This window comes from Homarus americanus, unplaced genomic scaffold (assembly GCF_018991925.1).
Source record: "Homarus americanus isolate GMGI-L3 unplaced genomic scaffold, GMGI_Hamer_2.0 scaffold32929, whole genome shotgun sequence".
NCBI lineage: Eukaryota > Metazoa > Arthropoda > Malacostraca > Decapoda > Nephropidae > Homarus > Homarus americanus.
The window spans coordinates 17,574,557-17,646,645 of NW_024737097.1; the positions used below are offsets into that span (position 1 = coordinate 17,574,557).

The 72,089-nt window shown below is 37.9% G+C and overlaps 5 protein-coding genes across 7 annotated transcripts in view; 3 read left to right on the plus strand and 2 right to left on the minus strand.

Moving 5' to 3' along the window:
- The window catches only part of LOC121873128 (tyrosine kinase receptor Cad96Ca-like), a 24,830-nt gene extending 19,125 nt beyond the window's left edge, over window positions 1-5,705 (plus strand). Inside the window, exons 13-14 of the mRNA XM_042376443.1 lie at window positions 698-925; window positions 3,262-5,705. Coding sequence (XP_042232377.1) covers window positions 698-877 — 180 coding nt within the window. The 3' untranslated portion in view covers window positions 878-925; window positions 3,262-5,705. The remainder of the gene's footprint in view (window positions 1-697; window positions 926-3,261) is intronic.
- Window positions 5,706-27,533: 21,828 nt separating this feature from the next.
- LOC121873255 lies at window positions 27,534-35,493 on the minus strand. The gene is made up of 4 exons (XM_042376671.1): window positions 35,044-35,493; window positions 31,676-31,872; window positions 31,119-31,298; window positions 27,534-29,400 (listed from the first exon to the last, which is right to left on the minus strand). The coding sequence occupies exons 1-4, from the start codon at window positions 35,090-35,092 to the stop codon at window positions 29,095-29,097; spliced, it is 732 nt and encodes a 243-aa protein (XP_042232605.1). The 5' UTR covers window positions 35,093-35,493; the 3' UTR covers window positions 27,534-29,094.
- A 6,090-nt stretch (window positions 35,494-41,583) lies between these two features.
- Window positions 41,584-48,074, minus strand: LOC121873256 (proteasome subunit alpha type-4-like). Of its 2 annotated transcripts, none has more exons than XM_042376672.1 (5): window positions 48,054-48,074; window positions 46,834-47,039; window positions 44,243-44,409; window positions 43,243-43,373; window positions 41,584-42,117 (listed from the first exon to the last, which is right to left on the minus strand). In XM_042376672.1, the coding sequence occupies exons 1-5, from the start codon at window positions 48,054-48,056 to the stop codon at window positions 41,827-41,829; spliced, it is 798 nt and encodes a 265-aa protein (XP_042232606.1). In that variant the 5' UTR covers window positions 48,057-48,074; the 3' UTR covers window positions 41,584-41,826. The 2 variants fall into 2 exon arrangements, with proteins under 2 accessions (XP_042232606.1, XP_042232607.1); XM_042376673.1 differs by having other exon boundaries at window positions 47,971-48,060.
- Window positions 48,075-49,726: 1,652 nt separating this feature from the next.
- On the plus strand, window positions 49,727-58,488 carry LOC121873257. Of its 2 annotated transcripts, none has more exons than XM_042376674.1 (4): window positions 49,727-49,971; window positions 51,848-52,065; window positions 52,998-53,114; window positions 53,260-58,488. In XM_042376674.1, the coding sequence occupies exons 1-4, from the start codon at window positions 49,914-49,916 to the stop codon at window positions 53,563-53,565; spliced, it is 699 nt and encodes a 232-aa protein (XP_042232608.1). In that variant the 5' UTR covers window positions 49,727-49,913; the 3' UTR covers window positions 53,566-58,488. The 2 variants fall into 2 exon arrangements, with proteins under 2 accessions (XP_042232608.1, XP_042232610.1); XM_042376676.1 differs by lacking the exon at window positions 49,727-49,971 and adding an exon at window positions 50,078-50,102.
- A 5,238-nt stretch (window positions 58,489-63,726) lies between these two features.
- Window positions 63,727-72,089, plus strand: part of LOC121873129 — a 40,267-nt gene continuing 31,904 nt past the window's right edge. The window contains exon 1 of the mRNA XM_042376444.1: window positions 63,727-65,319. Within this exon, the coding sequence (XP_042232378.1) occupies window positions 63,946-65,319 (1,374 nt within the window). The 5' untranslated portion in view covers window positions 63,727-63,945. The remainder of the gene's footprint in view (window positions 65,320-72,089) is intronic.

A 72,089-nucleotide genomic window follows, 5' to 3' on the forward strand; every position in this document is an offset into this window, starting at 1 on the left:
CATTAACTTGACATCAAAGCATACCTTAGGTATTTTATTCTGGTTAACGCCACACGATTTTATCCAGCTAATGGAACCCCTGCCCGCTAAAGGGCTAGAACTTATCTTGATTATTAATCCTACATACTTCTCAGGTAGTCCATAATAACACACAGTAGGATCCTGCACAATGTAAGGCGGTGCACACTTTCAAGTGCTTTTCCAAAGTCCACCAAATTAATGAGTAAGGTTATAGTATTCTATGGTCCACTTTCAAAAGTGGTGTGTGTGTGTGTGTGTGTACATGCGTGCCTGCATGGGTGTACACTTATGTGCCTCCATGCATGCATACTGTACCTGTATAATGATATTTGTCTAGTTATGCAATGTAAAGAAAATTATTGTAATTATTGCTATAACATAATGATAATTATATCATAGTGTCAAAATCTCCTAAGTTCATTTAAGACTCATTTACTATTGTAACTACAGTACTGTACCAGTAAACTATTCCTAAATTAGGTTAGGTTAGGTAAGGGTAGGTCAATTTAGGGTAGAGTATAAGTGATATTCATTTTAGTTTATGTTATGATCATCTACTTGATCATTCTAGTATACGGACAACTACTGCACTCTACATTGTGTAAAAAGTGTAAATCATAAAATCTATATAAACTATCAAATACTGTATAGTATACTACATAGTACTAATTCACAGGTCTACAACATCATGTACTATTGCTGGGACAAGGACCCTAAGGAGAGGCCTTCTTTTACTGAACTTGTACACACCCTGGAAGGACTTCTGATGTCTGAAGTGGAATACATAGAATTGGATCGCTTCCCAGACCATGCCTACTACAATGTCATCACTGAGAAGAATGATGAAATATTGTAGGGATATGGCAGCCTGCTGTAAATTATGGATTTTTACCTCTGAGCACAGGTATTTAACAAGAAACATGGTTAACTGTTGGAATTGCACAATTCTTTAATCTACGAATGAATGTAAATTATCTGTTATTTTATGGGCATCATATTCAAGACAAATAATTTTGATATTTTACAAATAACACATTTGCACTAAACCACTTTATGAATTCATGCTCCCTGTAAGAATTTCATAAATTTTACAATTGTTCTGACAAAACTCATGATATACACAGACTGTTTATGCTTAATATAGCATTTCTGAGGTAAACATACTGCATAACACAAGCATTGTTTATTCTTACATTTGCAATTGATGGCAGTAAACTTTGCTTGATAATTAGCCATAAAACCTAGATTCCTAAACTGTGCTTGTATAACCTCTTCATGTTAAACTGAGACACATAAACACTCCTATTTTGGTTTCAGTTTAAATTGTATCACCTTATACTGGCACAATACTGTACATACAGTAGTACTCTTTTTTTTTGAAACATCAGTTTCAGTAATTTAGAAAATTAATAAATTGTGTTAACCCAACACTAAGTGTTGTCATGCTAATGACAAAGTATTGGGACCTACACATACAGTAAACTCTTGATAACTTGGAATATACAGTATGGAGCTCTAATCATTCCAAGTAATCAAATTTTCCGAATTATCAAGGCATTTTTCTTCCAGTCTTTCCTCCCACCCCTATACCCAATTTTTGGGCCAAAATAATCTTCTATAATTAGAAAACTTGCACAGAAATTAATGTTTACCAGCACTGCAGGAGAAGGATAATTCAAGCTTGTGGTGCCATGTTGTAGGTGTCAGAGGTGATGGGGGGCTCACTGCATTATACTGTAGTACAGAACAGTAACTGTAGTACAGTACAGTATATCCAGTACAATTCTATATTGTTAGTACTTACAGCACCAACTTTACCAGTGAATGCCTGGAATATGTTCACAGAACCAGTGTGAAACACAGAAGGACGCCTACAGTTACCAGAGTTAGCACTGAGCGAGATTATTTTTCAACTCATAATTTCTGATAGACATACTGTACTGTACTGTACATTTTTTTGTAATACTCTGTTTCATGTGCACACAATCTTTCATACAGAATATGAAAAAATAAATAAATAGTAATAAAATAATTATTATAAGATCAAAAACACAAAGGGAATAAGCATTTCTTGCGTGCACCGAGATATCACACTGAGCGGGGAAAGGGGAGGAGAGGGGAGAGTGGGGTAGAGCTTCCCACGCATCCTGTGGGTCAGATGTGTTATGCAATTCTGAAATTGCATCATCATATCTCGGAATCTTGCGAGTTATGTAAAAAAAATCATTCCAAAATAATTTAGTTAAATATTTTATTGCCATTCCAAGTTATATTGAATTCTGAGTTATCAAGGGTTCACTTTTCAGAATGTTAATACTGTAGTTATGTAAGTTGATGATAAATTATGTACAGTACTGAAAATAGTGAATATGCTGTATGTAGTCACTTATTTTATAACTATTTAATTACTAAGTTCCTCTAAGATATATTACTCTCATAACAGGTTGAGCAATATAGTCACATCAGATGATAATGAATTTTTAGTATATCTTGATTCTTGAACTACTGTACAGTACAGTATAGAATATTTATTCTAAACATACATCTATAATTTTAATACCCTGTACAGTACACTTTTCTTGTACTATTTAGTGAAAGCCCTTACAGATAATGGTACAGTACTGTAATAGTATCATGATCTGTCATTTATTAAGCCAAAATCATTGTACTGTACAAGTATACTGCTTCTGTACTACCTATGGGTCTGTTAAGGTCTTTTTTGCAGTATACAAAATTTTGAAGATATTTAATGAGTACTAATGACCAAACCCTATTGTTGGATAGCCCTGTACTGTAGTCTTAATAGTATTGAAGTCAAAGTGGATTCCCCTATGTGACCCACTGTAACTGTGCCTGGCTGTTACCACTGGTTTATTGAGCTAAATTCTCAGATCATTATTTGACCATAATCTTAAATGAATAAATTCTTAACGTGGACCTCACTTCAGTACTAACAACATAAGAACAGAGGAAACTGCAGAGGGCCTATTGGCCCATACTAATCAGCCCCATTTATACAAGACCGCCCCATATTGTTCACAGCGACATCCAACACATTAAGCATTCCCCATAAAAAATAGGAGAATCCACTCGATGTTATCCTAATTTCTTCTAATAAATCTTGTTGTCTAGGTACTGTACAGAACAGTACTGTATATTATTTCCTTTAAGATGCCTTTAATCATATTGTGTCTTACTATATGCTATATACTGTACTGTAGTACTGTATTGTTCTTTTAGGTGCAGGGAAGGGCTGAGAGGTAAGAGCCTCCTGCTTGAGGTTTTGGAAATCTGTGGCCAACAACATTAGGACTACGTATGCATAAAGAGCAAATATTTGTTTTTTAGAAAATAATCTACCGTATCAAAATTTACATGTCTATACATCTTTATTCACATTTGAGGTAAGAAAATGTTGGACTCAGCATCATTTACAGTTTCCTACTTAACCATAAATATTAATATGGCAAGGAGCTACAGCCCCAGCCATTTCTCTGCTCCCACCTGCCACTTCTACCAACCCTCCAGGCAAGATCCTGGGTACACCACTGTTATCTCCTGTTGTTACTGTTATTAGATGCCATATGTAAAGTTGTACTGAATTAGAAAGTTGCTAGACATCCATTTTGTTGTTCTCTTTTTCTGAATCCCCTGTTCTTATATGTCCTCCTCCTTATCTATTTATGCCAGATATATCTTTGTTTTGTTTTCTTACTCAAGGCTTTATGTTGTGTCCCCACTAGATATCGCTGGCGATATTGTTTGCTCACTCTTAGATACCTTCAAACGTAGTTATTTCATTCTACAAAAATCTGCAACCTTAATAAACTTAAGTTGTGGATTTAAGATATTTAACCTTGTACATCAGTCAGTACAGTATTACCTCTCTATACCAAAATAATTGGTGATCTGCCAGTTCGGTATTGGGGATTTTTCGGTATGAAAAGAAACCAAAAATCTCATCCAATACCAAACATTGCTCAGTATACTTACTACATGGTACAGGAAAAGGTTTGGAAATTTTCCATTCAGTCCAGCCAGCAACCTGCCTTTCCTACCATCTTTCACACACAAAATTAACTTTACATTACTCATTTTTCTTATTTTATAATTTTATATTTTATTTTATTTATTTCTAAGTCACATTAGAGCTTTGCATTATAGTACAGTACTGCATTATTTTTTAATATTTGAGGAGGGTTCGGTAGAGGGTTCACCATACAGTATACAATGAATTCATTCGGAATAGAGGTGTTGTACTGTACTGAAATCTTATGGATTGATTCGGTATAGAGATAATACTGTACTGATTAACCTACTCATTATTAGATTCTCTTGGAAATTTTCTCTATTATCATTTTGTTTCAGTTTATCCCACCCATACTGCATCTCAGGAGCCTCTTAGCATGTGTATTATTCCTGTTTATGATACTTGTTGATGGTCATTGTTGACCTTATACATTTTATACCCATATTTAAGCAATGTAAGCACTATACTATATCATGTTGTAGTGTAATGACATCCTATCAAGTGGTAGATACAAATTCTAGTGCAATAAAGAATCATATAAAATATAATTACAAACATTAAAACAAGAGAATGGGCATCTCATTATTACTACCTTTTTTTTAATACAATTCTATGTTGTTCATTCACTGGCTTCACAATCGTGCGAGTGTAATTTATTTTAATAAATATATCACAGAAAATGCTTTGTAGAAATTGCGAATATATTCTTCCTTGCAATTTTCAATAAATATTCTATGATTCTAATTATGGTACAAGTACAGTATGTGAATACATGTTGCCGATTTAGATTCTTATTTTCTGCTGTTTTTCTGACTGCATTAAAAATCCTGATAAAAACAATGAGCAATATTAACTAAATAGGCCAGTTTTCAAGATGGCATAGGACTGCTTTCATGCAAAGTGTATGCCACTCACGTGTTATGAGCATGATGTAAGAAAACTTTCAAAGTATTGATAGTACAGCACACTAGTGACTTTGAGAAGGGTGTTATCCAGTGTGACCCTACTAAACATTGCTGCTAAATTCATGGGATACAGTACTAACCTAATTCAACAAACTTAACACAAGTTGGTAGGGGTAATTATTTGTTTTAGTTATACAGCAAGTCAGTCAGTGCTTTAACTTGTTACATACAGTATATGCCAGACCAAAACTGAACAATGGTCAGTGTTCCATTTCTACTAGCCTAAGGGAACAATAATTACCCATTATTTACTTATTTGGGAGAATACTTGGCAATTCCTCTGCAACTACATTTGAACTCCCACCATTTTGACTCGAAGACGAAAAACAATTGACGATCAATGTACTGTACAGTATATAAGTAGAAAACTGGCTCATTCCATGAAAAATAGAGTAACTCTTCTCAGTTACTAGTACTGTACTGTATTGAAAGTGGTGATGATAAAAAGATTACTGTAATATATCCACAAACTTTCAGAGATACATCAAAAGTCATAGGTATATTGTGCTTCAACAGCTGATTATGAATCCAGGAATGAACATGAAGAATGACAAAATTCCAATGTGATGTCAATTCTCAAAACCTTTACCTAAAACTACAAACTATATACAGTCAACCCTCGCTTTACGCGGTCCCACATTCCGCGTTTCCACGTTTACGCGGTACCCTGCCGAAACCGGAATGCTCACATTCCGCGGTGCATGTACCCCTTTACGCGGAGAGCGGCTGGCGGTCATCTCGCGCCTCGCCATTTTTGGATCCAAACCTCCTGCCATCTCTCCCGCCCTCTCCCGCCATGTTGTGTAAGCGGCGCAAGTAGGTTGCGCAGTGTGTGTGTCTTTGTTGCGTTATCAGTGACGTCATATGACGTATCGGACTGTAATTGGGCCATGCATCCTTACCTCCCTCCGCTGCTAGCTGTGATTGGTTTAAAGTAATATGACGTGTCCACCCGCGGGAGGGAGGGAGGGAGGAAAGATGACGCTTGACCTAGCCGCGGCAGTTTCATCCCTCCAGGCCACACCGTGTAATCGTGCATCCATTGTTCTGTAAAATGGCTTACGCCGAACCACCGCCCCCAGAGAGAAACCTTTCCTTACCTGGACCCAGCTGCCCTAAGCCAAAGAAGACACGACGTTCCTTAAGCTACGAAATTAAGTATAAGATCATACAAGAGTTGGAGAAAGGAACAAGACAGGTTGATCTCGCGCGCCAGCATGGTGTTAATGAGTCTACGATCAGGACAATTAAGAAGGATGCAGCCAAGATAAAGGAGCACATGAACATCACAAAGTCTATGATCAAGTATTTCCACAACCAGGTGCTGCTCAAGACGGAAAAATTACTTGTGAGCTACTTGGTGCGTCAGGCGCGACGGAACATGACGGTGGACATGCGCTCTGTTAAGGAGTACGCACGTGAACTGTATGCTGCAGTGTCACGAAAGATGGGAATTACAGAGCCCAAACCCTTTAATGCTTCCTCTGGGTGGTTACAGAGGTTTAAGAAGAGGAACAAGATCACCAATATCAACATTGGTGGTGAATAAGCTAGTGTTGACCGTGTTGCGGCTAGGGAATTTCCTCCGTTTTTACGTGAGATTATGGAGGAAGGACAGTACACCGACGACCAGGTGTTTAACATGGACGAATCTGGTCTTTTTTGGAAAAAGCTACCTTCCAAGACCTTCGTTGTGAAGAATGCCAGCAAGATTCGGGGCCGGAAGTTGCAGAAGGAGCGCATCACCGTCCTGTTTACCACCAATGCCTCCGGTACCTATAAGCTCAAGTTATCGGTGATCCACACAGCACGCAAGCCGCACGCCTACAAGAGCATGGACATGACCAAGCTAAAAGTCCACTGGCTGACCGCACATAAGGCGTGGATGTTCTCTACACTGTCCCTCTACTGGTTTGATGACTGTTTCGTTCCCAATGTGAAGAAATTCTGTGAGCAACAGAATGTGCCATTCAAGATTTTGTTGCTGCTGGACAACGCACCAGGACACTCGCCCCTACTATTAGATCGTCACCCCAACGTAAAAGTGGTCTTCCTTCCTCCCAACACTACGTCTATATAACAGCCCATGGACCAAGAGTTAATCTGTAATGTAAAAGATGCATTCTCTACTAAAAAATTCAAGCTCCTGAACGACTACACCAACACCAGGGAAGAGTTGCATAACCTGAGTGACACCACCACCGATAGCAAGAGCGAAGACGACGAGGATCAACAGTTGGCAGAGCAACAAGTACTTTTAAAACAATTCTGGAGAATATTCAACATCAAGAAAGCTGTGGACTTCTTGGTGGAGGCATGGGATCAGCTGTCTGTAGCAACTGTTCGTCACGCATGGAGACATGTGTTGCAAGGTATTCCGGCCGTTAGGCAGAGTCAATCTGTGACTGGTGAGGTTCAGACTGTTGCAGTAGCAGTGGACCTTGCCAGAGAAGCTGCGCAGAGTGTTACAGCTGCAGGCTTCTCCGAGACCACCAACGACGACATCCTGGAGGTGATAAGGGATCCTGATGTGACTACCGACGAGATGGTAGATGATGATGACGTCAGTGAAGAGGCAGGTGGTGCGTCATCCCAAGAAGAACACCGCTTATCCCATAGTAATGTTAGGGGTGCCATCGAGTGTATCGAGAAAGTCAAGCTCCTCCTTTCCGACGACCCTATATCAAGGTTTATCACGACAACATAAACACCAGCCGTCAGCAAAGCATAACAGAGTTCTTCGCCCGCAACCCACCACAGCCAGCCCAAGCCAGTGATAGTGACAGAGGTAGAGACAGTGAAGATGACTTTGAGGGATTTGTCAGGGAGGCCCTGACAAGTGTGGATGACAGTGATGGTGACTCACCTGAGGGCCAGTAGCCTGCCCTCTGCCTCGGAACCAGCCTCCATTCCCGTACGCCGACCCATCTCTTCTACTAACGTAAGTGTTAACCCCAACCTTGTTTATTTCTAACCTAACCTTCAGTTTATTGACTGTTCCTTTCAATATTATGTATTTGTGAATACCATCATAAAGTTAAGATGTTATTTTTAGTAAAACATACGTATTGTGTCGGGAAAAAGTGGAGTTTGGGGGTCGGCCCGGTCGCTATTTCAATTAATCCCATATGTTATGTTGTTCACTTTACGCGTTTCTCACTTTACGCGGGCCGCCGTGGGTTGAATTAACCGCGTAAAGTGAGGGTTGACTGTACTGTATTGTATTATATATGCTGTACAATATCTTGATAATTTTTTTCTTAATTAAAATTTCAAGATCATTTAAGTTTTTCAGTTTACAATTATTGTAATATGTACATTATAAAATTAATGATATGATACTAGAAACTATTATGGTACAGTATAGTGTCTGCAGTTTGTACTGAAAAGTGAAATAAATTCGGTAACACCAACATCAAGGTATAAACATTTATATATTATGAACAATGAAGGGATCCCTCACTGTGACCAACTCTTGTTTGGGAGGCCATTAGATATATACAGTACTGTAAAATATATATGTTTATTGCGTGGGTCAGTCTTTTATACAGTATATTAGTCAGTTGTATTTATTTAATAATGTATACTTTATGGCAATGTTTTGTGAACCCTAAAATATAAATGTTTTTTATTCTGTAAGTTATTGTACATGACTTCCATTTTTGTATATCACACACTTTACATTGTAAAAAAAAGCAACATACGGTTCTATAGCATGATTTTTATAATAAATATTTAAATTATATTATTAGCATTGTCCTTGAAATATCTATATTAGTTAAAAAATATTATATTTTTTGTGTACATACAGTAATGTTTATCATATAAAGATTTAATTCCAAAGATGTAATTGTGTATTTTTTCATTTAGATATCCTTTGGAAGAGAATGAAATAGAAATCTGTATTGTAAATTAAGTGGCTGATTTTTCATACACTTAAACTATAGTCAATAAAATCACTAACTCTACAGGCATCCCTTACTGTCTGAATGGGTAAGGTTCCTCGAAAACTATTCGGATATCAAATATTCTTACTTATACTTTTTACTTTTATCCTCTTCACTGATCGGCTCGTAAGCCGCTTGGGCGATCGGTCATGTCTCTGATTACTTTTCCTTTTTTTTTATCCTCTTCACCAAAAGATCGGCTCGTTAGCCGCTTGGGCGATCTGTCATGTCTCTGTTATACACTGTTGGCAAGTACTGGGCATGCACTGGCTCCTGAATGTACCTGAACCCACTCCAGTGTTGGTCAAGTCTTGTCTTGAGAGAGCTCACACTCGGTGCCGTCATAACACTTTCTGATAGATTGCTCCAAGAGTTCACAACCCTCACTCCGAAAAAGTTTGCCCTCACAGTTTTCTGGACATGCAGCTTCTTCAATCTTGAGCTGTGACCCCTTGTGGGGCGAGTGTCCGCCAGCTCCAAGTAAGGAAACTCGACTGAGTAGTGCCCCCTGAGATGCTTACGCACCTTAATTAGATCACCACTTGCCCGTCTGTAGTATAAGCTAGGCAAGTTCAGGCGCTCCAATCTCTCAGGGTAGTTGAGGTGCCGAAGTGCAGGCACCAGTTTGGTGGCCCGCCTTTGAACATTTTCAACCAACTGACAGTCCCTAGCATATCTCGGGGACCAGATGGGGTGACAGTACTCCAGATGGGTTAAGCACTTCACTCTTGAAGATCATTACGAGGGACGGACCGTCTAGATATCTGAACAACCTTCTTATAAGGCCCCATAATTTATTTGCCTGATTTACCTTCTTCTCGCAATGGCCCGAGAATTTCAGCTCATTGTCAACATACACACCGAGGTCCTTCTCACATTGTCTCAAATAGTGCCGTTTCTTCATCCCGTTGGGACATATGATACGCCTCCTTATCGTTGGTACGCCCCAGGTGCATCCTCTTACACTTCGTGACATGGAATCTCAGCAGCCATTTCTTCGACCATTCTTGGAGCCCACAGAGGTCCTTCTGCAGCTCTTCACAGTCCGCTTGGTTCTTGATTTCCCGAAATAACTTGGCGTCATCGGCAAACATTTGTATGGAGGAGTGTACAACGTCAGGCATGTCATTTATGAAACAAACAAACAACAGCGGGCCCAATACACTGTCCTGTGGTACCCCACTTGTGACAGGTACGGATGATGATTTCGTGCCATTAATCGCCACACACTGCTTGCGGTCATGTAGAAAGTCTTCTATCCACACAAGGACATTTCCCCGAATTCAGATAGCAAATGCAGTAACATAACACTTCTAGATATAAAACCTAATACAGTACTCTGTTTGCTTTATTTCGAACATTAACGCACTGTTTTCTAGGCCAAAGGTCCGGGCTTACAAGTACCCTTAAGTCTCTTTCACAAGTCGACTTCTCTAGGTTGATGTTGTTAAGATTGTATACTGTACATTGACAGTATTTGTTCTTCCAATATTAAGTATGCTGCACTTGCTGGTGTTGAATTCCATTTGCCATTTTTCTGATCACTCCTGCAGTATATTTAAATCCTACTTTAGTGCATTTGCATCCTGCCCTGAATTAATCTGCCGCCCTATTTTGGTGTCATCTGCAAACTTGCTTATGTCACTGCTGATCCCAGTATCTAGATCGTTTATGTAGATTATGAAAAAGAGTGGGCCCAGTACTGACCCCTGGGGAACCCCACTAGTTACACAGCCCAAATTCAGATTTAAGACCATCTACGCTGACCCTCTGCGTTTTATCGGTGAGCCATGATTTTATCCAATTTAAAACGTTCCCCTCGATACCATGAGACCTTAACTTTTCCCAGAAGCCTCTGATGCGGTACTCTGTCAAATGCTTTGCTAAAGTCTAAGTAAATAACATGGTAATTTTTGTCATTATCTACAACTCTGCAACATAAAATATAACTGAGAGGCATAGGCAAGTTTTCCCTCTCACAGAACTCCATCACCTGACCACCCACCCCCAAATTTACCACTCTAATGACATTAAAACAATAAGCATGTAATAATGGTATGAATGCATAAAAGAATCTAAGTTGTAAAAACAAATGATCTATTGAGAGGCATGAGTGTGTTCTCCTTCACATGGTCATGAATCAAATGATGCATCTATATGCACATCTAGGTTCTGAAAGTGGTCTGAATTCTTCTTATGATCACAATGTGAAAAATTAAATACATTGAGATATTTAAGTATTTCTGTAAGAAATTAAATACCAATACTGTACTATACTGCATCTTGAAACAGTGATATGCAAATTTTCAATAAATGAGGATCACCTGTTTCCTTATTAAGAATAACTTGAGAAAAGTCAAATTCCAAAGCAAAATTAAGTTCCTGACAATCTCCATCAGACCCCACTCTTTATCCCTTCTCCAAGCCTGGCACCTGATAACTGGTGATAAAAAATACCGAAAAGCAGACCGAGTTACTTACCATATTTCCTTGAGAAGCTAACCACCTTTTCAGTCTGGTTTGCCTTGGCTCTGTTAAGTTGGGACACCAGTTCGAACTGAAAGTCATTAAGAACACACAAATGAAGGATTGATCATGAAATCCTGGTGCACTGGCCATCTCCAATTATAGGCCACAGTCCAAAATTTTAAAAATAAAAAAAAAATCTAGGCATTTATGATGGTATGTGGACATTTCATCGCCATATTCATCACCAGGTAATTTCTGAACTCATAACATATACTTGATTCCATTTAATGCCATTATATTTACTGAATTTAAATAATACTGTATATTTCAGGGGCAATTCAGTCATGGTTAGTTTAGTTAGCTTTATACTAACTTTAATTGTTTGTGAATGAAGATAAAAGTTAAATAGTAACAACATTGCTGGTTGGAACTCAATGCAGTAATGGAGCTGAAGCAAAAACTTTAAATTTATACCTGTATAACGGTGAAGAAAGTTACCAGACGACACATTGACCGGTGACATATTGTCCTAGAACCATGTATGATTAGTGCAGAATAAATATGACATCATCTAACTAATACAGAAAATTCCAAAATAAGGTAGGTGCTTGGTGCCAACCATGCAGGATTTTTTACAATACTCTAATGTACTGCAATAGCTATGCTCACTAATCGTTCACAGACGTAAATAGTATGACCTTCAAACACGATCTACACTTAGCCCTTATAGTACACTAGTCCGCATCAATTGGACTTTCCCAACCATCTTATAGATACCTTGAATTCTCCTTAATGCTATGAGTACATACACTTAATATTATATGACCGTACCTGGGTACAATTTGTAAAACAATTCATAAACACTCAGTAGGAGAGTTATCCTTTACCAAAGTTTCCCGTTTTCTGTGACTACAAGCGCGGTGGATTTGAATGTTATGTAGCGTAATATGAATTAAAGAGATATTGAGGATGACAATGATGTGGAAAAAGGTTTAAATGTATCAGACCTATGTGAAGTGTTGGAAGTGATCCAGAAACTATGCTTCAAAGAGCCATGCCATGCCATGCCCACGCCATGAAAATATGATGCTAGGCTTTGTTCGGGTTGGCGCCTAGGCCGCCTCGATATTATAACCCAATGAATTTTCCCAGGAACTGGCAAACCAGAACCTTACTTTAGTGTGTAATTTAGGATTAAGATATATAACTATAAGGCATAAGGTCACAATAGATAGAAAAGTGGAGATGTGAGAACCATAAGAATTCAAAGTGAAAATTCAAAATTGAAAACGGTAGGCCTAGTTCAGCGAGACGCGGGGCATCGCCCTCAGTGATGCCCGACTTCTCACCAACACAGGTCAGTGAACTTCATCGTGCTTTATTCCGCCCTAAAAAGACTTATCTAGCAGTTTTTACATCTTAAAACCTTGCCTGATGTTATAAAGTGAAGTCATAGTTGTACTAGTGTGTGGTGATGAAAGCCCCTCAGACATTATTCTCAGTGATGCCCGACTTCTTACCAACATAGGTACCACGCGTTCAGAGCGTCTTCTGGCGTCGGCCATGAGCACACTGTGAGGGCCACCCCATGTGAGGTGTGACTACATCGTTATGTTCCTCCACTGTGAACCTGTGGATCCCCTGCATATCACCACCCAGGAATAGGAGCACATAATAGTATGTTTGAGAAGATTCGCGGTCGCCACTTGGAGCGACCTAGAATACCAGGCATGGAAAAAGTAGTTATTGTTTTTACTTGGGAAGTAACCCCTCTCTACTCATCAAGAGTAGTGTGTGAACGAGGTACCTGGCATGTGTACCTAGAAATATCGAGGAGTTCCATACTTGTAGGTGTGGAGTGTACCCGGGATGTGGTGCTATGATATAACATGTGGTGATGTAATGTAACATGTGATGCTATACTCCAACAGGTGGAGCAGTCTGATGTGTTTGGTGTTATGGTAAGAAGGAATGACTGAGGTAAGGAGGTCAGTGATTGTTATGAAGAATAAGTATGTTAATGATACTCATTTGATGTAAGACGTGTATTAAGGCGTAGTGTAATGAAAATCATAGTTGTTTTTCAGAGGAAGGCCAACTCTTCTTGTATTTTGACAGGATGCAATATGTTTTACAAGGAATAAATTAGTTAAGACATGCTTGATGTTTCACCCTTCTTCCCACTATCGATTTGGTCAATGAAAAACCCAACCTAGCTTACTCTGCCCGCTACCTAACGAGCTACATACTGTCCAGGAGGGGGTCTGGTGGCAGCAACCTTAAAATTAAGAATAGAGTTAAGTTATCCCCTTAGATTTAGTGACCCCAGAATCTGGCAGTATAATAAACTGTCTCAATAATGAGTCACAACAGGATATAGAAATTCATGTACTTTGAAGTGTTTATTTTTTCACAATGCAAAGAGACAAATAAAGGCAAGGGTACATATATCACATGTCGAGGGTATCTGGCCACCACTCCCCTACTGTCCAATTTGTTTAAAACATTAATCGATTTTTCCAAAAGTATGATATGACATGAAATTCAAAACTGTTTAACACACAAAGGTTACTTCTTCACATAAGTTTGTGCACACTTGAAAATATTAATGCAGTATACTGTACACCATAATAGATATCCTATAATATCACCGATTCAAATACATACAGGAAAACCCCAGTTAACCAATGGGTTAGGAACAAAAGGACCAGTTCATGAGGAAATTGTTCAGAACCCAAAAGCTAATTCCCTATAAAAACAATGTAATTGTGGGAGGTTAGGTCCTCAACCACCTCACATTCCTTACAAAATTTACACACCTCCATCACTACTTTTAGAAGCTTCCACAAATGATTTCCTCTGCCATTTTTAATGAGTGTTAAATTCCATTGAGTACCAGCATGTACATATTGTATATATTTTCATGCATAAATAAAGTTTCGTTGAACCTGCTTTGTCAGTATATAATAAGAGATTACAAGAAAAAAAAATCTCATGACTGCATCTCTGCTAGTCAGACGCAGTCAACTCTTCTGTTACTGACCCCTGCCATTAATTCGTAGTGTATTTTCTTAACGTAATAGTTGTTCACCTAGGTTTAGATTCCTGGTTAACCTACAAAAAACAACGAAATTTTTCAGGAAAACAACATTATAATTAAATTAGGTGGCATCTCTGCCATAAACTGTAGTCTGACAAAACCTAGCCATACCAAATCATCAGTGCTTACTAGTTTATGTGTGGAGATAATAATCCTTTATTATATGAGAAAAATTTTTTTTTCATGACTACACCTCTGCTTGACTGCTGTGATCTGCCAAACACCAAGGTGGAAAAATTTTTGTTTTATAGTGGTAAGTGTGAAACTTACTGGTACAGTAGTTACCATATACAATACATGTACAGTTGCCAGCAAAAGTTCTCCCACAGCCCTGTGTAGCAAGATTGTAGGAGGACTTTTGCTGGTAAATGAACATACACATTACCTACATTCACAAAAATATTTTTTTTTTGCCTCACTGTTGCTTGCTTCCATTAAAATCATTAAAATAATAAATACTGTTCGCAAGTCTGAGAAAACATTTGTAGTCAGCTGGGAGGATTATTTGTAACATCAAAGTGTCATAACCAGAACCCACATTAACCAGGGTGTTCCTATACATACTGTATATGAACCTCTGCTAATACCTTTCTTACCAGTAATTAAATTTTATACTTTAATACTGTATGTACTAAAACTTTGAACCATTTTTAACTGAAAGAAATTATCTGACAACCAAACAAATAGGAAAGCTCCATGACAGTAAACATATACTGTATAACAAATAACACCTTTACATTATCATCAAATGTATTTGAGCATTCGAGGATTATTTAATTGTACAATGGTGTTTTGGGTTCACGTAATAGTGAGCTGACACAATTTTTACATCATACATAATTATGATCTTGAATTTTACAATAGGTTTAACATCTAGTACAGAAGTCTTCTAAAATGTCTATTGCAGCTACTTTGTTACATTTGTAATCTATGTATGAGAAAACAACTTCCCAGAGATTTAACTAGGATACGTATGCCATTGGACTGGTGGGGATCTGAGGTACAATATTAGTTCAGGACGGGGTATGGCAATTCATCTTGACACCAAGGTTCAAGTCTTGTTAGTACACTGTACTGTACTCACTTTGATGTCCATCTTCTAAATAACTGTAGTGAGCTGCATATTATGTCAGGGATTTTGTTTTCATATTGTCAAATTTTGGGGGGTTATACCGATTTTCACTTCAACCTTTATCTTTGAGTAGCATTTAATTATATGATTTAAATATTCAATCTAATCTGATGCTTTGTTTCATTGGTGGCACTCATAATGCAGCTATATAGGCTGGTCTGACACCATGTGATATTAAACACTAGGATGTCTTCTATTTCTACAAACCCTGTTATTCTCCATTTCTTCTCACATAATTTTCTCCTCTTTTCTGACCCTATACTTCAACTTTCTATATAGTGTAGTTTTTCTTAATGCAAGTTAAGTACCATAACGTCTATTTCACTAAGTACTGTAATGGAACGGTTCCCAAGAAGAATTATTATAAAAATGTTTTTCAGTGACATTAATTCTTCAAAACTGAGGGTATATATACAGATGCTGAATAGCCTCTGTATATGTGAAAATTGTTCTCAGCACAGGACAAGGCAATATTTATACACAAAAATCAACACGCAGTTACTGTACAAATTTTAGTATGCAATTTACAAAATTTTCAAGGTGGAAGTGTTTGCATAATATTCTAATGTACAGTATACACAGGACTACAGTACATCAATAGAACCTGTAATAATAATAATATAAATAATAATAATAATAATAGTAGTTATAACAGTAGAAATAATTATAAATTAATAATATAAATTGTAACAAAAATAATATCTGTAATAGTTATAATAATAACACCATCAATGCTTTACAGCCATTTTCCATACTTGCATACCCGGTAGGTTAACCACAATTACCTGATGGCAGCTTTTCATGCAACATGGTTTTTTTACAGCCTCTGGCTCTCCTCCCCTCCACAATTAGACTCTTGCATCTCTTGACCCAGTACCTCTCATTCATTGTCTCCACATGCCAAAACCATCTCAACCTACCACTACAAACAACTTCACCAATGCCTCAGTGCCCAGCCACCCTCTTAGATCTGAACTGGATTTCCTGTGTTTTAGTGTCACATAGTATACATCCACATCATAATAATAATAATAATAATAATAATAATAATAATAATAATAATAATAATAAGAATAATAATAATAATAATAATAATAATAATAATAATAATAATAATAATAATAATAATAATAATAATAATAATAATACAACAACAATAATAATACACTTTATGACAGCAATACATTCATACCCTATGACATCAACTGTCTCCTGACCAGCAAAATTATACTTCGAGCACATAAAAAGATGGAGCATATAAATTGACAAAGATACTGGTCCAATAAATATTCATATTACAAAGATTTGAAGGAATGATTGAATATAATGTGAAAAACTAGAAGTGATAAAAGAATTCTGATATTCATAGTAGTACTCTACCGGTACTGTATATGTTTGACAAAATTGGGAATAAAGATGTTGAAAAAAGCATTGCAAGAATTATTGGAGGTCTACTGTGAACCTCACTGATGGGATATCTTGTTTGTGGTAAGCACAAGAAGCTTCTATTATGAAAATTTTTTTCCAAACCTTCCATATAAAAGTTTCTAAAGTAATCTAAGGAAAAAAGGAAAGCAGTAGGAGTGAATAACTTAACAGTATTATGAAAAAATGCCGATGCTGAAAACAATAATGTGAGAGATGTGATGGGGGACACGTAAAAATAGACGCAGGCATGAAAATATAATGCAATAATATAAAATGTACAAACTTTGATGAATCATAGCTTGAAGACAATATATGACAGCAGAGATGAAGGTGAGGTAGACTGCATAACACAGGAATATGTAATATAGTTATGTTAAGGTGTACAAGTTTGCCAAAGGAAAGACGAGAGTGATTTGCTGACGTCGCATTCAACTTGAGTGTATATATATATATATATATATATATATATATATATATATATATATATATATATATATATATATATATATATATATATATATATATATATATATATATATATATATATATATATATATATATATATATATATATCCAATATCACAAATCCATTCCAGAGAAGTACAATATTTTAAAAACCATAGTCGATTTTAAATCAAGAGTTTGAGGTTACCCCTATAAGAGTGGCAGTAAGTTTACGTACCTCTCATCACCGCAACCCAGATCTGCTTGGGTTGAATGTGAAAAGGGTGTTTTAAATGTTACCTTCCAAACATCCCAAGTTTTTCCAGGTACTGTGCTCCTGTTTCCTCCTGTACTAACACTGGACCCATGGGGATGGTCCCATCAGAGAAACAGGTGAGGTGAAGATCTAGATACAGTATAGTGTATATAGATGTAGAAGCCTTTTTCCCAGAATATATCAATTGAACCTAACTTGTGTGAGAGATCATTGTACAATACCCGGTATGTGAAAGATATAAGTGGATATACATACATCATGTGACTGGCATCATGTACAAAAATTTAATTCAAACTTTGAGAGACAGCAACAATTGTTCTAATTCATTTACACACTACCAAGAACATAAAATTACTTAAGAAAAATCATTCCATAAGAAAGTTACAGAAATTAAGTAAAAAGGTAATAGAAATTTCAAAACAGGTGAAGAAGAAAAATCATACTACAGCATACTGATAGAAGTGACTACATAATAAGTCAATTATATCAGGGATTATTTTAAGGATATTTAGCACTGGCTGTTACTCCTCAGCTTTGCTCTCATTATAACCACATGGCAAGTTTGGCTAAAATTTTTACTTCATTTGTGATGAATGATCTAATACGCAGTAGTGGAATAACACCCATTTTACACTACACGGAGATTTACACAATACTTAACATTCAGAGGTACACTAACTTGAAATAACTTAGGTAAAGGTCATTGAAAACTGCAACACTATACAGTAACAGGGAACACACATATCAGTCATGAGAATACTATCGGGTAGTTTCTTCATGAGCTGAAACACAAGACTAACTGGATCACTCTTCACCCTTTGACATCGATTATGGCAAGGTCTGTGTTTGGACAGCAGCCTACAATTACCGGAGGGGTTGCATTTTTCATATGCCTGCCATATATTTAAACTCCTCACTTTCTATGTAACTTCCCCTGAGGCTCTGAGGGTTTCCACATCTCTGAAGAACCCATACAGCCAGTGTGTGTGTATTGGATGTCTTAAACTGTACTGTATTTCTCTACATATGTCATCATTATTCAAACAGTATATGTAACTACAGTATAATACTGTAGTACAGAATAACTATGATTCTGAATGAACAAAATTTTTTGGCTGAAAATGTACTAAGTGAGGTTAGGAAGGTAATTATTGTCTTGATTATTAATTTTACATGAAATAAGTTTTTTTATAAGTATATTGTATAATTATCCTTATAATTCTTGGAAATTGCAAAACTCTCTCACCTGGGATGTTCCCAGGGTCCACATCAAAGTCAAAGGGTTAAGTTTACAGAATAAGGCTCATATTCAGAAGATATACCTTCCAAAACACCTTACTGAAGAAATTATTCTTCAGTAAGGGCTGGACTAGTAGGGGAGTACTTAGCCTTTACAGAATGTGGTTACTGGTTTAAGAAGTGTAATTCATCAATGACTTCACTACTAGAGGACATGGAGCACATGGACGACTCAGTTTACATACTACAGTATTACTGATTCTAAACCTACAGTATTTATCACTAAATGTTTTGTTTATTTGGAAAACAAATCAATCATACCTGTATTAAATAAAACAATCCCATACAAATATCAGAATAAATATGATATATTTATCAAAATTGATCATGGTTCAAAAAGTGCAATTGTACAAGGAATCACATCCAATCAATGTGGAACAATATATACCGAGTCAAGTCCTGGTTTCTCGAAAAGAATGGCTCAGAAATTTCTCAATGTTTGCTTATATTTAGCACCTACTTCAGGTACAAGGTTAAATTATTACATCTTTTTAACCCAAACCTATTGAATCACTCATAAACCGCGCATGTTTCTAATTTCAAGTGTGTTCCTTGGATGCATGAAATCTTAATTTTGAATTTCTTTCAGAGAGTTTATTTAAGATTATTAATACTGTACTGATTAATGAAATTATTAAGTAAATATTATAAAATCATTTATTGCAGACAATGTATGAATGCTGGAGTAATTATTATTACTTCCTGTACTGTACCCCAATACTAAAATTCAAGGCACTGTTATCTATATGGTCGTTGACTGCACAGTTAATATTAACCTCCCACAGATATTTAGAAAGTTTTATGATACAGCATCATAACAATAAGTTTATGAGATGAAGAAGAATCAGATTCACTATACAGTATAGAATTGTACTGTATTTATAGATAAATACATACTGTATTCTATTACCTGACTTGACATTTCAGTACAGTATCAAGCACTTTGTTAACTTATATTATTACTTCCTGTAGCAATATGGATAAATTACATTAAATAAACAGGAAACTGATAGCTTTGATAGTTCCAGAACTGTGAATATCCACAAGGTGAAAAGTGGAAAAGTGCCAAAAATTATTTTTGTATGAAGTCGACAAAAATAATAGTTTTGTAAATATTCCATTCTTGAAAGTAAAGCCCAATTCTTGTTTCATCTCATCCCCATAATAAAGAATGTCCAGTATTTAATAACCAATGTTTATCACATAGTGTTTAATACTGTAACTGGAGTTAAGATTTTGACTCCTAGAGCACATTTACTATAAAAGCTTTCAAATATTATATCAAGAAAAGTTATGTTGGTTACCTCATTACTGTTTAGATAAAAAATATTTAAATTCATTAACTACAGTGTGAGTAAATACTTGAAATAGTTAAGTTCTTTGATACCACAAAGAATGGTGAATGCTCTTTTTCCCAAAATATTATTAATTACATGTACAAGCTATAAGTGACTTGTTTTTGTATTGCATAAAATTAAATCCTTAATACCTATAAGCCAAGAGTACAATAGTACAATACATAATTCACTGAATCAAGGTTTTTTTTTTTAATCTAAGGCAGTAATATTCTTTTCCCAAAGGATTCCAAGCCCAACTCTTCTAAAGACATCAATACTGACAGAAAACACAATCTTTATTGAAACTCTTAACTCTTACTAAAAGTTTCAATAACACCTATCATGGCCGATCTCACAGAACATCTTTCCCTAGGCAAATATTTACTAACTCTTATAATTGCTTACCAACCTCCTCACATTTTAGACCAAGTGACTATACTCGTGTAAGATCCACATCAACAGCCTAGAAATAAGATCTTCAGACATTCTCCATTTTGCTCTATAATACTGATGGACAGAAACAAAGTTAAATAATGAATCTGACAATCTTTCATCATCCTCAACCAAAGTAAAATTTATCTTAATCTCAAATGTAATAATTTCTTAAGAGTATTTATGAATCAGAACCATTAGTTATGTACTGCATAAAAAAAACAGCACAATCAAATATGTATCATTGTTTCCTTGTACAATACTGTACTAAGATTCAATGTGGTGCACAGGAGGTTTGATGACTGCCTTGGTAATGAGGATGTTGAATGGCTTTATGAAGTGTTATCAGATCATACTACAAAACCTTCATTGAAAACCATCTAGTCTGGAATTCAAAATGGCAATGTCTTTTATACTTAGTACACTACTATACTCAATTAACAAATGGACTTTGATCAGAAATTTTACCATCTCTATACAGTATAAATATTCTACAAAAATCAATAAATTTGGTGATGATCTATTCACAAGTGTTCAGACTTGCTACTGTACCTTGAAACAAGCAAAGTGCAATACTGTACAGAGAATCTAATATAATTTTTTACTCTGAATTTCTGTTTTCACATACAACACAAATGTACAGATCTTAGCCTTACAACATTTAAGATTTATGATAGCACATTAAAATTACACTGGAAGAGCAAGTAAATAGACTACAGCAGAAGTACAGGTACAGACTCCCCAAAAAATTACTGTAGGTATGGATACTAAAAGTGGTGCAGTTACCTTCTTGTACTGTATGTATGATAAGGACAATCCTTGAAAAAATTTAAGATAAAAGACTTATCACTGTATTGACTTTTATCTAACAAGTTTATTAATGCATATTATTTATTACAGTACCTGTACAAAATTGCATACATTTCTAGATACTACTGATGGACTCAAGCACTGCATAAACATGATACAAACAGCATCTTTGTTCTGATATGGCAGTAATAGATTTAACATACAATTTCTCTAGTCTTGCTTTATCTATACAGGCAGGTCCCTCGGAATGAGTAAACGATAAACATATGAATTTGGTTTAATAAGCATAGCATTTCAGGGTATGAAAATTCAATAAGCTTGTACTGTATTCAATCTAAAGAGCAAAATTCTGATTAAACCAGCTAGCATTATCATTATGAAGTCTGTCTTTGTCATTGGCTGAGCGGCCAGCCAGACTACAGTGTATTGCATTTGTAAACTCGTTTTCTATATTCCGAGGAGAAGTTTTTATTCAACAATTATGTAACACCTATTACTGTGTGTCAGATTGATGGGTCCTAAGTTCAGTTTTAAATACCACTTTCTTTTCAAAGAAATTACGAGTGTTTGTATGACTTTGAAATCAGAAATTGTTCATAGTAATGAGTCCAAACTTGGTACTGTACCCCAATGTATTCTCAGCAACTCTTATTCAACATATTGCGAGGTGCAGTCAGATATATATAATTATTTATACACTGTACGGTACTCCTCCTCCTCGTAGGAAAGTTGTAAGACTGGATGTTAATATAAGACAAAGTAATGTAATCAATTCATCTACAATACTTGAATATGATAAAGCTAAAAAAATACTTGAAAAACATACACAAAAATTTATTAAATATAACAATTATCTCTGGCCTAACGAAAGAATATTACATATACTGCATACATACCTTTTTGCAGGAGGTGGTTGGCACTTCACAATGGATTATCAGTGAAGATGTTCTCTCCCTGACATCTATTTCATGACTGACTTGTTGGGCATCTTCTGATCAAGGTTACAAGGTCAATCTGGTCAGCTTGGGACAGTCACAGCTGGGCTCTAAGTTCTTCTTGTGAAATTTAGTGTCACCATAATTTAATTTCCAATTAACTGAGGCCACGACCAGACGACGACATCGTAAGTCAGTGGCATCACTGATAATTATAAGCCAATCACAGTACAGTATATCACCATGCACTGACCAATCAAGTGACTGGTACGTATAAGAATCCATGCTTATATTAATAATGTAAAATGGTAAAACTTAAGTCACCAAAAACACACAAAGTACATCTTCAAATTGAATTGTACACTCCCCTTCTGTCTCCAGGTGCCATGAAAATCTTGAGGACATAGTGGTTATTCTGTGTTTGTTTGTCAGGGCTCTTGGTTGGTTGTACAGGCTATATCTCAGGCACTTTTTGAGCTAGGAGGCTGAAAGTTAGTTGTTAATTAAAATACATGCTCATTCACTGAATTTTCATACCCTAAAATACTATGCTTGTTAGATCGAATTCCTGCTCATCAGTTATTCATAGCGTAGTTAGGTTCAAATGCTAAAACCACAGATTAAATAAAACAACCACAAATTTTATTGTGGTTAACATAATCTCTTTATCGCACGCCCCCCGGTATGTCTACAAATACTGTATATAATTGAATTAAACTTAACAATTATATAAACCCCTTATAATACCAGTAAGTAATTGTAAATGTACATAGTGGACATAGATAAAGTGAGTCTTAAAGTTGTCATTTCATAACTCCATCCAGCTTTAGCACAATACTTAATATACAATGCAAGATATGTAGATCCTCTTCAAACAGGTATATTCAAGGGTGAATTCTGAGTGAGTGAGAAGCACTAAAGTTATACACCCTTGCCTGTGAGGACATCAAATGTATAACCATGGCATACAGTACTGTATGGATGATGATGCCAACTAGTCATCATGTATAGCCAGCAAACTTTAATTTCACTTCTTATGAATATCTACAGTATACAAAAATATTAATGGGTCACAGGAGCTGTTTGTCTTTTTGACAAGAAATTTTTCAATACTGTTTTCATGATACAGTACAGTAATAGAGTACGACATTGTTATTATCTTACAGAATGACACAATCACAACGTCAAGGCATTCCTTTACATTATTATATTCAAAACATTTTAAATTAGCATAACAAACCTCTCCTGGCATAAATCAAGATGTAATAATAATGTCTTCAAAACTTAATAAAACTAATGAAACACTTCATCCATGAGCTACTCCACAAACTGATATAATAAGAATTAAGAGTGCTCTTAATAAAACATTTGTAGTACTATGATGAATTGTAAGTAGAGTATTGAGATATCTTTCATGCATACCTTTGAGGTTTTTTGAAGAGAACAATTATTCAACAGTTAAAGTGTCTGTCATTCTTTAATGCAATTTCTCTTTTGTGTGGTTCAAGGGCTTAAAATGTCATTTAAATTTGCAAAATTATATAAATTCTCTTGAATTGTGGATGTTAAGATTTTTACACATGTACAACCCATATCAGGAATTATTCTTTATAAATATTCCAAATTAATAACAGTGAACATCAGTTGTAAAGACATTACCTGTACAGTACTTATAAATGTTCAGCACAAATCTTATTTGTATACAATATATTATAAGCAAACATTCATACGACTAAAAAATCTAATAGCTTACATGCCATTATAAACAACCTTGATATTACTTGGGAGAGCCCATAGAGGGATTGTCATTGTCACAGCCATACCACAAAGAACACTTACTGTACAGTATGTTATGGTAGCTATATTATGTACTGCCTAACTAACTTGTCATGTGAAGTCCAATGTATCTTTCATCTCTATACCTATTTCCTGTAAGTGTCAGAGCTTCTCACTATACGTAACTGAAATACACTAGAAAGGCGTTCATACCTGATACTGTACCTGTATTTCAGTTTTATAAATATACACAGACAATGCACATCTAATTGCTCTTCCCAATATATCACAAAGCTCCCTCAAACAAAAGCATGTTGGTGATCATTGCAGTGATAACACTTATGAATATATAAAAGACTTCAGTAAAAAAAAAAAAGATGTATTTCTAGTCAAAATTAACAAAAGTAGTTGCTTGATGTAAATCTAATATAACTAAAAAATTTAAAACATAAAATCAGAATTCAACAGCCCAAAATCTATAACACAGCTCTGGAACCTTACACAGTACAAGCTCAAAACATAGTTTACTGCAATATCAAAATTCACAAACCTTATATAATACCTGTACTGTACAACTAAATATATTAAAACTCCTTCATATAATCTGTGATGAAGAACTGAAGCTGAACCAGGAGATCCAACAGAGACCACAACACCGTCCTTTTGAGCAAAGACTGGCAAACAGTTTTCTCACCATCCTAACAATAACTATGGTGGCACTTCAACTCTCAGACCAGTTCAAGAGATGTCAAAATATTTCTTATTCAAGGACTAATCTGTTTATTTGTTGTATCACAAATTATATTATCATTTTTCTATGTTACTACACAGAATACTTTTGGATGTCAAATTTTCTTAACCCAATGAGTAAAAAAAAATGGAAATTATGTACGTAACATCATTTCCGTAACAATACTTAATACTATCAGAATCAGTTCTCAAATATATAAGAACGTGTCTTATATCACAAATACTTAATGCAATTACTCTTATGAATTAACATAAAAAAACCTGTTTTTTTAAAGTAATTATTAGATGTTTTAATTGCCTGTATGTTGGCCTGGCGAATTGGCTAGGAATTAACATACCTAGCTGACGTCGCATTCAGCTTGAACAAAAATAATGCATTTCTTTATCCAGTCTGGAGTAATCTATAAATGAATTTATATACTAATATGAAAAGAAGAAAAATACAGTACAGTATACAATATCTAAAATTTATAGCTCCAAAAATATTAACTATAGTATACTCTCAAACAGCATTGTAACAGCATGAAATAGTAACAACTATGATTAAGCATTATTTGATATCTCCATGATCTTTAAAAAGAATCTTTGCCATATCTTGACAAATGGGTTAACATACATTTCTCATTAAAAAAATCCCCAAATGTATGCATAAAGAGCAAAAACACCATGCAGCATTTTGCTTCCATGCCTTTGACCTTGACATTTGATTTAATTTACAAAAGGCTTGGGTCACAGAATTGCTTAAGAAGAGCAATCTTAACAGTACTTGCACAAAGAACATTCCGACATGGTTAGATTGAAAGTCAGTCAAGTGATGCTGATGAAGATGTCAAATGTTACTCGCTGTATTAAAGATGAAAGATCTTTGACTAACTTGTACGGAAAATATTGGAAATGTTCCATGAGAATCAATACAATAAACAATCTTTTGCTTGTTCAAAAATTGTAAGAAACTATATGTACTGTATTTCAAAACTGAGGCATCTAGAATAGAAGTGATGAATTCCTCCAGATCCTCTTCTGAGTTAATCGCGTTTAAAGAGTGTTGCCTGCTTCCCCAAAGTGCCGGAGGGTGGAGGTATAAACACACTTATGACAGGACAGAAATTTAGTCTGTGTGATAAACTGTCCTATACAGATTGAAATTTGAAGCACTTTAAACGTTTGATGAAATAAAAAAAATGAGAGGGTGTCATGTACATCACTCCTAACCCAGACACCTCAATATAAAATTCTTACAAGGTTTCTTTTATTGATATCCATCTAAAAAATTGGGAGAGATTTCACTAACTTTCTCACTAAAATCTACATCATCCTAATTTAGTCAAAAATTCTCGATACTGTAGTACATGTACAGTATGCACAGGGGAAACTACCACTGTAAATAATGAAAACTTCAGGTATAACATATAATTTCTGCCTAGTTAAAGCTTAATTTCTTTACTAGTCATTAAGATTCAGATGCCATTACAGCACTGACTAATCTTAATGTGGCTGTTTCATAGCACTGATAAAAATACTCTGTTAAATCAACTTTCATAGTCAATGAACAAAGAGAATTAAATCCTATACCAAAAATATAAAATGATGCAGACTTTTGGAATCAGTTATAGAAAACATGCAATTTATATAAAAGAACTATGTACCGTATATACTGTAATCATGTAAGACAAAGCAGCCTCAGTTGCCCATGGAAGCACTATCATGGCCCTGTTGAGGCAGCCTCCATAATTCTTTGTGCAAGTGGCAAAAATTGACTTTTATGACAGTTAAATACTGTAGCCTGTACTTACAAAAGTGTTCATTAAGTGTTTTTAACATTAGGTGGTCAACACTTGAAGGTGTAGACTAGAGGTGTTAAACAGCTGTGGTATTTGGGACAAATGATGCTTTACTACATTGTTTGAAATGTAGAGCAGGGGATATGTGATATAGGGGGAAATAAAATATGCTGTACAGTAGTAAAATCAGTAAGACACCAACTTCCAAATCTGTTTCACTAATATCTCCTTGATTAAATGAACCCATACTATAGGAAAATCTTGAATTACCCCAAAACTATACACAACACCGTCGCTAATTCGATATTGTCAGAACACTTAGTTGATAAACTTAGCCAAGAATATATAGATTTATCCCAACTCATCAAAATTACTGTACCTCACAGTTCTGAATTTTTGCCACAACTCGCCTCCAATTTGAGAGAAACCTGTAATTTTTACAGGACCTGTGACTTCATGCTTAATAAAGGAAAGTTTAGCATGGCAAGGAACTTTAACTGTACTGTGACCGATCGCCCAAGCGGCTAACGAGCCGATTATTTGGTGAAGAGGACAAAAGAAAAAGAAAAGTAACAGATGTGACCGATCGCCCAAGCGGCTAACGAGCCGATTATTTGGTGAAGAGGACAAAAGAAAAAGAAAAATAACAGATGTGACTGATCGCCCAAGCGGCTAACGAGCCGATCAGTGGTGAAGAGGATAAAAGTAAAGTAAGTAATGTACTGTTTTTCCTACAATATTTTCTTACATTGCTCTTCAGTCATTTTATTGCTTCTGGAGGTTTTTTTTTCATTACAGTAGAACATATCTCTCATTACATAATAGAAGGCATGAGTTATGTTAAGAATCTGAAATTAAATTTGATTTTTTTTAATCAAGAAATCATCTTGCAAATTCTACAATGACAAAAAATATCAAATTAGACCAAAAATATTAATTGTGAACATCGAATTGACGAGGGTTCAATGTACCGGTATCTATAAATGCAAATTATAATACCAGGTAATGTAAAAAGGTATTTGCAGTAGCTGCAATAACCCTGATACAGTACCTGTATTCAGTGTCATATCATAATTTTTGGATTTAAATAAAAGGGGAAACAAAATCAAATGCTATCAAAGACATAGAAGTCACAATACTCAAAGTTCCCCCTGACTGACAAACCTACAACTACACACTTATCGCCTTTTGAAATTAAGAGAGATAATCCTTTATTGTTAACAGGCATACAGTACTTAAGTTTAAAATCTTGTTTGTGCACATATACTTGTACCACATTCACTTCTTCTATTTAAAAAAGGGATGTGCTGTACTTAACTTGCTTCCACGGTAAGATGTTTCCTAAATAAGAGAATAAAAAAAAAATTCTCATGAACAATGCAAGTCATATTGAATATTCCAACTTTTTAATAAATAATTAGTACTGTACATGCTGAATTTCCTGGCACGAATGAAAAATGTACATTCAACTGCAATTCTATTCAACTAAAATATAAAACACGTACACATTGCAAAGTCAATTAGAACAAAGCGTGTACATGTATTTGGCAACCAAATTTTCTCAAGATGTTGGCACATCATTGTAATTGTTACTATTTGGTTCTTGCATCCCATAAAAATGATCTGAGGATTTTAGTGAGAAAAATCTCAATACCTGACTGCAATATACCAATAGCATACAAAAACAAATTTCTACTTGAAATACATTGTACCTTCCTTGATAACAAGAACTTGACTTTTAATACTGACTGTTATAACAGGTACTATATAAAACTAATACCACCTTCAAAACTTGAGTGGTTTCAATTTTAGCTGTGTCTGTCAGCTCTATGAGCAGTAATCTTGACAGATGAATCAACTCACTCACTCAGTGAGATAACTTTTCTTGCTCAATCAGTGCCATCCAGCCTGCACTGAAACAATGTATGATCATTTCTTGGTCACTTAAGGTTTTCCTTTCTCTCTTTCAAGTAAGAAAACTTATAATTTTCATTAAAGTGGAGTGACCACTCTGGAATATCACTGTAATCAGAGTGCATGTTTTATCTAAAAGACAGCTCTACCAAATGTCAGCTTTTAAGATTTTCTGTATTAAGTTACAAAATACCTGATATCCATTACAAAAGACAAGATGGATGGGGGATCTTTTTCAAATGTGTGACTAATATAATGAACCTCGCCGCATAAACTTATCACTGGTGCGCAAAAGCTGGAGGGATACACCAAGATTGAAATTCCCAAGCTCCTTATTTAGCAACGTCTTAAGCACAACACTGAGGTCATGCGCAAGACGCTGCCTCTCTTGTCTAAGAACATCAGTCAATACAGAATTTAAGAATCTGCTAACCAGGGCACCTCCGGTCATCTGTGAGAGGCGACATCGTACACTCTCTAAGATAAGGTCACTGGTCAAATCTCTCACCTCTAGACGTCCTCGACATTCTTTCAACTTAACCCGAAGAGTAACCTGCAAGGCCAATATTAGAATTATCATATGTCTACATAATAATATTGATCCTACTTACATATCTCAAAACATATACCATATACAGCAAACCTTCGATATTTACAGTATACAGAATCGCAAATTTTATTTACCAGATATTTGCAATTTAGTCAATGTAAACGTATTCACAATTGACAACTCCTAACATCTAGTACAATATTTGTAGTTTGGGTGGTATGATCAGTGCTGGCAGCTCAATAGTCAATACATACAGTAGTGGCTGGAGGAAGTTTAGGGAGTTGCTGCCTTCACATGAAAAGAGGCATGTAACTGGCATGAGAAGGGTGTGTTGTGTGGCAGTGAAATGTGGGTGGTTAAAGAGGCTGACATACACAGGCCTGAGCAAACTGAAATGAAAATGTTTTGTCATGGGTATGTAATATGTCACTCAAAGATATGAAACCCTGTTCAGAACTTAAAGGGTAGCTGAGTATTGAGAGTACTATATCTTGTATTTTCTCTATTATTAAAGATGTTACTGTATATTATTTATAATAAATCATACACCATAAGAGGCTGATCATACGAAAATATAATAATGAATAAAAAATAAAAACATGACTAAACTGGAGTGCAGGGCAACACCCCAGTATCCCCTCATCATTCGTGACTCATGTTAGGCGTACAGGAAACCCGATTACACCACTGTATTCAGTGAGCTATTATCCCATTTATCAGATTTTTTTTAATATTTTACCCTTTTTTAAAACCCAAATCTTTCCCTGTCAGAACAATTACAGGCCTATGTAAAAAGCTCCCAACATTTAAGGGTTAAACACTAAAGTAATACACTGTGCAAAAACAATTTAGAAAGTACAGCTACAACAAAACCTGGAAATTTCATGTGACAGTACTTGCCTATACCCCAGCATACAAACATCGATGATATTAATAAAATTACAATAAGTCTTGCATTAACTTAATTGGTACAATCGGCAGAAGAAAAAAATTCTGGAACAGCTGAGAACAACCTATTTCAGAATGAGCACTATGGCTCTTGTCATCTCAATGGTTTGTTATTACTTGGTTGCAAAGTAACACTCATTATTCCATGATAATGTATGTTGCTTGTCTTTATAGTATTTATGTGTGAAAAGAAGTAATTTAATTTGCAATAAAACTTCCTCAGAAAGCAAGGTTCAGAATACTCGTTCATTTTGTTGTATTGTATGACGTTTAGAGCGTTCGTGAACTTCTTCGCCAAATGTACACAGTCGATCATAGTGTGGAATTTGCTTTATTTTGGCGATCATTTACGGAGGTTTTACAGTATTTATCCAAAAGATAATAAAGTGTACTGATTACGACTACTCTACTGTATAAGTACAGTATTGTACAGGTACAGTATTGCCAAAGCGATTATCATATAAGTATATCAATTAAAAAGATATTTACTACTTTTACTATGTAATTCAATGATTCTTTGTAGTACTGTATGAAGAAATTTAATTGTTGTTTTCTTTGCTTTTAAACCCCTTTTGTCTCTGCCATTAGTTAGTTCAAGTTCTCATAATTACTAACATTGTTACATGCTTAAAGACTTTAGTTGTTGAAGTCCAGTAATAACATTATAACTTCAACATCAAGGAAACACACAAAGCAGCATTAATACAGTACGTATTAATTTATATTTGATTGATTCATAAGTCCATAATGCAGTTAATGGCATGATCATTTACCTTTGCATTGTTGGTTGTGACTGTAAATGGTCCTCGAGCTGAGATTGGAATCACCTTCAAAAGCTTACCCTGGAGGTCATACTCCCCATTAAGCTGGAGTGTGTCAATACCAAGACATACTATTAATGTTAGCAACTGGACATTAACTCGTACATCTTCAATAATAAATTCCGAGAGGCCCTGTAAAATAGAATTAAAATAAAATTAATTTTTGTCAATTAATTACATACATAAGTTTAAGCATAGCCTAACCTACCCATGTTGGGGAAAAGAGAAGGAAGAAATCTGGAGAATGAAAATTCTCATGTTCAATCACTACAGGTATGTCAAAAGGTTAACTCTGAGAAGCTTATTTGGGGATGTCTGTTGATGTACTATTTACTGTAATACAGTATTGTATAAGAGCACAACATTAAATAGATTACAGAACTTCATGATTTAAGGTGGATGAAATGTTTACAAAGATTAGCCATTTTCACAGCATAAGGTAAAGTACATGATATAACTATGCATGAAATGTTTAAATGATATGTAAATTACCAAAAAACAAAACTTACAGTAAGGCTCATATTGTACAGTCTGACAGTGATATTAAGAGCAGAGTTCTGATGAGCAATGACCTGAGTCTCCAAGGCCATAGGGTCCATGGGTGGGGCCACAATTCCTCCGCTGCCCTCCTCTCCCTTCATGGACTCCCGCAGTGATGCCAGGATTGCCCTGATGGCCTCCTCCCCTGCTGCACTTACTGCCCCTCCTGCATATAAGAAAAGTATGGTGGTGTTTGAAGTACTAGAAAAAATACTTAAATAAAGTACAGTTCTGGTACTCTAAAAAAAAAAATTACTCAAGTAAAAGAAGTACAGTACTGTATTGCTCATTCTCGTTGCTTTTTTTTGGGGGAGGATAAGCCCACCCGGGCACAGGTCACTGACCCACATCAGGGCTGGGGGATATAATAATAATAATAATAATAATAATAATAATAATAATAATAATAATAATAATAATAATAATAATAATAATAATAATAATAATAATAATAATAATAATAATAACAATAATAATAATAATAATAATAATAATAATAATAATAATAATAATAATAATAATTATTCATATTAAATAAAATTTATAATAAAAATACAAAATTACAAATTAAATAATAATAATTTATACCCTAGTAAATAAAATTTATAATACAAAATACAAAATTAAAAATTAAATAATATAATAATAATGATAACAATAATAATAATAACAACACAAATTACAATAATAATAAAGAACCATAAAGATATGCAAAAATTAAACAATCAATAGTGAGAAACAATATGTATGTATGTTGTGTAGTCAATAGTAAGAGAAACAATTGAGACCCTACTGTTGAGTGTAAATGAGGCAGAAAGTCATATCAGCAACCTGGGACTTGGTCACAATTTTTGCGATGCCATATAGCAGCAGGGTCTACCAACATAAGAACATAAGAATGGAGGAAACTGCAGCGGGCCTATTGGCCCATACTGGGCAGTCCCGTTTACACCCAACCCCTATTGCTCATATGAGCATCCAACCTATGTTTGAAACAATTCAGGGTATTCGAGTTAATGATGATATTTGGTAACTTGTTCTATTCATCCACTACTCTGTTTCCAAACCAGTGTTTACCTATTTCACGCCTAACTCTAAATTTGTCTAATTTAAAACCATTGTTACGAGTTCGCTCCTGGTTGGATAGTTTGAGTACCTTTGTAATGTCCCCTTTGTTTAGCCCTGCCTTCCACTTATACACCTCTATCAGGTCGCCCCTCGCTCTACGTCTCTCAAGGGAGTGCAAATTAAGATGCTTTAACCTGTCTCTATACTCAAGGTTCCTAATGCCCGGGATTAGTCTTGTCATTCTCCTCTGAATTCTTTCCAAGGATTCTATATCCATTCTGTAATACGGTGACCAGAACTGAACTGCGTAATCCAGGTGTGGTCTCACAAGAGCAAGATACAGTTTTAGGATGACCTCGCTAGTCTTGTAACTAACACTCCTTTGTATGAACCCAAGTACTTTATTAGCCTTGTTACGAGCAAAAACACATTGTTTACTTGGCTTAAGGTTCCTGCTTATCATTACTCCTAAATCTCTCTCGCAGTCGGATTTCTCTATGGCATCGTTGTTCATCTGGTATCTGGTTTCCCTGTTTACATCTCCTATACTGAGCACTTTACATTTGTCCACGTTGAATTTCATCTGCCATTTTTCAGACCATTCGAAAAATTTGTTTAGATCTTCCTGTATACAGACAACACATTAGGATTCCAATATCTTCCCAGACAGTAGTACGCTCACCCCAAATCCTGATCCTCGTAAATTGTATAAATACGGCCAGACCATTCTACACTCGGCTTCCTCAGAAACCTCCTCGCCCTACAGGACCTCTGAGCAAGTTTCTCCTCACCTAGTCACTCCTAAGCACTGCGCTGTACAACAATATATATACAGAAAGCGCATTGTGAGTTTCTATCCTACCTCATTCCTGAGTGTGAGATATCTACATGTACGTACGTTTGTGTGCCCATAATAAGAGAATTGACAACTGGCCACATACAGTACGCTACAAGTACTCGGCATAAAAATGCCATTGCCCCCCCCCCCTCAAAAATAAGAATTAAGATATATAGTAATGTAGTGCTAATAGTGTACTCAACAAACCAAATTATTCTGAATCACCCAGGTGCTTCCAGTAGCCTGTACGGAAAAATAGCGTAATTATAACGCATTAATAACAAACTACAGGAAAATGTTTTAATGATTCACAACATTATTTGCCTGAACAATTTTAAACAAATAATTATCTAATATGTAAAAATATTATGTGCTGTACAGTAACAGGGAATATAAACCTATAATTTTATGAGTAGGCCTATGTATAGAGTTTAGTATTATTGCACATACCCTGCACTCTACAGTACTTCTCATTTACTGTATACTGTATATAACAAAAGCTAATTTTCATAGTCTATTATGTTTTTACCACAAAATAATGTAAACACATCTTTTCAGACTGAAAACTAATCATGTGTGAAGTATACTGAGGTAATATTTTGTTTTCCCATTTTCTCGAGGTACGAAAGTTTTTACCTTTTATGGAAACATTCACTCAAGTTGGAGCCAAGGGCAAACCAAAGTTGTCAAGTATTTCCCCTAAAATAACAGTTAACTTCTACTTTCGTTTAAAAAGATAGGCTATGGATAATTGTCCGGTTGTTGGTTAGGTACAGTAGTTATTTTAGAGTAACACCAATGATAGAATTGGACGAAACCATGAGGAAACGTTACCTAACCCTACCTAACTTACAAGAAAAATCTTTTAGAACATACCTACGACACTGAATGGAATCTAGTTTCCATTTACATATTTAATGGATTGTAATTTACGTTTCCATACAGTATTGCACAATTCTATCAATTCCACATGGTGTTAATCTTAAAACAAACCTACCTAACCAACAACCGGACAAATATCCACAGCGAAAATAAATACGGTCTATTATACACCCACATTCCTGGGTATTATTCAAATTCTTTTATTTCAAGCGGTATTAAGAAAATATAGGAATATGAACTGCTAAATTACCAAGAGTTTATACAGTATTGTAGAGTAGATTAAATTTACTGTAAACTGTGAACAGGTGCACGTCACTTCATTATACTTAACAGAAAACAAACAATACACACATTTGACTCAAAACAAATCAGTTGTGTTTTATCTGATTGAACAAACCACCAAGCCACAAACACCGGAAGAGTAAAAAGATTACACTGAATCAACACCAGATAACTTTTTCTCATTAGTCACATTTTAACCCTTTGGTTTGAAAAGATATAAAAAATACACCATCATATATAAGTGTATGTGAAGGTTAAGGTACTTACCCTCCTCTGCAGCCGAGTGTTCCGTCATTCCTGCCGTGTACCGCACCATCACTGACTGCTCAACATAGTTTACTTTCAGGTCCTTCAGCCACACCAGCCAGTTCACGCCACGCGCACTGTCACTTGTTACGCCTTATTTTTACATTACCTTGGCCAAGTTACCCTTCTCAAAGCATTCAGGTTTAATAAATTGTGTGCAAGAATATCTAGGTTAAATGCGGCACTACACATGGGAGGAACAGTGAGGGGTGTTATTGATCGAGTGGTGGTAACTGTTACTCGCGCGAGTGCTACAAGTGACTGTACTGATATGCGTCACACTCTCCAGCCCGCCACTGTGCTCAACCCTGCCGTTTTATATGCTGCTCATGATACTCCCCCTCCCCCCCCTAATCCATCATCACGTGACATACTTTATGCAGAGAATGTTGTAGCTTTTGTAGTTTTTAACTAATACTCACTAGTTTTGGATAATACTCCTTCGTGATTTTTGGTATTTAAGATTTTTTCTTTGAGTAAATTAGTACTAGAACAAGATGTTACGAAAAAGAATACAGTAGGTCCTTTGAATTTTTTTATGGTTATAAAAGAAGTATTTAACTCTCAATTCTCACACGATATAAAGTCAAACAATGTATACTTGTACCTACAGTATGTTTGAAGTTTACATACTTGAGAATTGGCACCTAATTAATTTGGGAGAACTTTTTATTCATCTGTCACGTGAAATAGATGAATTAATTGTCCATTTCTAATTAGTTTCTAGGAATAGCTTATACCTGTGTGTTTTTATGGGGTATAGCCCACCCGGGCACAAGTCATGACGGGGTCTGGGGAGGTAAAAATAAGGGTAAAAAAAAATTACCGTAGAGGAGAAAAAGAAGGTTATCATGGCGTGCGGTCTACAAATATAGCTTTGGTCTAACCTAAAACTATAAGGCTGTAGTGGCTCCTCTCCCCTACAACTTCCAACTGATGACTGAGCTCCCACACGCCTACCAGCCAATCAGCGTACAACCAGCGACGCTGGTAGACCTACTCCACATGTCCAGGACTTTCACCACAAACTTCATGGCAAGACTATCTTCTCGAAGATCGACTTGGAGCGTGCTTTCCACCAGATCCCAGTAGCACCTGCAGATACCCAGAAGACAGCCATCACCACTCCGTTTGGACTCTTCGAGTACACTTTCATGAGTTTTGGCCTACGCAATGCAGCACAGACTTTCCAGAGGTTCATGGACCATATGCTTCGCGACCTCGATTTTGTCACCGTCTACATTGACGACATCCTCGTCGCATCTTCGACGCCTGCTGGCCCACCCCGCACCTAACGCCCGGACCACTCTCACAACAGACGTTTCTTCTACTGCAGTGGGCGCTGTCTTACAGCAGGAGATCAACGGAATTTTTATGCCCGTTGCTTTCTTCTCACAACGGCTTCACCCACCACAACTCAAGTACAGCGCCTTTGATCGAGAACTCCTGGCCATATACCTGGCTGTCAAACATTTCCAGCACTTCCTCGAGGCCCGTCAGTTCACCATCTTCACTGATCACAGGCCCTCGCCCACGCCTTTCGCTTCAGCTTCCCCAGTCACATACATCTCGCGGTCCTGCGCCACTTGGCTTACATCTCGGAGTTCTCCAGCGACGCCCAAACACATTAGCAGCAGCCACAACGAGATCGCCGATGCTCTCTCGTATATCCAACATTCTTCCCCGGCCTCCACCCATTGATTATGGGCAGCTAGCCGCTGCTCAAGAGAACGACTTAAGACCTGGCAGCATACAAGACATTCCTCAGGCTCATACACTTCAAGAACTCCCCTGTTCCTGGCATCGGCGAGAAACCAGGGTGCGGACGACATCCTGTGGGTAGCCTAGACCGCTCGTGCCTCACGCCCACAGCCGCTGGGCTTGTTTTCAATCGCGATCTATGAACCCCAGCCACCCGGTGTGCGGGTTTCCAGCGCCTTGGTCAGCAACGCGGTCGCTTGGCCCGCATCAAGTCTGATATCAAGAAATGGGCTGCCCAGTGTCTGGCCTGCTGTCCCTCCAAAATACATCGTCACATAATGGGTTCCTCATAAACCTTCCCTATTCCCAAAGGACGCTAAGTGGTACATTCTCGACATCATGGGACCTCTTCCATCATCCCACGGTAGCACCTATCTTCACCTGCACGACCGCTTCACCAGGTGGACAGAAGCAATTCTTATGCCCAATGCTACAGCAGAGACTGCTGTCCGCGCTTTCATGTCCGTTGTTTCCTGTTTTGCCTCCCCTCGCAACCGTAATCAATGACCTAGGAGTTCAGTTTGAGTCACAACTCTGGCAGCACCTCCTAAGGTGCCTCGGCACGTCTAGACAACGCACTACAGCATACCACCCCTCAAGCCAACGGCATGGTGAAAGTGTTTTCACTGGCAGCTGAAGGACGCCCAAGGCATACACAGTACGAATTCTTACAGCTGGACTGATGCGCCTCCTTAGTGCTCCCGGCATCCGCGGCCACACAAGGAGGATATGGACTGTAGCCCAGCAGATCTTACACCAGGCGCAGCCTCTCGCCTACCCGATTTCTACTCCCTCCTGACCCCCAATTAAACCACTCCTGCCGCTTCGTCACGACTTCTACTCCAAAAGCTACGCATAAGCAGTTTCTGCATTCAGAGCTACTGCCCCACGCCAGCCTCTCCTCGGCGCCCTGTACACATCCCTCCTGCACTACTCACAGCCGAAAGATGTTTTCGTCAGGCACGATGCTCACCGCAACCCATTACAACGCCCCCACGATGGACCCTTCCAGGTGGTTACCGTTCAGCAAAGTTCCTGACGATTATCCAGAATGGCAGGCATGACACCGTTAGCATAGACTGAGTCAAACCGCCACCTTACCTGCTGAGCCCCAGCCCAGCAGCACACTCAACAAACTACGGCTTGCACCAGTCGACCAAGAAGTTACCACTGCAGCAACACCACGCTCATTTACATTTCTGGGCACCCTTTTCACCCTCAGGTACCCCTGTTCTGTCCTGAACCCCTGTCATATCATAGAACCTGCTCCTGCCATAAGTAGACCCTCCTGCTATCATGGATCCTCCTCCTGACATAGACCCTCCTCCTGTCATAGAACCTGCACGTCATAGAACCTGCACCTATCATAGACCCTCCTCCTGTCATAGAACCTGCTCCTGTCATAGACCCCCCTCCTGTCATAGAACCTGCTCCTGCTATGGACCCTCCTCCTGACGCAGCCCCTGCAGCAACAGGAGCACAACAACCATTGCTTGTACAACCTCCTCTAATCCCAAACCCTCTTTCTCCCCCTAATTCTCCCACAGGTTTTGTGTCACTAGACGGAGTTGTTACACGTAGCGGCCGAGTCATAAGTACACCTGCCCGGTATGTGTTATGTGTGGGACACAACCCGGACAACATCCAGCCTCCCGCCGCGCCGGGAGGGGAGGGGGAGTATTGTAGTGGCTCCTCTCCCCTACAACATCCAACTGATGACTGAGCTCCCGTACGCCTACCAGCCAATCAGCGTACAGCCAGCGATGCTGGTAGACCTACTCCACAGTGCGGAAGCACACGTAGCAACGCCAGGATCAGAGTGCCGGGTACTTCTGGCATTCTCCTCTGTGATTGGCTCTCGCTCCACACGCATCCCAAATCCTGATCCTCGTAAATTGTATAAATACTGCCATGCCTGTCCAGGGAGGGCACTCTACACTCAGCTACTGGACCAGCAACATCTCTCTCAGCTCCTCACCTAGTTACTCCTAAGCACTGCGCTGTACAACAATATATATACAGAAAGCGCATCGTGAGTTTCTATCCTACCTCATTCCAGAGTGAAGATATCTACATGTACGTACGTTTGTGTGCCCATACAAAGAGACAATAGACAACTAAAGAGAATTGACAACTGGCCACATACAGTCCGCTACAAGGCACTTACCTTATTCTTGTTTTCAGTGCTTAATGTGTTGGTGTAGTTTCGGTGTTCAGATGAGGGGAAAGGATCCATGAACTCGAAAGCGATTTTTGGTCTTTTGTATACAAGGTAGGCTAGGAAATGTTAGGTTAGGTTTTCAAAGGTTTGTTTGGTGTTCTTTTTAGTGTTTTACCCCACATTTTCCCTGCCCACTTCAAGCAACCAATATTGTTGGCAATTAGCAAGGTCTTGTTTAAAATACTCAAAAAATATATATGTACGCTGGAAACGTAATAAAGTTTTTTTTATTATCTTTTTTCCGTATATAAATAGAAATATGAAATTACAGTAGGATAAACACGATTTTTTTTTACCATTTTTTCGATCTCTTGGTAGAATTTGACTTTTATTTGGCCTTATATCGGATTTCTTTGTGTTTCGTGTCGGGATTTTTTATATGCTTTATTTTCTTAATTCTTTTGTGTCTGTTTATTTCATTCTGTATGTTTGTTCTCATCCCATTGCTGTGTCTTTCATTCCTCCGGTCTCTCTATCCTGACACACACACACACCGACAATTATCTCATTCTCCTAGTTATCTTATTTTTTCTCTCAGTATTGATTACCAAAGAGTCGCCACACACCCAAACTCAGCCTTCCCTCAACTTCCAAAAAAAGTATAAATAAAAATCACACACACGCCATTCAAAAATTATATTAAGTATTACCTATTGACAGAGTAAATCCCCATTCATGATAAAGCCAATCCCCACTCTTGATGTATATTCAGAGACTACCTAATGGAGATAATTGATTATAGCCAAATTAAATGAAACTATTAACATTGCAACTGCCATGTACAGTTGGCCACAGGAATAAGTATACACACTGTAGATGTAAGGTACAAAAATGGTCTGGTAAACGTTGAAACTGCACATCCAGACCCATGATGGTACTCAGCTCCCCCCATCTGTTACCTCTAAACTATTTACTGTTTCCCCTTCTTAATTCCTCTATTTACTCCTCTTCCTTCCTTTACTAATCCAAACATCAGTAAAAAAAAAAAAGTAGGGTAAGAGAAAAAGTGGAGGAGGAGGAGGGAGCTGTAAGATAACTGCAATCCCATTCGGCAACAAGTTTACTATCATTGGATACAATATATTAGTTGTAGTATAAACACAAGACACTTCCGGCCGAAATAGCCCAAAGGCGAAGTGGCCAGCAATCCCCCAATACAAGTACAAGACACTAGTAAAACATTCACAACAAATGTATTTACAACATATATGTAGGAATAAAACATATATCACAGGTCATTTTGTAATTTTGTCTGTTCTGTTCAGGACAGTGTTACCAGATATATTTTCTCAAACACAAACCATAGGTGCATACTTATTCTTGCGACCAACTGTACATAATTCATTTGACGTCGAGTTATTTATTGTTCAGTAGTTCGCTTGTTTACATTAGCACTTCCTACCTCCCCTCCTCTCTCATCTTCTCACCAGCTCTCTTCTTCCTCCTCTTTTCTCACCCCCTATTCCAATCCCCTCATTTGTGCATTTGTTGTTATTTTGATAAAGAGTAAATATACTGAAAATAGGCAACTCATTAGGGACAAAGAGAACTCCATGTTTATGTCTGCATCACACCATCAGCTCTACAGGGTTCAGTTGGGAGTAAAACAAATTCAAATAAACTCCAGTATAAATTTTTGGTTCAGAGTTCAGTATTCAGATGTATAGGGTGTTAATACAGATGTTTGTGTACCTTGTTGAACATAGGCCAAGTTAGTGTTGTGATCTTGTGTTGATATTAGTGTGTACATGAACTTGTTGGTGTTATGAATGTGTTCTAACAGGTGCTGAAACCCAGGAGATCTACTGGTACTTCCCCCCCAAGAGGATAAATAGGTCCTGTATTTGGTCTAATTGCAATTTTGCGTAATTCTGTAAATGCTCCGAGAAACTTAGTGGTGGTAATCCTGTGTGCGTGCGTGTGTGAGTACTCGATGATGAAAACAGGATTTGAATTCCTACCAGTTCCTTTTTTCCAAAATACTAACTTACAATGAAGACAAGACACAGAACAAACTCTTAAGTGATCATCGGTAGACAATACTGCCTTGAACACCATCACCACACCTCTTTAGGGAGTAATAACCCACAACCATTACCCAGACCCTTACATAATAACCATAAGAAAGCATCAGGTATAGTGAGACCTTTAACGGATTATATGGGAAGTGTAGTACATTATATCGAGGTTTGTTAGATGTGAAACCTCCATATAACAGAATATACAATAGCCCATTATAATGAGGGCAGTTACATGTGAAACTTACATATGACCGACCTATACCCATCAGACTGATGTCAACTAAGTAGAGGACAATGATGATATAGAGAGAAATGGAAGGCTAAATTGAGGGAGAATGCGGAGGAGAGGGAGCTGAACATGGGTGTACAGATAGAAAAGCAGGGAACCATACATGAAGAACTCAGCTGATAATAGATAAGATATACAGTAGATACCTTATTTCATTATGATAAGAATTCAATATCACATTCATCTCATATCAGTAGTAAAATACTGGGTTTTATTGTAATTTTTTATTAAAAGTTTTCATCATATGAAGAATATAACTAATTCTCATACAATCTGTCATGCATCATAAGCAGATGCATAATGAGCATTAACATTGAAAAAAAGATCAACATTGTTAAACTTGTGTATAACTCACAAAAATAAGTTACAAGATTATAGCTAAAGCTTTGCTCCTCAGAATAAAGGACTATAAATGATACTCAATGCACTGGTGATTCATACTGTTACTCTTGTTACTTCTTGTCTGATGATTTCCCTGCACCTGACTGCTTGTCTTGCTTGGCTGCCTCAGCATCTGCCTCTTTTTGTTCATGTTCCTTAATTAGGTCCTTTACCTCATCCACAGAGATAACATTAATCACAGTTTTGTTATTCTTCCTAACAAGTGTGGCAAACTCCAGCTTCTCAGCATTTAGTTTTGTCATATCTAGAGTCTTACTCATGACTTTCAGAGCCAGCAAGAGGGCTTGGTGCAGGTCTGTCTCACCCACCTTATACTCCTGCTTCAGGATGGACACAGCTGCCTGAAAAAACAAAAAATAATTGAAATAAAAGGCAAACACCTATTATGAATTTCTACATTACCCCTTATACCTGTACTGTATTAATAAATTACTGTTCAATTTACAAGTACATTTAATGAATATCAAATAAGAATACAGGTACAGTATTATTAGTTGACCTCCAGTGCAAGGATGGAGACATCTAACACCTAGACTTGCACCACTCTTTGCAATTCTGTACTGTACTGTAATCATGCTGTAAGAGGAGCCATACAATATATATTTTGGCTAATTTAACACATTTCCCAAGTTCATTTTATTTGTAACGTTGTTTACCATTGACATTCCTTGATAAAAAAAATTTTGGTTAATACATCTGGAAATGTCAATGTCCAAAACGACTTTTTTTTATTTTTTGTTATGCAACGGGCTAATATAATAATAATAATAATATAGGTGAGTATGTATGTTATGGAGGTTTTAGAATTTTGCTAGCACAGCATAAATGGTTTGACTAAGTGATTTCAGAATAAAAAATCCATTCCTAGCAGTTTAAACACAAACAACCGTTACAAGTTAGAATCAGAGATATTGAAAAATATACTATTTAATAATTTTTTAAACTAATAAATACTTTACAGGCAAATATTAATGCACAATGGAGGCCACGAGTGTGTGAGCAGGACAAGGGAGAAAATTTGAAGGGAAAGTGCAGCACATTCTGGTCTGACTGCAGGAAGTGCTCAACCCTCGTACTAGAAGGGGTTGTTATATACTGTATTTATTTTGTGTTGGATTACCATGAGAGAGAATAGCTCGAGGAGTGGCGCGCCAAAATTTCACGCGTCAATCATAATAGGACGAGACAAAAGACTGACGCGGATATCGAGTCATGGTGTGCAAGAGTGTCAAATGTGAAATCATAAGTCACTCACAGAAAGCCTGTGACTATAATTTGATCCTAAAGATGAAGTGTTCATTCATTTAGGTAACAGCTTCCCAATTGATTTTTATTCTAGGTTGATAATTACAAAGTTCACCATCATTACCAGCAGTCATATCTAAAAAAAAAAAAAAAATAAATAAAACTACATGTCAGAAGTAATAAATCCATTAAGAACACAGAAAACAAGTGTAATATCTCACCGCACTGCTATTGCCAATACATGTGGCCTTCCAACCAGAGTAGTTCCCAGACGGGTCACTCTGATAAAGCTGGTACCCATGACGACCGTCCCAACCCATATATAGAATTGATACTCCAAATGGTCGTTTTCCTGTAAAGAAACAATCCAGCTTTAAAAATCCTGCTTAGCAATAACTTGCATCTTTAACTATTTTCTATGCAACAAATTACTGTAACATCTACATTAACAAAAACATTTAATTAAATTCAAACACTACTTAATAATTCCCCTAGTATCCAATAAGACCAACCATGAAACTAAGACTACATCACAAAAACTTTGCAATTGATAAGTTTATTAATTCTTTACCATTTGGAATGAGAAATGAAGATGGTGCCAATCTTAAAATTGGAACCATGTAACCTTTTTTTAAGCAATATGATAGATGTTTTATCATGTGTACCACTACCTATAAGATCTGGTTATGCAGTGACCCATGAAAAACTTTCACAACGCTGAATTAGTTCACTTCTGTAGATTTCTCCACTCATAAAATCCTTTACCAATTTATGGCTTTCTTCTACATATACTGTACTGGGGTATATATACTACCGGACTCTTGCATCTTCATATGGTGAGATATTTTCAAGATTTATTCTGTACCATCAACTCATCAACCACTCCCTTCATTATAAGTAGAGAACTGTACAGTCAAAAACCTTAAAAATTCATACTTTGCCTTAATATGGCTATATTCAGAAGAACCCCAAAGTTTGCTGAAGTTGAAATCCCATAAAATGAAGAACTAATGAAATGTAAACAAGATTAGGGATGCATTCCATAACCTATTTACTGTTCTGCCAAAGATCTATTAATAACATTACCCGATATTTCATAACATTCAAACAACAATCACTCAATAAAACAAAAGATTAATGATAAAAAAGGGTGAATAGACATTGTAAATAGATGAATACAGTACTGTACATGCATTAACAAAACAGATATCAAAGGCATACCTCCATATTGTGTGTAAGCCTGCTTGATGTCAGACAGTCTCATAACAAGCTGCTCACAAGGGATGGGTTCACCAAACAGAAGAGTGTGTCGCTGTGCAATAGCACGAAGTTCATTTGTTAACACATTAGCATCAGAAGTGATACCAGCCACACAACAGGCCATATCCCTGTGGGGAGCAAATATTACTATTCATTATGAATACCTGTATACAGTGAAAAACAAAAACATAACTCGCATCTCATTCGTCAGAATTTGTGATACATTGGCACAGCACCAGATAACCATAAATTTTTTTAGTAGACAGTGTTATCAAGACGTTTACCATACACTTGTACATACACTCATACAGTACAGTATACAATCTGCCCTTGATGAAAAATGACAAATATGGCAACACTGAATTTGATCACATGAAATAGAGGTACTGTACATATACTGTACCTGTACAGTAAAATTCCCTAAGTTAGATTTGCCATCAAGTCGGACTCAGTCCAAGTTACTAGCACATATACGAGGTCTGTCCAAAAAGAAACCGATATTTTTAAATAGTGCGCCAACGAGCCGGCGCAGCGTGCTCACGATGGGAGCTCTGTGTAGCGGTGACCTTGACCTTCAGTCTAGCACTAGCTGCATCACGCCACGTCAGTTAGTCATCGAGCTACACACGCTAGAGTGAACGTGTGTTTAGTGCACTTGGCGATTTGTTGCGAGTTGAACAATGAAGGATCTTGAAGAGCAACGTGTTTGCGTGAAATTGTTTCAAATTGGGAAAAACTTTTAAGGAGACTTTTCAAATGTTGCAACAGGCTTATGGAGAGGATTGTTTGAGTCGTACGCAATGTCACGTGTGGTACCAGCGTTTCAAAAGGGGAAGAACATCCACCGAAGACGATCCCAAGTCTGGACGTCAGAGTCGCTCAAATGTGGAGGTGATGTTGATCGTCTTTTTTGATTGGAAGGGCGTCGTTCATCATGAGTTTGTTCCACGTGGTCAGACAGTAAATAGTTTTACTTGGAGGTCCTGAAGCGTTTGAGGGAGGCAGTGCGAAGGAAGAGGCCTGAGGCGTGGACAAACAAGACCTGGATGCTGCACCATGAAAATGCACCTGCTCACGCGTCGCTCCTTGTCCGTGACTTTTTGGCGAAGTACGAGACGACTATTGTCCCCCAGCCGCCCTACTCTCCGGATTTGGCCCCTGCGGACTTTTTCTTTTCCAAAAGTTGAAATCTACACTGAACAGTTGCCGATTTCAAATGATAGAAGGGATAGAAGAAAATTCACTAAGAGACCTGCACACCATCCCTCAAAACGCATTCCAGAACTGGAAAAAACATTGAGAGCGGTGTATCAACAGTGGAGGGGAGTTCTTTGAAAGAGACAAGTCTGATTAAGTTGTAAGTAAAGCAATAATTTTGTTTTTTAAAAAGTTCAGTACAGGAGGGATTGGCTAAAGCTCCTGCATAGATGGATACTCTTGATGATACACAGGTTCAGAATTATTATTATGTAATCAGGGACTTCAGGAGCCTAGTAATATGCTGACAGCATGCACAGCAAAGGCAAGTCAAGATTCATGACCTCTTCAAGCCACTACCCAAGCAGCCTAAAAAGCACAGCATTTCTACCACACATTTTATTCTGTTTACATCCTCCTTCAAGAGTGAAGCAGTTGACAAGCCTCGGCCCTCAAATGCTAAAAGGGCCTATCAAGTCACTAGTCTCCAACTCTGATCTTTCTGTGATACCTAAACTGCTAGATAATGTGATGGCATCCAGCAGTGATTAAATCATTGAATAGTGCTTACTGTACAGCATGTATTTTTAAGTGATTAAATTTAAGCTTACTGTGACTAAGTTTACCCTGTAGTGTAATTAAGTTTGGTGTAATACAGTAGTGTACATATTTCTACTTTAATTTTAAGCATGTCAGATTAGCCAAAGTGCAGTGCCTCTCTCCACCCACCAAGGCTCCAGTAATCATATGAGAAACGGTAAGTGCCCTGACACTTCAGTTGTTATTATTTCTTTGAGTAAAATATATACATTTCATTCTTTTTTTTTTTTTAAGTATTTAGACAACATATCTGACATTAAGGGGCACCAAGAGAGGTTATTACCTCTCAGTCGAACTGGCTTAATCCCTGTATAGGCCAACTTAAGGAAGATTAACTGTAGTACCAAATATAACCAAACATTTAAAAGTTTATAACAATCATAATTTACTTTACTTTGTATAGGTTACATTCATGATTTGTGGAAATTTCAAACTTTATCTTAGCCTTTTTTAAATTCACAGCAAACAGCTAATGAACATGTTCTTGGGGTATACTGTGTAGTGAGAAGACATTCCATTCATCTCTCCAAACAATCTCTTCTTTACTTGGAAGCCCTAAATTGATTTGTAATGATTCCCAACAAAGGTCCAAGCATACTGGAGGGTGTTAAGAAAACATTATTGACCAAGAGAAAAGGTGTGTGAAGCACTGCAGAAAAGAAATTTATTAACCTTCAAGATTCACTGTACTGTACTGTATTATGGGAAAAGGTTTGTCAATGGACAGCAATTAAAAAACAGTACTGTATACTCACGCATCAATTCTGTAAATTTTATCAGATAAGAACACATCATCAAGGAGCTTGTTGGTGTTCCGACGCTCAGCAGCTAACACAATACCATCATTTGCCAGAATACCTAAACAGGTACCAGCATGACCAATGGCTTCCATTGCATATTCCACCTGGTACAGCCTTCCCTCCGGGGAGAAGATGGTCGTTTTAGAATCATAGCGACGAGCCTGTTGAAATATACAGTATATAAGGCCACAGATTAATGGAACGTCCTAGACTTATAATATACCGGTGGGTCTGACCGGTTAGGTCAAGTCATTTTTGAGGGAATCATCACTGAAGAAAAGTATCATAGAATTATCTAAAACATTGATTGCAAAGAAAAATTCCCAAGGTTCTAATTAAGTCGTCAATTATAAATTGACTGAAATGTTTCCTAAAAAGGCCCTTCCCATGGTTAACCCGTAATATTGTTCCCAATATTAACTATAGCAAGTGTGTTATGGGATTCTTTAGTTCAATTTTCGCTCCTGGATTTTTCTTATCACCAGGTATGGGTAAAATTATCGTTTCAGTCATCCCCACCTACTTGGAAGTTGTTCAAAAAACTTCAAAAAACATTGGAAAAAACATAACTTCAACCTAACCTAACCCAACCTAACTTAACCTAAACTTAAAATCCTAAAATTCGCTGGATGACCGAAACAATAATACGGTAAATTTTTACAAGTGGAGAACAAAAGATTTTTTGTTGATCATATTGCTCAACAACAAAAAACCACCAAAACCAACCTAACCTGTTGTGTTAGGTTCGTTAGTTGCTTACTTGTAAAACAAAATACCGATAATACCTATTACTCTTACCTCACCTACCCTAACCTAACCAAGCCACACAACTCAGGACCTATACTAACCTAACCTAACCTTAATACCTAAGATTCCCGGGGATGATCTAAACAATAATAATTCCCCAGGTATGCACTATCGGAATTTCATCCCCAACATACAAGAGTTTACAATCTTATAAGGCAAAAACTAAGTACGAGTTATTTTGTATATGAAGTAAGTAACTGCCATGGCCTCACACATATTATCTGTCCTCCCACAACTCCTCGCATTAATCACTCACTATTTTCTCATAGTTTAACCCTAACATACCATTATGACAGAAGCAAACTACGGTAACTGGTTGGCACCGGCCTCACTATGACAAGAATTACTCAGCGTTTGTGTACACTTACCATTTTGAGAACAAGTGACTGTCAGCTCCCGCGAGGCTCCTGTTCAAGTGCAGTAATTTACGGTAACATAATTATATTTCTATTACTGCATCTATGGATTATAATTAAAAATATATGAGCATTCATAAATATATATCCCTTTTACTTTTAAACTCATAATCTTGTTGGGCAAATTTAAATGTGATATATCTTAAATTGGAAGACCTAATTTAGAATTATTAAATTTCTAAATATACAGGTACTGTATAATCATATTTTCCTTTCCTTAAATTAATATTTTGGGCCTTTCATTTCATTCTCTTTTCGCTGATCTCTCGGTAACCTTCTTCGAGAATGAGTGACATCGCTAAGTTTGTATCCCCTGCTTGCCTGCACTTGAGGCTCATTTTAGAGTATTCAAAGAGTGATTTACAAGACCACACATCGAAAAATTAATAATTTTTATATTATACTTCTCGTGTTTTCACTTTACAAACAATATTGATGATGTGGCACCCGCCATGTTACTGGAAACCAACTGATAGGACTATTCTTGGAATGTGATGAACCTACAATGACAGGTTGACACAATGAAATGTGCCACGCCGACTTCAGGAGAGATACCTAAGGCTCAAAGACAAAAACGAAAATGACAATACAAATCCATCACTCTGTCAGGAATATATCTGACGGCTTGTCTACGTCGAAAAGAAAAAGTGAATTGGCATATGAAAATGTAGGATATATAGTTCACCTGAAGAATCTCCACCCCAGCTTATTTCACCTAAAGATTAACTAACTTAGCGCTTACCTAAACTAATTTTTCCTAACTTAACATTATCCCTTCACCCCAGCTAATTTCACCTAAAGATTAACCAGGTAATAAAGTTGATCACCGACCCGTTAAACTGTTCGTCTCATTCCTGCTAGTGTAACCGTACAGTATATTAAATTTACATACAATCAAATAAATATGAAATATAAGGGTAAAGTGTACACTAATAATAACTACCAAGAGCGAAACAAAACAAAGCTACAAAAAATTGATTCGTCCCTATATGGCTGTCAGTATGGACTCAATAAAGCATACATAAAACACACATAACCTTCACACTTAAAATATGCTATTGGTAAATTGAGATAAGCTTCAAATTCCGACGATACGAAGCAATGAATAACTAAATCTTGTACGATATAACCAATTTTGTCATTAAATGCCATGAAAGCAGCTGGTGTTAATGATAGAGTTACTGGTATTGGTGAACAGCTCTACCTGGGCGTGCCTGAGAGTGCTACCGTCCCAAGCTCGGAATTAAATGCTGTCTTTATTTAGTTCTAGAGGGAGGTACGCACGATTACCCATTGAAATAAAGATAAGTTCTTAGTAAAATAATGCTAATGGTTGACTAAAGAGAGTTATTATTTCTCTCGCTGAAGCAGATCATCGCACATGGCGCATCCTCTATTAGAATCAATAATCACAAAAAGAAATACGAACGAAGATATCTTGCTTTTGTTGAAGCTGTAGAAGAAATTATATATATATCTTTAAAAATATAATTACAGTAATTTTAGTCTGTTTATATTAATACAAAACTATAATTATTATGCAAAAATACGTTTTTAAAAAGATTAAAGCGACGAAACATACTGACTATGATACTCCCACTCTCTACCAAAGACATCTCCGCTAGTATTGGTTTCGCCCAATCTGGTAGGAGGCCTGAGGTTAACCCGCGAACGGAAGCAACGTAGGGTCAACAATTGAGACGTTGTAGAGATATTTGGAGACCTCTTTGGTGTCTATTCAAGTACGAAATGACTCAGGGAATAAGAGAGGAGAATATAGAGGTGACGTGACGCCAGGTGGACTGAAGAAACATGTGCCAAAAACAGCTCATCTTGCGCCTACTGTTGTGGGTGTCCGTGGCGTTAACAGGTAGTACTGGGAAAAGTGATGGTTGAGGGAGGGACGGCGGGTTTACTTATATCAGTTCAAGTAGGCGACAAGTGAATACTGAAATTAAAGAATATGATTACAAGTGAAACAAAATATACGAATGGAGAAGTGTATGTTAAGTCTGCTGGTTCAAGATGTGGTAGGGATGTGGTGGGAATGGGAATATTTGTGCTGCGCAAAGTCAGTGAGCACAATAAAAAAAATTATAAATGGACCGACAAAATACTAAAAGTGGTTAACAAACGAAAAATAAAGGAATATACACTGAAAAGAAGCGTCATATGTTAGTATCTATGGAAATGATGAGGAGAGAAACCTTGTCATGAAAATTAAATTAAAAAAAAATCGGAAATTCAAAATAGAATAAAAAAATAATGATAGTGACAATAATGACACGAAATGAAACAAGACTAGAAGTGGATGCTATAAAATGAATGGCATTGTGAAAAGATTAAGCTTGTGTGATACTAGGGTTCAATCATGGGTCAGATGTAACCCAGTGTGACCTTATCGATTATTACAGGTGTTCTCCGTGCACTGGCTTCCTCCTGTACTTACACTGGTGGAGTTTAAACATAATTATCACGGACAATTTGTAGTAAACATAATATTGACGAAAATTATTGCTCAAACATGATATCTAAAACACATAAATGGTGAAATAGTCGCTATCGCATATCGCTATCGGTGCCATCTGTTTCTTGGTAGTTAGTGGTGAACATGACGCTGATGTGCCGACTGTATACTGGACATTGAAATGAAAATGCCTATGGACGCCTATCCCCCAAAACGGTGTCTTGTATTGTCGGTGGCTTGTGATTTTTATGAACGTTGAGTCAGTGTAAGAATGTCTGCTTATTCCAACAATTTTACATATTTTTTTAAAATGTAGTATTTATTTTTTATTACAACAATACTAATTCAAATTTATTTTTATATAAATATATTTTGGATAAATCTTTAGTACATGAAACACGTTCTTTTATTTTGTGGTATGACATGATTTCGTAAAGGAAGCAGTGCTAGGAAATTGGGCTTCTCTTCGAACAGTAAATACAATATTGATATTTAATTGAATCGATCTATTGGTATAAACACCGGAGGTATTAAGATAACATTGTAGCTTACATTAGTTTGTAAATGGACGTGCGGTCTTTATTCATACAAATTACTGCGCTCGTATACAACTTATGCAGAACTAGTACTCAAGGACAGTGGTGTAGGACTGTAGGTCACAGGAAGTATAGATCGCCGAAAATTGGCACTCAGACTCCTCAATTACAATTACTCAGTTCATAATATAAAAAGGCAAGGGAAAATTGATTGAGGTTTAAAATCATAAGCACCCCAAATATCTTTATTCTGTTAAATGTACAATATACTGTAAGCTCATCATTCCAGTTCTAAACTCCGCACTCTTGTTGACGAACGTGTTTGAGTTGATGTGCTTAACTTATAAACCGGATAACGGCGCGATAATGTCTCTGAACTTGTTAACGAATCCGAACCTGTTGCACGATCAGCAACACTACCTCATTTACTGTATTTACTGTGATATTTCAGGGTGTAATCCTATATATTTGTACTATATTATCATACACTGACCACCTGTACAGTATACCAGGGTAGGGTACGTATTTTGTTCAACTCCTCAGCACCTGTGCCATTACAAATATAATTGCCATGAACTGGGCTCCATTCATTCCTATAAATAAGTAAATATTTGTTTCATATTTTCTTACGGAATAGCTTTATACTTGGGCAAATGAGTTTATTGTTATTTATCATTCAACAACAATCACCATATATAACTCACCATCACCCCAGGAATAACTAATCCCGAGTATCACCACAGGGAGGGCAGCGGGTGATGGCAGTGGTGGGAGGAAGATGGTGATGGTGTTGGCTGTGGCGAGTTGGATGGTGGGTGTGGTAGTGGGGAGGGAACCACTAACATGCTGGGCGTGTTCTTCCAAGACCCACGGCTCCGACTGCTACGGCCTCGACCATGATAACTTCACATTCCCTTCCTCACTTTCAAGGAACTGCACCCCGGACCAGACCTACTGCACGGTAAGTTACATATTGCTTTCATTTGATCTTTTCTGCATATTTCTTAGTCATCTTATTTTCGTCTTCCACTTCATACTTTTAATTATCTTCTCCCTTTCTCTTCTGAATGTCCTTATTTTTACGTTGCCTTTTTTGATGCTGTTCATCTTCCACTGTTTAGTATAATGGATTATTGTCATATGAAGTTAAGACAAATGGCACTAGATATAGCCGATCTCTCCACTGTTTTACTGTTTACAACCTTGAACAGAGACACTTAAGAAATGAATAAACAACAGATATAAAAAACTTCCTCTTACCAACTTTACAATGCCTAGATAAGTGGAGCCCAACAGCCTAATGACCCAGTGTACAGTATAAATGAGACCAGGACACTTGGTATCTTTACAGTAAGAGTGTAATCGGAAAATGAAAATATGGCTAGTGGCTGTCAGGCATTGGTACTAGAGTCTGATTTCGTAATGGGTTAGTCTTAGCAGGTGTAAACTGTACGTTAAGTAACAGCTACCCGGTCTCGTGTTTTATATAGCTCTCAGGTTTTAACAGTAATCACGAGGTTGTCTTAGGAGAGTAGACTAATCTTGGGATCAGACACACGCAGTCGCCAGTTTATTGCTCCTTGGGTAGGTCATTGATGGTTACCTTACTTCATGGATCATTAACAGATGAAATGGAACATCTATCTTCAACGTTACCTTACTCCAAAGACCAATTAAGTTCAAGATCAAAGGTGAATTGAGCTTAATCCACTAGTGCATGTACAATTATTATTTAATCTCTAAAAATTTTAAATATAAGAGTGACTAAATTCCTCCATTGATCACCTTATTTGTAATCACCATTGCAATAGCTGAATCATGTTGTCAGTATATAAAATGTACAAATATAACAGACTATTTGAGCAGAATATTGATTAGAATTTCTAAACACAGGTGCAGAGAATCTGGTACGTGGTGGAGACAGGGGCGGAGGAGATGGACTTTAGCGTTAATCGGACGTGTGCCTCTGTGTGCAACCCCTCCTGCATGGTGATCGGTGACAGAACCAAGGTAGACAAAACAGAGTGGTTACAAGTTCTCCATTATGGGAGGTGGAACAATGAGATATCTTGTGAATGATGTTTATTATTGATGTAACCTAGGAAAGTGATATTATTAACTACAAATGACTAATTGGAAACTTTTCGTCTCGCAGATATACTCGTGCACATCTTGCTGCTCAGAGTCTTACTGCAACACAGGCAGTTCCGCATCTTCCAGACACTCCGGCAGTACCCAGCTACTCTTGGCTGCCCTTCTTGCCGCCCTCACGCCCACACTAACCTCCGCCCTCATACCTACAGTGACCTCCGCCCTTACGCCCACTTCAACCCCGACGGCGGCGCAGGTGAGCGGCCTGACTTCTCAGCCGGGTGGGCGTGGACGATGTGACGCCCTGGTGCTTGGCTCCATCCTCTTCATCGTCGTGTTGGCTTCTTCCAGCGCTAGTCGCAACTTTTGAAATCTCCATATTTTTACAAAACTACTTCTTTTTTACAATAATATGGTAATTTTTTTATTGAAGTCAATCACTGATAACTATTGCTGTTTCACTATCAGTATTAAGAAATATATTTTAGTTGAAATTCCAAAGAAACCAATTAAAGAATATTTTGAAATTATAAGAAAAAGATTGTTACTGGATGATGATGCATGTGATAATAGCGAAAGCAAATAGTAAATAGCTAATTAGATTTTGTCAATGTACAAGGCCTTGCCTAGCCTAGTTTATAGTTTCTGTTAAATGGCTGCAGGTACATTGGATCTAGAGCGTTGACGCTACATATGGAATGTAGCCTTAAAATTCAACTCACCTGTTCTCCCACAAGGTGCAGGTGTCTTTGTGTCCAGATTCCCTATGAACTATTAATTACCCAAGTAGTCCTTACCTCAGACCCAATAACTAGGTTAATGGACGTTATCTGCTATGACATGATTTTCGCACAACTCAAAATTTTATTAAACATGGCAGATCATCCCAGACTGCAGTGCTTTATTTTCCTATAAGATGTCATAGCAGGTTTGACCACTGATCTCTGGATTTGGCTCTGAATCAGGCTTGTATTTAAACAATGTTATAGGTATTATATGTATTATATGGGGTGCGTTGGCCGAATGGATACAGTGCTCGCTTCCTGTCCTTAGGGCCACTGGTCTGCACCCAGGGTATCCCCCAGTTCACCCAGCTGTGAATGGGTACCTAACTTTATAGTTGGGGAAGTGAACTCATTTGAGTGCAGTGCCGGTCACACTGTCTCCTCGTGTACCAATAAAGGGCTTAGTATACGGTGTGCTGTATCCACACTCCCCCTTTTGGACCCATCTTCACTTTCGTAGTAGGTATTATATAAGTCAAACTAGGCACAAAGATTGGGATAATTCTTCTGGTAGGAATGCTTTTCCTAGTTAGATCCCATACATAACTCGTGAAAAATCCATCTTTTTTTTCAATAACAAAATACGGTTAACTTGTTGTGGAGTAACCTCAGAATCATGAATACACCTGTTAGGTTAACTGGAACTTTCAAATGTTCACAATCCAGTAAGATGAGGTCTGAAGTTGTATCATTCTTTGATTTTTGAAAAAAGTTTGTCTTTATTTTTTTACCCATTATTATTATTATTATTATTATTATTATTATTTTATTTATTTTTTATTATTTACCGAGAACTTTTATCTAGGTTATTTATTTTAATAATATAAATTACTGACTTTATTAGGAAATTGCAAACGCTATTAAGACTTTCAGGAAATTTCTGATAACTTACTAGACTGGACCACTAACTTTATAACGGCAAACCTTATTCTCTGGTCTCTTTATGACGACAAATTTTATCATTCAGCTTTATTTCTAATCACAAATCTGCCAACAGTTTTTCTTTTTTAGATTTTTTTTATTATGATGTGTGCTGCAGGTGTTAACACTTACTTCTGACACACATACAAGGTCGTCTCACAGTATGACACCGTGGATTATTTGCTGATTTTCAAACTTAGATATTTATAAGTTTACATCTATGGTGTTGTTAATGTTATATGATAATCAGACAGTTTGTTAACACTCTCGAAGTCCTTTGTGACCATAAAATTTGGAAGTAAATAATCCTGGTGCTCGGATGATTGAATTATTTTGAAGGTTAAACTATGCTAAGTCGAGATATTAAGTAAACTAAATTAATTAACCAGGAAGCTTAAATACTTTAATAACGCAACTAACAGCACTAACACGATTATAATTAAATAATCTGAACTTGGTAATCTGATAACTAGATTAAATAATTATATTAATTTCAAAATCAGAATAATCTAAGTACTTAGTTATTGTGCTAACCTGGATTATATAATAACCTAGCTAATAAATAAGTTGCTTCCCAAGATTAGACTACAGTCATCAGGTTGATAGACATATCATGGTGTATCCATAATTCTACTCACTCGGTAGTGGAGTGGTTAGTATTTAAATAATCCGCTAGCCTGAATAATCTAATAGTGTAGCTAATCAATAATTAGCTTCCCAAGATTTAAATAATCAGGTTGATAGACATATCATGGTGTATCAATAATTCTGTTCACTCGGTAGTAGAGTGGTTAGGCCCAGGTTCAATCCCTGGTAACGCCAATGTGGCTTCCTGTCACAGCTCTGTCTAACGGTTGAGCAGAAAAAACCTGACCCACTAAGTACCCCCACAGTACACCAAGCTGACAGACTTCCAGCCTAACAGGAGGAACCCTCCCCTCCATGTGAGGAAGGTGTTACATGATATATATCCATAATTCTATGCACGGGATGCGCGAGTTCAGAAACCCAGTGTTTGAGGTTACTGAGGTAAACTATGCGTGTGGTGTGATCTTGTTAGACGATAACACAGATATCGTTAATGGTCATTGGTCGCGAGCGTAAGTTTCCTGGTACTTTCTCTGTTGGTTGGGCATCTTGATGCTTGTTGATCAAGAATTATACCTGGAAGGTGCTTGAGTGAAATGTTCACCAGAACTATTATGTTCCTGCAGCAGTTGTGTAGCGTAACCATGAGGGCCCAGGAAGGTCAATTACAACTGATGAGATAATTATGACAAGTGATGGATTTTAAATAGTGAAAAGAAGGATGAATGAAACTGGGCAAGTTTATGGGAAAATAATGTAAGGTAAAAGATTTGTGTTTACACTGATGCATCTCGAGTTCTAGACATTTTTTTTCAAGTAAACATTATAGGAAAACGATGTGAACACACACATACAGACACACAACTTAAAACTTAGAAAATACGTGTTAAAGCTAGTTATCCTGTTGAAGATTGTAACGATGAAAATATGTATTCTTATAATCTAATTATACACTTAAATTTGTACTGAAAAAAAAAAGATTTAACACAGGAAGAGAGACTTTCATATAATATTAAAGTAAAGTTTGTTAATGTTGTGTGCACTTATAAAAGAGTGTCAGAGTGAGAGAGAGAGAGAGAGTATTTCAGGAAATAATTGTCTTCAGTTGCAAGGAAAGAAAATGTTAAACGGATAGAATAGAAATACAGTAGAAAGTTTGCAAAGCGGTAGCAGGAGAGAGGAAAGGGCTTGTGTAAATGGATGGAAAGAAATTATGTTTAAAGCAGGTGTATAGGAAGTGTTAAACAGGGTTATATATAGGGAGACAGTTTATAACGGGATTTTATAGGGAAATAAATGTGTATAAAGGTCTTTTGAAGAAGAGCGGGGCAGAGGAAAGGGCTACAACACACAAGTTTGACTACTGTGAAGGTACAAGTGTATGAGTACAAGACTACGGTGGTCAGCTACGCCTGAGACAGCAATAAACACGTGTGTGCAGGTGTGGCAAGACGAGAATAGTTCCGGTGCTTAAAGTTATCCCTAATTATATGATTGTTAGTCTTGTAAGTAGTGTGTAAGTGTTTTACATATATATATATATATATATATATATATATATATATATATATATATATATATATATATATATATATATATATATATATATATATATATATATATATATATATATATATATATATATATATTATATGCGTATTATATTCATGTATGAGAAAAACTATTGTTGAATTATGTGATGTTGAGGGAAGTATATAGCCTCACCATTCGATGTTGTGAAGGTTGGTGGCAAATGAATAAGTGAAAATGAAAAATAAAGCATTTATCTTTATTATTTTTAAGCCAGTTCCTCCCCTTTCTCGTCTTCCAGTCATTATCTTAGTTTAAGGCCAGTTTCCGGTTGTCCCATATTTGTCATTTAATCATTAATTTTAGGCCAGTTTTCCACTGGTCTGATCTGCATTACTGGGTCTTAGGTAGATTTCTCCTCGTCTTTTCTTCATGAGGCGGCGAAACACGGACACTTGTACCGGCAAGTTTCACTTTCGGCTACCACTAGCGCCTGTGGCTTAAGCAACAATTTTCAAGAAGTGTGCTCACGGCGGGAGTACTATTGTCGCTGGAACCGCAGTGGAGTGGCTGGAGCCAAACCAAAACAACAAAAAGATGCCTTTGAAAACTTGGACGATGAATTCTTAGCTCTTACAATTATTGGTTTGTATTATGTTTAATATAAACGTGAGAAGAAATGCTTGTGGAATCGTTTCTGGCTAGCGAGAAGGGAGAAAGATTGGTCTAAACTGCAGAGACTAAACTAACAGTTTCTATATTTTGGGGATAAATTTCCTACCTGTGTATATAATTTAAAATACCATATGATTGTTTTGTATTTTCAATGTGGAGCTAAAGATAAATGCTAGTATACGGTCAGGGAGGAGTGAACAATTGATTCAGATTAATTATATAATTTTTTATCTGTATACAGTATATTATAACTAGCTGGGCGATAATTGTTTATTGCACAATCTCTTTTTAACTTTTAATATTATACAATACCGGCTTTTTTTTTATTCCGGAGAATTGCCGGTACCTGCGATTTTTAGACCAACAGGTCGGGCTGGAGAAATCAGCCGGTAGCAGATGAAACTCCAGCCACTCGTCCCTGAAAACTAGCCGCTAGTACTAACCGAAAGCGAAAATTGCAGGTGTAAGTGCCCATGTGACGCCTGCTAAGTCTTAGGTCAGTTTCCTTTCATGTTATGTTATTTATATTAGTTTTAGATCAGTTTCCCTTCTCCTGACTTGGAGTCATAGAATGTGCCAAACAAGTAACTCTATATGTAGACAAATAATTTTGATTAATCCTGTATCGTACAAGTAATTATTTTAACAGTTTAAGCGTATTGAAGGTCTATAATTATATTTTATGAGGTGGTGTTAGGATGAAGAAAATACCGCCATCGTGTGCATCTCTGCCGTGCTGTAGTTCCCTGCTCGCCTGTACTGGATGTCTTTCATTAAACATACTCGGCAGAGAACATCTTGTTTTATTTTCTCTTCCATCCAGTGCTGAGACAGATTTTTAGGTTTAAAAATCTAATTACATCACGTGCTTTTACCTTTTTAGACGGAATTAGCCCACCAGGGCCTGGGGGCGAAAATATAATAATAATAATAATAATAATAATAATAATAATAATAATAATAATAATAATAATAATAATAATAATAATAACAAATAAGGACCATAAATAAAAAAAAGAAAAAAGATCAATACCTGTAGTGAGAAATGATATATATATTTTTTTTAAGGGGATTAGCCCACCCGGGCACAGGTCACTGACCCACATCGGGGCCTGGGGGGCGAAAATTTAATAATAAGAATAGTAATTCATAGTAAATAAAATTTATAATAAAAAGTAAAATAAAATAATAAGAACAATAATAATAATAACAATACTGTAATAATGATAATAAAGAAAAAATAATAATAATCAATAGTGAGAAATGCTATATGTACAGTATAGTATGTTGTGTTGACAAAGTAAGAGAAACAATTGAAACCTTGCAATTGTGTGTAAATGAGGCAGAAAGTCAGATCAGCAACCTGGGACTTGGTCACAATTTTTGTGATGCCATATGGCAGCAGGGTCTCCCAAGAGACAATACATATGTTTCAAATATCTTCCCAGGCGGTAGTATCTCCCTGCCTACTTACTAAACGAAAACTTGCTGAAAATTAAAATTTTCTGTATTATATACCATAGTGATTATAGAAAATATATACTGCAGTGAGTAATGAGAGAGCATGATTGGCTTGTTTGCGAGAGATTCATCCATTTCATAACAAGTATGGAGGAAATACAGTAAGCCAAAATGAATATGAGTGAGCAAGCCATTCAGTCATTAACAAAGAGGGAAGCGGCGTATAAAACCGATGAAGTGATGGAAAATCTTTACTTTAGATATTTTTAGTGAGTAATTTTCACCATTAGATTGAAGACACTTACAGCAAAATAGTTATTCGAATTAGGATAAGATTAAATTGTATAATGTTTTAAGGAGAAAAACGTCGTAATTTCTTTTAATATAAACAAAACGCTTAAACATGGTAAATAGATGTGTACAAAACTGAAGCAACGTTAAAATGACAAGAAAATGAAATACGGTACAAAGTGGTTAATACCTTGGAATACTTATGTGAGAACGGTCGTTGGACTTCCTCTACTGTACTAAGTGGTCACGGGTGTATCAAGCAATGTAGAGTACACTCCTTGGGATGCATCCTTCTGTAATAGTGGTTATGGACGGCGAAAAACGTTAGCTGGTCTACCCAGCCTAATGTTGGTAGTTACTATTTTGCAACAGTGTGGACAAGAAGGTGTTATATACGTATATTACCAATTCAGTTCAAACGAGTGAAAATATAAGTATCAGTGAATTGGAAGATTGAAAGTACTGTATACAAGAACAAACCTGTCAGGTCAAATTTGCAACACTCGGTAGGCTACTCCCGACTAAAATTCTACAACCCAGGTAAGATAATTTTGATATAAATCACTTATTTGAGAGCAGTCAGACATTAGTGTTATATTTATTTGTTTAATATTTTCCCAATATGTTATTATAATTATAGTAAGTATTTCAAAGTGACATTTACTAGAACCTAACAGGCTCTGACCTAACCAACCAAAGAAACCTACCTAACCTTACCTAACTTTCTAACCAGGGGGCGGACCCCCACCACATTAAACATAAAGTATTTATTTTGATATTTGGTACCAGTGAAAGCAACCTTGTTGAAAGCGTCGTGGTGTAATTTTCCGCTTTTTTGTGGACGTGAGAGCATGCTTGGACCAAGCGGGTCGGTTGTAAAGAAACAAGGTTGCGGTGACTGCAGATTTTTTGGAGGAGTATTTACGGTAACTAATTTAATTAATTTCTTCACGTATAAAGTCCGTAGACATCATTTTAGTGTCACACGATCAGTTCTTCACCGTGTTTTACCCAACGATTTCCTTCATCCTTCATGTCATGCTCACTACAGGTGATTTTTTTATCCTAAATAGAGAAAACTAAATAAAAAATACTTTTAATTAAAATAAAACGTTGATACCTTTTTGCTGTAAACACTAATTAACTTGCGCTTGATGTTGAGGATTTACATTTAGAAATTTGTCTCGTAGATTGGTCGTAATGTTTTGCCTGAATATCCGGGTTTGTGAGACGTAATATTCCCAATATTCATAATTATATTTTGTTGTAAAACAAATGACTACATGTGTATCCTATTCGTCCACCATTTCTATTTTATATTATCATGCGATATTCATCTGCATAAGATATCTTCACACTAATTGGTATAATTTTTTTATGGTTGTTTATATTCAGCTGAAAAATAATATTATCATGTTTAGCCTCGGGTGAATATCGAACGATTGTTCTCGTTCACCAGTAACGCCGATGAGCGAAGATTTATTATTGATATTGATATTGAAACCGTTAATTTTGCCAGAAAAATAGAGTCGATGATAATATCAATATTAACATGACGGAGCGTTTTGAAAAATAAGTTGTAATGAGCGTTGGTGATGAGCGCTTAATTGGATTCATCGAGGTAAATTTGATAATCGTGAAATTTTGAGTATCAGAATACAGTATGTCAACAGTCCAAGCATTACCGATCGCTGAACTATTTAACCCCACATCCAATAAAACACCAGAGATAAGAAAAATTTCAATTTTATACGATGCAAGTGAGTTCAGGTGAAGAACAATACACAAAAGCCAAACAACACCTTATTAAAAAAAAGCTTCAAAAAGAGAAGAAAGTGATTTTATTTGTATTACTGTATTAATAATATAAACTAAAAGACCCATTAGCGGCTTCACTTCGTAACGGTACAATACACTGCCACATCTGTAGTCAAATAAATTGAATAAAAAATTGGGTTATGAATAATTAGATAGTCACCCCGATCCCAGCCAACCAAATGTCTAGGGTAGGCTGTATAGATCGAGTGCCTACCTGGGGTGGGTTCAGTTTTGGGTCAATATTTTCAGTCACAAGCCCTCAAGTGGGTGGCCTACACTAGCTCCAAATGTGTACATGTAACTGAGTAATGTCCTTTGAGGGACTTATTAAATCCCATGAAATCAATGGGATGTCTTATTATGATTTTAATGAAACACATCTCTGTCTATCGATCAAGTTTATATATATTTCAAATTTGAATCAGTCACCCAAGAAAGTATTAATTTTCTATATTAAGTTTGTATTTCGTTTTCTGTCAAATATAAAGGGCAACTAAAATAACTTTGAAATGGATGGTCTTATTATATACTATCCAGATACTGTATTTAGCGAACGACAGTGACTAATTTTATCATATATCGCTATAAGAATGTGGAACTTTGTAAATTAAGAAGATATTAATAAGTTTTTTTATAACATTATATTAAAAGTAACCAGAACGATGAATGAGGGAAATTTAGTACGAAAATGTGGATAAAGCATAATGGTTATCACAAATTCCCAAAGTAATTTAAATGATTTTTGGCAACCATCATTATCTCGTAACAGAAATTATATTAATTTACGAATGTCTGTCAGTTCAACTTTGTATCGGGGGTTAGATGAGCCACTCAGAGCCAGTTAGATTTGTTCTTTTTTCTCCAGTCAGGAAAAGATTTAATAGACGATTACGAATCTTTGAAGGTGTTACTATAGCGTGCGGTCTACAAAAATATCCTTAGCCTAACCTAACTTAACCTAACCTAACCTAACAGAGCAGAAGTACTGTAGCTCACCTATAATTTACCCCCAAAAAACCCAGGTATACCTCGAATGATTGATGACGTCACATGAGGGAGGGTTAGAATAATGCTGTGGCTGTCTCTTATATAAAATGTAGTTACAGTGATCTACGTTTTGTAGCAAGTGAGGTGAGGTGAGGGGGAGAAGAAAGAGGGGGAGGGGGGAGAGGTAAGAGATGTAAGATAGAGGGAGGAGAGTCACGTGAAGGGAGATTGTGAGGTGAGGAAGGACGAAGGAATGTAATGTGAGGGTGGGAAGGAGAAGACGGGAGGGAAGACAGTGAGGCGAGGGTGGGCGGGAGGAAAGTGAGGTGAGGGATTTGTAAGAGGTAACCATGGGGGGGGGGGTAAAGGAGGGAAGGAGGAGGAAGACTGAGGAGAGAAGTGTAGGAGGGATGGAGGGTTGTATGAAAGTGAGGTGGAGGATGTTGGAGAGAGGGAGGAATTGTGGTGGCAGCGCTGGTGGAGATCTGGACTCGGGGTGGTAAGGTTTCGGTTAAGTATGATACATTTGTGACGAGACTACGCTTTGGATACAAATGTTATTGGCAATATATTGAAGGAACTGACGGCATTCCTTGTAAACTGTGTGGCTATGTAAAGTCTCATACAGTATATCATTACATTATGGAATGTAACTGTTTATCAGAATTTAGGGGTGATGGTATTACTGATATTACAGAGATGGTTTGTTATTTAATGAACAAAAATATGGTTAAGAATATTATGAAAAATTCTGTAAGTTTAACATAAGATTGTAGATTTTATGCATATCTATTTGTTGTATACATATCTGATTTATGATTAGTAGAATGTTAAAGAGCTCTTGTTAAGACTAGTTTTGGGCGGGCTAGTTAGCATGCTAACCAGCTCCTTTTGATGTAATTGTCAATAAATGTTTTGAATTTTAATTTTAATTTGGACTCGGGGTGGTGGTGAAGGGAGGGAGAGGGAGAAGGTGTAATGATGAGGGAAGTGAAGGAGGGAGGGAATAATGGTGGAGTGGTGGTGGAGGGAGTTACGGATAAGTGGAGATGGTAGTTGTGGAGGGAGGGATTAGTGGTAATGGTGGAGGTGAGGGAGGGAGAAACGGTGGTGATGGTGGTGGAGGAAATGAGGAGGGAGAGAGGGGGGAAGGAGGAGAGATGGTGGTGGGTGGGCGGTGGAAGGAGTGGTGGAGGTGATGGAGAGGGAAGGGAGGGGGCAGGGAAAGAGGAGTGATGGTGGTAGAGGAAGGAAGGAATGGTGGACGGAGTGGTAGTGGAAAGAAGGAGGGGTGTGGGAGGGAAGGAGAGATGCACGGTGGGGGTGGGGTTGGTGGGAGGGAGTATTGGAAGAGGTGGTGGAAGAGGGCAGGCAGGTGTGAGGGAGGGATGGAGGAGTGGAGGGGATGGTGGAGGAGGGCGGGCTGGCTGGGCCTGGGGTAGCTCGCGTGTGCCGCCTCAGAAGTGTTGTATCAGTGAAACCGAGAGGACGCGTCGTTCCTCCCTTACGTTGACTCGCTCGCCACAACAGCAGCAGCGTCGCCCCCACACCACTGTCAGGTGTAGTGTGTGTCACAGTGATGTATAGTGGATCTTGTACTAAATAATTAACAGTGTGATAACAGGAATTTATACTCTGTTAGTGGGTGAGGACATGTGGTAGAGGCTGCGGTTTTGTTGTCTCGTGATTGCAAGATGCTGGGACCTGCGGGAATGCCCCGCGTTGGACACTCGGTGACCTGGTCTGACCGGGAGGTAAGCGTCTTATCACCACCCGTTCCACATATCCTCGTTAGTGCCGAGAGTTCTGCATTGTCGCGTCTTGACCGATACTTCGACCCACAACCGCCCCCGCGCCCCGCCAAGCCCGTGGGTCTCTTGCCAAAGCCTTCCCCCGCCCCGGCTTCCAAGACCAGCACACAGTCCAGTCTCATGATCGGGCCGCCGCCCCTTATCGACGGCGCCGCCTGCAAGACGTCGACGTGGACGTACAAGCAAGTGACGTCGGCACGCAACTCGGGTGTGTCTGACGTGGAGAAGGGAGTCAGGTTCCGGCCGGAGCGTCGGGAGAGGCGACCTGTGCAGAAATTACAATGGCGAGAAAGCGCCTGGTCCAGGGGTTTCAATGGCTCCAAGGATGACTATCTCGATCTCGACACCCGCATCACAGCCTCATCCTCGTCGGATGGGTCGCCGCGCCACGCCATCAAACGGATTCTGTTGCTGACTGAAAATTTCCAGTACCGAGACGCTGCTTCCTTCATCCATCGCCTCCCCGCTGCCACCTTCAAAGTAATCGTTGCTGACCTGCCCATAGACGTGCTGGTGGATGCTATGCCTCACTCACTTCCTATCGTGGAGGCGCTCTATTGCAAAGTGAGCGAGACTGCCCCAGTCGTGCCTGGCTCTACTCGCATCTTGCGTCCCGAGGCAGTCGTCTGGCAGATGGTACGATTCTTCGCCCAGCAAGAGGAATGTCTCACGGGGGACATCCGCTGGGAATTTTGTGGACCCTTTGTGACCTCCTGCAAGAAGGTGTTGCGCGTCATCGCCCGCTCTGAACCTAAAATCCGCAAGATCTTACAACAGCGACGCAAGCAACTGGAGAAGGCCATCGAGGGTATGGGCCACCACGGCCTCGTTGGTACTTCCGATGAGTCTCTTCAGAGCCTTCACGACGCCCTCAAGCTTGAGTTCGAGAAGGTTGTTAAGTCATACACGCAGGCCCTTGAGAAGCTGGAGGAGCTTAGTCTTAGCAACAAAGCGTCGCTGCAAAGGAGTATCAGCCACGGTCCCGCCCCCATCCAGGCGTCCCACCAGCGGCAGCTCTCCATCACCCAGGAGGAAGTGCAACAGAGACTCATCAAGAACAAAACGCTCCTCAATGTGGTCGAACCAACTCTGGGGAACCACTCACTCGACGTGTTGCTTGGGATCCTCCAGCGACGAATCGAGTACGACAAGGAGACGCTCTTCCAGTTCACGCAACTCCGGAAGGAGGCCAAAGAGGTGGATGGCAACGCCGTCATCGCTCCTATCCTCATGCGCTATACCCATGGATGTGAACAGGTAAGTTAAAACATGTTGGTAACACGTTACCCCTGCGAGGCTAATATATCTGTCCATGTTGTGTCATGAAGTATCGTTCCAATGTTTTGATTTAAGGCGATGCAATTATGTTGGTAGGGGGAGGGAGGTTGAATCATGACTCAGGGGGAACGCTCTGGAGATTCGGGTAAGGCAGCCCCGGAAATGCCATCATCTTCAGGTCAGTGATGTTCAATGCAGAGGGTGTAGTGGGCGTGTAAGGGTGTGTGTGAGGAGAGGAAGGTCTGTTTTGTGTGTGAGAGATGGTGATGGAGGTTGTGTATATGGATTAGGGAAGGCGTGGAGATGGACATCGTCTGGAGGTAATGATTTTGGGGGAGGTGACGGAAGGTACAATACAACAAGAGAAGAAAATGGGGTGTGTGTCAGAGAGAATTTACGGTCATGATATAGTGTCTGGCGGAGATGGAATTGGCGGAGAAGAGTCAGTGTGCAGGTCGTTGTGGCTGGAGAGTGTGAGAGCAAATGGGGTTGGTGACTATGACTGGGAACTATGGTGGTGGTAGTTAATGTGGACAGGAGTGGAGAGGATATGGTAATGATAACAGTGGCAGAGGTTGATGAAGAGAAATGGATCCGGGGTTACTGCTGGTGGGTGTGTGTTGGATAGTGGGCGTGAGAAGTGTCGATCGACCCCCTCACACACACACCCACAAACACAGTACAGTAACGGGTTGGAGCGGACAAGATGCTTGGGGCAGTGGCAAGACCCGACACGCTCCACATCACGGACAAGAGGGCAGGTACAGTAGAAGAGGAAGACCCAGATAAACAATGATTGGGTGAAAAGGAAGAGAAAGGGAGGGGAAGCTAAAATAGAGAGCGACGAGAGGATAGAATAAAGATGGAAGAAAGAAGAGTGTAGAGAGTTGGTGGACAAGGAAATGATGGTAGGAACACAGAGACCTTAGTATAGGTCCCTGGTGATGTGTTCCTTATTCATTGTTTCGTTGTCACCTTAAAGAAATTCCTCCACCCACATCCTCCATCCTCATCCACATCCTCCACCAACTCTTCCTGACCCCCTCGTACTCACTCTAATTCTCACACACACACTTATCCAACACAAACAGCTTCAAGACACGCCCGCACACACACACACACACACACACACACACACACATACGCACACACACACACACACACACTGACTGCAGGAGGTACACTGAGGGGCTCCATCTAGGCTTCCAGGAAAGGTTTCTGTGAGGGAGTGGCAAGGGCTGAGAGTGTCTGAGAGAGACTTGTCCTTCAACTCCTGGGGGTCAATGAAGGACTTATACACAAGGGCACACGCTGAAAGCCACTAAATGCTGTTGTGTATGAATCAAGAACTTCATCACACAGTCTCACCTCGTCACTCTGCCTGAGGGAGGAATGAAAGGTCATGGAATGTGGGTTTTGCTTGAGGCTATAGAGTCACGGAAAAGGAAATCTAGTTTGCGGTAACAATAAACTGGGGTTTGTAAAGTCGTCACGAGGAAGAAGGTACACCAATGCCACGAGGAAGTTTAGTTAAGATAGTGTGTCCCGAGGCGAGTTAGTGTATTGTTAATGACACTTACGAACCTACATAAACAGACTGAGAGAGAGATAGAGAAACAAAGAGAGAGACGGAGATACAGAGAAAGATTGAGAGACCGAGAATCAAATACAAGACGCAGCCATCTGTACTGTGTCAAGAGCATCGGTGTTGTAAGGTTAACTACATTAATGCACCTTGTATTATTAATGAGAATCTTGTTGTTGGCGAGCGGAGAGGAGTCATGCCAGGGTGGATACGTACAGTAATGTGGTGACTGGTGAGTGTGTGGATTAGTAATTACGACAGACTGAAGACATTGTAGAGGAATGGTGGAAAATTTTACTTGCGTTTCTGTGTTTTTGAATACTGACAATAATAATGATGGTGGCAAACATTGTAATGATTATTTTTTTATCATTATTATCATCATTATATATGTTATCATTATTACTTCCTTTATTAAAACGATTATTATCACTAACATCATTACTTTTGTATTTGCTATTATCATTATTAATAGGAGCGTGGGAATAGCTGTCTATAGCCTCACGTAGTAAGATTTTTTTTTATGAATGACGGGAAGTTGTAACGCCTGGTGGTGGCTGAAGGCACTATACTACACCTCCTTCACAGCTCGGGGTGTTGACACAGATCACCAGCTGAGTGTGTAGACTTGGTGTTGTTATGAGTTGATTAATGGTGAGGAACATAGGTATTACTTGAAGACTACGCATCCCAGTTTATTTCACCTGAAGATTAATCAACCCCTAACGTTACCTGGGAGGGTTTAGGTTAGGTTAAAATGTTCAGGTGAAATAAATTGGTGTGGTTAATCTTCAGGTGATTCGGACCTTATATACTGTATAGTTATGAATCGTTGATATAACACTTTCTGTTTATGTCTCTTAAGTGATCATCTCTCCATCTCTCTTTTAAGTCGATTTCTTTTGTCTCTCCGTCGGTGTCTCTCCGTCGGTGTTACGTTACATAATAGACCAATGGCTTAACAGTAACACAATCACCAGGTCAGTAAAACACGAAAGCCAATCCACCTTAGTGAACCATGTGTTACAGTCTCGCGTCACAGTCAATCTCCCGTCACAGCCTTGCGTTACAGTCAAGTATCCCGTCACAGTCAATCTCCCGTCACAGTCAATCTCCCATCTCAGTCAATCTCGCGTCACAGTCACTCGCGTCACAGTCAGTCTCCCGTCACAGTCAATCTCGCATCAGCCAGTCTCCCGTCACACTCAATCTCTCGCCACACTCAAGTCTCCCGTCACAGTCAATTTCCCATCTCAGTCAATCTCGCGTCACAGTCACTCGCGTCACACTCAGTCTCCCGTGACAGTCAATCTCCCTTCACAGTCAATCTCGCGTCACAGTCAGTCTCCCGTCACACTCAGTCTCCCGTCACAGTCAATCTCGCGTCACAGTTGGTTCCGAAACACAACTATGTACCGGAGTGAAACTTTCCCAGACAATTAACATGACAGTTCATTAACCGAACACACAAACCAGTTCATCGGGTTTGGGTTCACTTACAGCCAGTCTCGTGACACGAATCTTTGCCAAACACGATCTTACATGACGAAATAATACAACAATACAGTACAGTACAGCAATAGTATACAGTACACCTCAGTGAAGTGTAAGAACATATAACACACTACAATACAGTAATACAACAATACAGTACAGCACATGAATAGTATACAGTACACCTCAGTAAAGTCTAAGAAAATACAATACAGCAGCGTGTGTTATTATATATTGCAAAACATTAATACACTGCAGTACAGTATATAATTATAACAATCATTATAATGCAACAGATGCAATACAAAATAATACAACACAATAAATGCATCAGTACATTACAACACAAAAAAATTCAGCACAGTACATTATAATTCAGTACAATACAACACAATGCAATAATACAACCGAATGTATTAAAACAATACAACATAAACACCAGGTTCTTCATTACAGCTGTACAACACATTAGAGTTAGCTTCCCAACACAAAGCTATAACAGTCACAACAAACTTGACCATCCACAATTAATGAATATAGTACAGCGAAATACATTACAGTAATGAATGTAAACAAAAGATCGACTTCGGGTACATATTCACGTTACAGTATAAACAATTTCGTAATCTGGACCTGCACCGATTTGAGAAGGAATACAGGAATCCAATACCATATAATGATACAATAACACGGAGCATTACAGTCTCACGTTACAGCTTAACTTCGTAACCCAAATCGACAGTAACCAAAATAAACTAGACAACCCAGAGGAAATTATCGGGAGAAGCGTGTCGGCAACTGTTATGTCGACATGTAAACATTTACCTCGCCCACTTAGCAGCAGTTTCCTCTCTCGGTCATAACTCATGCAAATGTGAGACGATTATTTCTTCCAGAGTAAGTAGGTAGGTAGGTAGGTAGGCTTTCTGTGGGACCCAGAGACGTCACGGCGGGCGTGTACCTTCCTTCTGTCACTGCCTGCCAGAGACTGTCTCAGACGTCACGCTGAGATCCGTCACATTGCATAATAGACCTCGTAACAAGGAGTTTTCATCTGTGAATCTTGGAAGTGACACTTTGCCCCGTCAGACTCCGTAACACGATGGTAGAGTTACTCTTTTGTTACTAGGAATTTCCATTTGTTACTGCCCGTGCCCCGAGCCTCTTGTCAAGTGGGTAAAGAACTCATTGCCTCAGAGACGTCGCAGTAGCCCCGCCCCGCCCAGTCAGACTACGTAACAGCCCTCGTGACACTTGGGGTTTTATGCTAATGTTATCATTGTTTTCCACTCGGCTCGACTCCCACCGCGTCACCCAGAAGGGAAGGCTGGCAGGTGAGACCTTAGTGGCCCGGTATGCAGGGGGTTAAAGAAGTCAGGGTGCATTGGGTCACTCATACGACGGAGTTGTGTTGGTACGGGACCTCGCCCTGCCCGCGGTGACCTTAAGTGTATTGAGTTGCTGGTTAGTCAAAGGAGTCATGACCTCCTCCTGCCTACTTGTGACCTTGTATGACCCCGTATTTAAGAAGGATCTTTTAAATTCACTGGGTGATTGGTAAGTAAAAGGGGTCATGACCTTGCCCTGACAGCTGTTGACCTCACAGAACCTGTCTATAAATAATTTTTTTGACGTAAGCTGAAGGTTGTTTAGTCAGTCAGATGCTCGTCTTTCCTGGCCTGTGCAATGGAATTTTTTCGCTTTTTCGGTTTTTGTTTTCAATTAAGGATTAACAGCCTCTGGCTATGTCACCCTCCGTATTGTGTCGGGAATTAAAAAAATATATACAGTAGCTATATTAAATTAGTGAACATAGCTAATGTTGTCGTTCTGTAAGATGTTTTAGGTTTAGTAATTCCTTTATTTAGGTATATTGTTATTAGCATATTTTTCATGCATGGTAACTGGGAAGGGAGGTCGGGGGAGGGGGGTTGTCAGAGTATATTGCGAAGTCAGGCGTAACGAGGTCATTGGACATAAGAACATTAGCTATGCCTGTTACAAGTGTGGGCTGACAAGGCCTAATTACACATATGGCTAATTGGGTCGTAACGGCGTGGAAACAGTCGTAACATTACGTGGTTATAATTATCCCTGAAACAGGTAATTGGTGGAGAGGAATGGTTAAGTGGTTGTGATAGGTTTATTGACTTATTTTTGGGGTGAAGAGCAACGTCGTGAGAGAGAGAGAGACATGTATTGTTATCGTTATCAATATTATCACCTTGTTGGAGACGGTGTTCAACCTGTTAGTGACAATTTTGGATGAGGTAGGATCACACACAGACACACACACACACACACACACACACACACACACACACACACACACAGGCACAAGTAGGCTAACCAACCATCTAGAACACAACACAGCTCACAAAAACAAGATGAGGCCACACACCTCCTCTGTTATGTGAGCTGCTGACTCAGTGTTCCACCTGGTGATGAGGGAGGGTGAGGTGCAACCAGGAAGTTACCCTCATATCTTCTTATCTATTTCTCTTTATCTTTCTTTCTTTATCTCTGTTTGTATCTACTTTCTTTATCTATCTGTGTATCTACTTTCTTTATCTCTGTTTGTATCTACTTTCTTTATCTATCTATGTATCTACTTTCTTTATCTCTGTTTGTATCTACTTTCTTTATCTTTCATTTCGTCTTTTTGCCTCTATCTTGTTATCAATTTATAAATATGATCACAAGGTTTCATATCTATTTACAAATGTGTACTAAAGTTTGTATCGCTAAATGTAATGGAAATTTCCCTATTGACACAAACATTTCTTACAAAGTGAATACGGAAATAATCCTCGGAGATTATACCAAATACAACACGTAAAATTTCCTTAAGAATACAACACAGTAATTGTTTTTGTTCTTTGGATACAGACAGGTAGGTAAGTTGCTGTATCATGACTGTATTTCTCGAGTATGGGGTACAGGAGTCTCTCTCTCTCTCTCGACAATTTACGTCACACCAGCTGAAGATTAATTGTAAACAAAAGTATTAAAATTCTTTGTACATATAGGTAAAAGATTCTCTGTAAACACCAGCAAACATCTAGGTAAACACAAGGAAAGAGATTCTGTGTAAACATAAGCAAAAAACCTCCTACATTAACTCAAGCAATAACTTTGTAAATTTGTAAACGGGAGCACAATAACCTTCATATATACAAGGCAAATAAATTGATCTGAGAATGAGAGCAAAAACTTTCATTAAAAAAAAAAGAATCTTTCTACACCTCACCTGGGGCGGCGGTACCAGCCTACCTCACCTCACCTCATCGATAGCTTCAATAATGTCTTACGACTCTATTGTTACCTGTTCGACCGACCTCACCTGACACGAGGTAAAGGTGAGTGGTGTGTCATTAAGGGGAAGGGAGGTAGAGGGGAGTTAAGGAGGGTAATGGAACAGAGGGAGGTTGGGCGTGTGGCCTAATGTGTCTAGTGTACCGCTAAGGGGAAGAAAAGGGAAGAGGGTAATGGGTTAATGGTTATGTATGAGGGTAGGATAAGGGACGATTGATCTGATATAAACAAGGATGAATGGTCACACTTCTGGCACTAAGGGAGGTGCGAGGAATGTTAAGGGGTAGTTGATGACGGAGCAAAGGGTTTAAAGCGATAAGTAACCTAACCTAACCTTACGCGTTTGCTACTAAGG

What these genes read in the sequence shown, in the direction of transcription:
- LOC121873255 (XM_042376671.1), bottom strand. Translation starts at nt 35,092, where the DNA reads ATGGTGCGGTACACGGCAGGAATGACGGAACACTCGGCTGCAGAGGAG. An exon ending in TGTACAATATGAGCCTTACT is followed by an intron (nt 31,299 to 31,675) that starts GTAAGTTTTGTT and finishes TCTATTTTACAG; the next exon opens with GGCCTCTCGGAATTTATTAT. An exon ending in TCACAACCAACAATGCAAAG is followed by an intron (nt 29,401 to 31,118) that starts GTAAATGATCAT and finishes TTGGCCTTGCAG; the next exon opens with GTTACTCTTCGGGTTAAGTT.
- LOC121873256 (XM_042376672.1), bottom strand. An exon ending in AAAATTTACAGAATTGATGC is followed by an intron (nt 44,410 to 46,833) that starts GTGAGTATACAG and finishes TGCTCCCCACAG; the next exon opens with GGATATGGCCTGTTGTGTGG. An exon ending in GGCTTACACACAATATGGAG is followed by an intron (nt 43,374 to 44,242) that starts GTATGCCTTTGA and finishes GTTTCTTTACAG; the next exon opens with GAAAACGACCATTTGGAGTA.
- LOC121873257 (XM_042376674.1), top strand. Translation starts at nt 49,914, where the DNA reads ATGTGCCAAAAACAGCTCATCTTGCGCCTACTGTTGTGGGTGTCCGTG. An exon ending in CGGACCAGACCTACTGCACG is followed by an intron (nt 52,066 to 52,997) that starts GTAAGTTACATA and finishes TTCTAAACACAG; the next exon opens with GTGCAGAGAATCTGGTACGT. An exon ending in TGATCGGTGACAGAACCAAG is followed by an intron (nt 53,115 to 53,259) that starts GTAGACAAAACA and finishes TTCGTCTCGCAG; the next exon opens with ATATACTCGTGCACATCTTG.